This window comes from Chamaea fasciata, unplaced genomic scaffold, assembly GCF_029207755.1.
Source record: "Chamaea fasciata isolate MVZ Bird 193981 ecotype frontalis unplaced genomic scaffold, bChaFas1.0.hap1 SCAF_2, whole genome shotgun sequence".
Taxonomy (NCBI): Eukaryota; Metazoa; Chordata; class Aves; order Passeriformes; family Sylviidae; genus Chamaea; species Chamaea fasciata.
In genome coordinates, this window is record NW_027094087.1 from 81,193,875 (window position 1) to 81,262,192 (window position 68,318).

Below are 68,318 nucleotides of genomic sequence, written 5' to 3' on the forward strand. Positions count from 1 at the left end.
AAAAGGGGAAAACAGAAAAGGTCAATTATTACTGTAGATGCACTGCTTCTTCACTGATGATATCACCAGAATAAAAGTGATGCTCTTGCCAAGTCAGCAATTTGATACAAACCAACATCCTTCTAATTTCAAAGACATATTTACATAAACGTACAGCACCATAAAGAACATGATTATCCAGATATATTTCTCTTATCTTTTGATTTTCCTTTCCTTAAAATGTCATACCTATAAACACAGTCATTTGGCTTTCTGCATGACACAAAGGTAAAGGTAAATTTCAACTCTAGATTTATGTTTCAAATATTCTGCAACTCTTTCTGCACATAAGTAATAGTCAGATGGGACTTCTCACCAAATATATCTTGAAAGCTCTGAGTAGATCTAATGACTCTCTTAGTACTCATGCAGGCATAAGGAAACAAAATTATACACAGGTGCATATAGAAAAAGGATTGCTTTTTCTATTTTGACTATGAAGGAGGCATGACACGGTATGCAAGGACGTGGGCGTGCCTGAGAGGTCACCTACCTCCAGGGCTTAGACACAGAACTCCAGGCTACCCAGAGGCATTTCCATCTAGCAAAAATGTACAAGTGGAATGTCTTCTGAAGGAGGACACCAGTTTAATATATGTGTATCTATATACACACATGTACAAAGCTAATATGTATATACAAGGCATATATGTGTGTGTGTGTGTATAAATATATATATACAGTGACAAATTAATCCATTGGCTTTGTGTTGTTTTAGGATGCAGAAGAATACATGTGAAGTATTGTTTTCGCTGTTACTGGATGAAATATATAACCAGCTCTTGAAGCAGAGCTGCCAATGCAGTGCTCCTGCACAGCTTCCACAGGTAAGTTCAAGAATTCCCATAGTATATCAAGGCCTTCAGCCTGCTCACCTCGGTTTCCTCTGGAAAGTTGGCACAAGTGACCCTGCAGCCTCTCAGCCGCAGAATATCTAACACAGGTCACCCACATCCTGCATGTTAATGTCTGTTATAACAAACAGCATCACTTCAAAGAAACAGCAAATTTCACTGCATACCAGGCTGAACCACAGCAGCAAGTTTGCGGTGAAGTGATAACTGAATTGAGTCCTCATGGAGCAGTGGATGGAATATTTTCAGCCTTCATCACCAACAATGCTCAGTGCTGTGAAAAGTGACATGCTGCTCTTCATATTCAGAAGCAGGAGACAGAATGCTTTTTTTAAGATAAGGTACCAAGGAGCTCAGAATCAGAATCACAGAACAGTTCTGGTCGGAAGCTACCTAGCCCAACCTCCCTGCAATGAACAGGGATGCTTTCAAGTACATAAGGTTGCTCAGAGCCCAGCCCAACCCGACCTTGAATGTTACCAGGGATAACTTACAAAGCTTTAGTGGCTTTTGGTAGTAATTAGAAAGGTCTTGTAGATGTTAATTAGAACTCTAAACTCTGCCTAAGGTGTGTTTGTAACAGCTAAATCCTATTTTTGCAACTTTAACAAAATGAAGATAAAAAAGGGTTTTTATGACAAAGGACTTAGAAAACAAGAATGATACAAGGTGAAAATTCTCACATCATTGGAACTACTACAAACTAGGAGGTAAAGACTGGCCTAGCAAGCTGATTGGTATCTTTCAAACATGCATTTTCTCATTAAATGTTTCACTCCAGTGGTGTCATAATTCATACTCTGGTCTTGTTCACTTCTGCACTTGGGAATGCTGACTGATGATTCAAGAACTGTGGATTGAATACTTCATTTATGTAACTTTTACAGAGCCTAGGTAATTTCAAAAACATAGAGTAATATCTTTGCCTTATTTTTGTGCTCAGGAAGTTAAAGTTATCTTACTTCAGCAGATTTTTTCAGTTATATGTCAGCTGAATTTTCATGTACAAACATATTCCCTAAATTGAGTGATCATAAGACTTTAAATGTCAACTCAGTATTCATGAGGAATCTTTTGTCTGCATTAAAAGCCGGCTGTCAGTGATATTAGGTTACAGAGCACAAGAACAGCTAGCCAAGAAAAAAAGAAATCCAAAGTCATTGCTTGATTTGATTGTTACTCACTTTTAAGTACTTTCATTCAACTATGATTGCTGTAGAATTTGTCTGCTTTATGTGTGTCTTTAAAAGGAGACATTGATGTTTTATGCTGTCTTAAGTGCTAACAATCATCACTGCTAATGAACACAGACTCATTAATGTCTAAATCATTCACAGCACAAGGGTGTTTCTTTCCCTCTGGAGTTTGCTTTTCCTGGGACAATTAATATTGGCTACTACATCTGTTTCCAATACCATCCATGAATTTTAGTTTATCCTTTGGATTACAACACTAAGTTTTTCACTGTAAAGGTAGAATATTTTATTCAGGAGAAGAATTTTTAGAACTCCCCCCTCTATTCATAAAAATATACATTTTTATTTTAAATTTTTGTTTAATTCTCACATCTATAATTTATAGCTCTTTTAACTGTTCCCTAAATGAAAGCTGACATTGTTTTAGTGTAAATAACATTACACTCTGAACCACGAAGGGACCAGATATACCTCTTGAGCATACAACTATTAAAACTGACAACATTACACAATGACATTATCAAATCATGTGGGAGCAAGTTAAAGAAGAAATTGTATCATCATACCTGTTTTCATATTTAGATCTTATATTTTGGATCCTGAAGAACAAAGCTTTCTTTAAAAAAATGTGTTTTGGTGACCATTTCCAGAAAGGCTCAGCACTGCCAAAGACTTGGACTGAACCACAGCCCTAATATTTCTAAGGAAGAAACTGCAGTGTCCTGAGAAAAATTAATACTCTGAAATTGCATCACCAACAAAAAAAATAAAATTCATAGTTTTCCTGTATGGTTGGACAATGCAGAAACCCTTCATCCCACATCCTATCCAGTAACTCTGGTGAAGCACTGGGATATGACCTAAACCAAACCAGAATCGAATCACATGATTTTGTTGGGAATTTCCATTGGTTATCAAATCACTCTCCCTATGCTCTGAGCTTGGCAGAAATGTAGTGTATGGAACTAAAAGGAACAATCTGTGAAATAGTTTTTTGTCTATCATTCCTCATATTTAGCTCTTTCTGTTCAGGTAGATATGGCCGCCTTATATGAGTACTCCTTTTATTTCCATTCTATTTAGATTCACTGAATATTCATTAATAGGATGTGATAGCATTGTGTTTTTAGTATCTTTCTCACAAAATAAAAATGACAAGCAGCACCATATTACAGAAGACAGTAACAAAGCAGGAGTGCGCTAGGTTCTGAGAGTGTGCTAGGTTCTGAGAGAACACAAAACTCATGGCATTTGCAAGAGAGGTGTATATCAGCATATACAGCACACACTGCAGCAATGGTGAACGTACAGAGTTCTCTGAGCAACAGAACCAGATGAGAGTGGTTTCAAAGAGTTTTGCAGATTAGTGATTAGATACTTTGATGCCTAATGAAGTATGAGATTTTCAGGTGACTGGGCATTCACTGTTCCCTCTTCACGTCAGCACTAAGCAGCAGACTGGAGCAGAAGAGGCAGTGTCACAACCAAAGAAGATTGTGTTCCTGTTTCTGTGCCTTGGGTGGATTGACTTCATAAGAAAATGAGAAAACTGGGAGAAGTTCTTTTGGCACCTGAAATACTTTCTTTCCAGGATAGGTACACAGACCCTTTCCCTCACAGAGGCCATTACCACCTTCCCTTCTCAAGCATCTCCCATATGGAGCTTGGGCAGAGGAGTGGGCAGAGAGAGGGATACCAATGTTTCTTTGTGAAATTTGGAAAGAACTGGCCTATTGGTTCAGAACTTAATATGCATGAATGGACACAGACACAGGCATTCACACTTTGATTGCTCAGTGTTCATTCATTTCAGGCAGCTTGATTGAAAATGTGAAGGGAGGGAGAGAGAATAAGTAAATAATCTGCTTTCTATGTAAAAGGTCTGACTCCTAACATGCTGCAGTTCTCTTCATTTTGCCTCTGACTTTTCACTTTATGGTTAACATAAAATTCTCATAGGGAGAAAAGAAAAAGGCAAGTCTCTGGAAAGACAATTTAACTACACACAGCACTTAATGCATGCAGCTTCTCTCTGAATTCTTACAAGTTCCATTAAATATATATATATATATATATATATATATATATATATATATATATGTTTTATTAATGTATCTCCTTCATACAACTTTTCCTCCCTCACAGGATTTCAGCTGACTGTGTTTCAAGAATCTGAGGCTTACCTCTGGTAGAGAAACCTAGCTCAGACTTCTGACGAAATTGCTAAGTTGGAAGAAAGAACTGTAACAACATCTGCAGAGTGGAACCGCATGAGACAAGAAAGGTAAAGATGATAGTGGAGGTAGAATTATTGAAGCTGGGCCTGTAAGTGGTTCAAAGATTCTGAAGGAAAAAATGCCAATGTGGAAAAGAAAAAAAACTCTGAAGGAAGAAGAAGGTGGTGAAAGAGAACTCAGGAAGAGATGAAATCCAGAAAGCATTATGGACCAACCTTGGTGCCTTTACCGTACTTGGGATCTTCCTGATCTGACCACATTATCGATCTCTGGCTATCTCTCTCTTGTCTTCCTGTTTCTGTGCCTTGACTTCATGAGAAAATGAGAAAACTGGAGAAAACTCTCCCTGGAGTCTCAAGAGTGTCACATGGGAAAGGGTGAAGGCTAAGCACAGTAATATTTAGACTAGCTCTTTATTAGGTAGCTAAGACCTGTACATGCCAAGCAATGAATAATTGCTATATACTTTTTAGCTGCATGTGTTATGCTGTCATAGTCTCTTTGCAAATAGCTAAAGGTGTCCAAAGGGTTACAAACAGTTACATCAGCTGGGTACATCAAACAGGTAATGACTCAGCCATGCTGAGTTTCTGTGGATGCCACCAAAACCTAAACAGACTAAAAGCAATAGGTGGCAGAGCTTGGACAGGGAGGGAATTTTGAGATATAACTTCTAAGAGAAAACACATTAAATGATCTTCACCCTCCACTGCATGGTCTGGTCTCTGAAATCTGACTGTTGAAGGGGAAGACCTAATTGTAACTGCTCAATAGGGTAATTTGCGGCCAATTAATGATCTGGAATACAGGGCTGTAAGGCCTAACTGCAAGAAACGGTTAACCGCTCTGGAAGCAGGAATGCCAGAGACAGATGAACTTCTTGCAAGGGGAAAAAGGGTTCCGTGGGTGATGAGATGAGAAACAACCTCACCATTGGGTTATAAACTATCCTGGAATGGGAATATTCAGGGGTGCAAGCTTGGGCTTGGGGGACAGACCCACAGCTGGGCTGACGTGCTACATGCAACCACTATCAGGATTACTGCTGATGCAAAAGCTCATAAGGCATCTGCTTACGACACATCTGTGGAGACTCCATGTAGAACTGCATACACTGGTAGAGCTCTGGCCAATGCATTGTTCATTAACCATTTCTCTTTTCTAGTTAAACATACATATGTGTTTAATTGAACTCTAGTGGTACCTTAAAAATTCCTCAACACTGTATACATCCCATTTTCAGACTGCACCCCTGTACCTTCCAACATTTCCTAATCATTCAGTAGCAATATGGTAGCTGACAGGTAAGGTATTGCCCCAAAACCGAAACTGTGACCTGACTCTTTGGAAATTTATAGGTATTTTCAACCAGCAGAAGAACTGTGGTGTGTGAAGTCTCTCTCTTTTAACTGGAGACTTTAATGGAAATATAGTTTCCACATCAGCCCAAGACTTCTCATTACATCCTGTGGACTAATCTATTTATATGGATTGCTGTATCAGTTCCTATCATGATTTCTCAATGATGTCAAATAAATAAACAGCTTTGAGGGCAGGGACTGAAACTTCCCATGGCAAATACTTCATTTGTGAATCCAGGTCAAAAAGCCATTCAAAAATCTGGATATTTACCAGTCCTTTTTAAAGAATAGGTTATGTTCACCCAGCTTTAGGAAGAATTCAGGCTCTGTGTCAGCCTTGCCTTAGATATCTAAATTTGGAGGAAAAAAGAAAGAAGTAAATTTCTTTCAGTTAATGAGATTTTTTTTCCCTTAACAGTGTGTTCAGATCCAATTATTAAAATTATTAGAGAGATGCCACTGCCTGAAGTAAGGTGCAAATGAGACCATATGCTGAAGTCAATAATACAGATTTTCATTTAACAGTAATTGTGAGGTAGAGAGACAGATAGACATAGAGATAGAAAGAAATAGGAAAAAGAAAGAATAAGAGTAGAAAGGTCTATAGTCATGCCTTGTTGGATCCTGCCACAAGAATTGATTGTTGCAACTTCAAAGTCTTTTGGTCAAAGCGATGGTCTGTCTTGATCCATCAGGGGTGGGGGAAACCCACAAAAGAGCATCTACTGGATTTATATGTGCTCAGGTTCAGCTGGGAATGCACAGGCACTTTCCCTGGGACATGAAGGTAGGATTTCTGGAGTTTCACACTCAAGGATGTAAATCTGTGGATCATGGCACACTTCAGGAGTCTTTGGTGGTTTAAGACCTTACAGCTGCCTCTCTGGTCAGCACAGCTGAGTCAACAATAAACCATCAGAAGGGGCAAATACCTTCAGGCTGCATGTGAATGTCCATATACTTCCCTGGAGGGGAGTTTTCATACTTGAGCCATTACGTAAGGGAGGATACTGGCATGATAAAAAGCACTATCCTGCCGCATGGGACTTGCCTCTTACCAGCCTTCTCCCTTACCTTTTCTAACACCCAGCTGTAGCCTCCTGTAATGAGCGTGCACTGCCCTCTGCACCTGGGCACTTAAGAGGCCAATTGCTTAGGTTATTAAGCAGTCCAGTCTCTCACACACTCTTTCACCCAGTTTGTGGGGTTTCTAGAGGCCTCTTTTTGTATAACGGTCTACTAGTCAGAGAATCAGGCAGCTGGATGTTTCAGTACAATACAACACGCTACCATGGTAGCATGGTTCTCCCATTCCTAGGAAACACTCAAATCACAGACTATAAATAAAATAAGTGGAATATATAGAAGGGTGAAAGCTCTTTTAACTGTTCTCCCAAAACATGGGTCATGCATGACTAAGAATGTCAAGGAGAAAGAAGTGTGAAGAGCCAAAGGGAATCAGATTTCACTTTTACATATGTCTGTGGGACACATTAAGACAAGTTTTCTACCTCTGAATTTCTGAGGTATATGTTGACTATTTTACAAAGAAGAACTCCTGGGAAGAGGACCCACTTTATCTTAGAAAGTCTTCACAAAGCACTAAGCTTACTGCTGCAGTGAACAGGCTGGACGCCCAAATAAGTGATCTGCATGATACCATAGAAGTGAGGGAAGTTTTTGGAGACAACCAGACCTGATTCCTCTCTGCGGATCTCCAGAGGCTGTTTAGCAAATTTAAGAAGTTCTGCTTTGAAGCTAGATGTACACAATGTTGATGGGTCAATGTTTAAGTTAGAAGGAAATATTGGCAAAACTTATTTCTTCCTTGTGATCATCTTGAACCTGCTCACACTATATTCATGCATGTAAAACAGCCAGCCCAGCCTATTTGTCTTATACACAGAAATTATTTCACACCATTTTCAGCACAGCACAAACTGCTTAATGCGGGTGCATAAACTTCTTTATTTGAATTCAACTAATTTCCAGGTCATCCTGATAAACATATTAATTGAAACAGCTTGTCTGCCTCTTCCAACACCACTTAAAAGACCTAGCATGGGATTCTTCAGGGTGCAACTCCACCTAAAAGGAGGATAAAGTGAAGGATAGAAGAGAGGCTGGGGTTGGAGGTGGTTGTGATGTGGAGGGGGAAATTAGGCTGACTAATAATGCAAAGTCTGTTCCTGCTTGAATACTGATGAGCCAAGTTATCTATGCTGGCCACCTGCCTAACTATTTATTTCCTGCCAATGTTTGATTGCCTGTTCTGATCTTTGGGGAACTGTTACTGTGTGAATGCTGCTAAATGATTTCAATCTTTATTTTAATTCCTGTAAGCTTTTAATATAATTGTAAAAGATAATATGTGATTTGTGTGTTGCCTGATTGCTAAACCCTTCATGCAGTAATAAATCAGTATTGAAATTCCCTACGGAAATTCTGGAATATAGCCAAAGGGCAGATAACTGTGGGTGAAGGCTTAAGCGAACAGCAGCAAAGCACTGCCACTGCCCCTGCTGGAGATGCACAGAGAACACTTTGGTTACGTCAACATAGCACTCTTTATCTCTCCTCAGCCTGTGTAAGAGGCAGCTGTGTTCTGTTTTCTTGGTCTCTGTGCACTCATTTTGTTCTGATGTTACCTATAACTGCATGGCCAATCATGAACACTTGCCTTCTCACAAGCTCAAATTCCCACAGTAGAGCTGTGCCCGTGCTCAGGGACCACAAAACCCAGCCACCTCCCAAGTTTCTTGTCTGCTTCTGAACATAATCCGGGGCAGAACATGTATTTTCCATGGTCTCAAGGCTCTTCTTCATGTCAGATGCTCAACTTGGGCTTAATTCCTCATCCTGACTAGACAGATCAGTGGCACAGGCCTGCCACTACCATGTTATTGTCCATAATGCAGGTTGGCCTGGACCAAATATTATTCTCCAAAACAGTGATGAGGCACCAGTTAGGATGGCCTGACCAAGGCTAAGGGCACAGCTTTTACATGACCAGACTATTTTAAGAAATGAGAACTTTTGCTGTACTCATGAGGAACAGCTGGTGATGGTTGGCAATATAATTTAAAGAACTGGAACTGGGAATCACTTCTGTTCAGTGTAGGCAGCAGAATGCAAGAAATGGTCTGTGCCGAGTCCTGGGAACTTCTTTTTTCTACTGACCAAGTAAAACTTCCACAGTCCATTTTCTGGATGAGAAAGAAGAGGTCTGTGTGTAAGGCACAGTCATGTCGGTGACTGTGTGCAGGTGTGTTGGCTTGGGGCGGTCTGTAGGTACAAATTCTGCAACACTGTCACAAATTCTTGTTCTCTAGCCTTCCCATCCACTTTTGGGATCTCTAAAAACATTCCTCAGCATTGTTAAAGGTGAAGGAATAATAAGAGTGAGGGCAGAAGAGAGCCATCCTAAGCATTACATCTCTCTCTCTCTCTCTCTCTCTCTCTCTCTCTCTCTCTCTCTCTCAATATTTATACATATATTTATATATATGTGGGCACACGCATACTTATATATATACACTCTATATGTGTGTGTACATTTACACACGCTCTAGCAGGTTTTGGCTACTCTGATTTAGAAATCTCCCTCCCTTCCATGCAATTCCTGGAGCTCACTCCATGTCACATGTTCAACAGACAATCATGCAGTTGCAGAAGTCCAGAGCAGGGTCATGAGTGAGCCACAGTACATCCCTGCAGCCAAAACATGGGCCAAGGGTTCAGCACCCAGAATAAACCCCAGAATTGTGTAAGTCAGACCAGAATTCATAAACAAAGACAACCCAGTACAAAGTACATAATTCTGAAAGCATTTTGCACTGAGAGCAAATGTAGGCATGATTTTGAAAAAGGCTGAATTGGCTGTGTCTTCCAAAAACACAGGTGAGGAAGGCAGGCTATCCAAAACACATACAGCAGAATATTTCTCCCGCACCATTACATATTATGACCCAGGTCTCATCCTAGTGGTAAAATATTTCTTTTTATCTCCCAGTCACTAAAAAAGTTAAATGTTTCAGTCTTAAAAAATTTAAATGTTATCTGTACTGCACATTAGATTGCTTTACTGAGTGTCTGCCAGGAATCTGTATGAGATCTGTATGCAACAGTTGTTCTGTTCATAGAGCTCTTCATCACCAAGCATAAGAGTTTAGATAATTGATATAGAAAAAATTACTCTCAAGTTACCACATAATTCAGAGGGAAATGAAAAAAGTAAAACTGTGTTTTTTCCTTTACTGTCTTTTATTTATTAACTTTGTTAATGTTGTTAATGCGATGTTAATGTGACCTCACTGCTCTACCCTGATCGCTGCTATTGCAGTGTGTCAGGCAGTCAACTCCCAGCACCTGCTGTGTTTCAGTTACAGACAGATGTAATCAGCAAAACTGGCTATCCTGTTTATTTCCCTTATCTTCATACAAGAGACCTGAACAATGTAATACCTATCATCTTCATATTTACTTCTGCCTTGAAAAAAACCTTGAAACCTTGAAAAAAACCCCAAAGAAACCCCAAAACAACAAAACACAACAAAAAACCCACCAAAGAGAAAACAACGAAAAACCCAAATCCAAGATGTATGCAACTGTTTGGTATAATTATATGTGAACATGTTTACAGGGCAGACTGAAGGACAGCAAAGAGGTATGTGAACTACCTTTAAACTGTATGTATAAATTCATTCCATTTTGGCAGCACACAGGTCTGACGTATAAAATCCACAACACACTACAAAAGAGGCCAACTCAAGAGAGAAGCTGTGGGAGACCAAGAAGGAAAAAAGCAACTACAAGCCTTTAGCTGACACTAGCTGTATTACACATCTATTTGCTGTCTTTTACTTGAATACACGTATTTATGCACCGACAGGAACTCCTATCCAACTGCCTTCGACCAGACAGTTATTGCATTAACTGCAGGTGTAAGATGTGCAGGCTAAAATCTCAGATTTCAGAGAACACATTGCCTCTCCTTGCTGCTGTTGCTGCCGTAGCAAAGTTTGCTGAGGGTGTAGTATATTAGCTGCAGGAGGAAGCTTCCATGTGCAAGAAGGTGGAAAAATCCTACCTCCTCCTTGGATCTGTAGTGTTTATGTTTGTAATGTCTACCATCACAAGAAAGAAGCCATTACTTTAGCACTCCCAAATCAACCCTGGGCAATCAGATGAAAGTGGTTAAATTACTAGAGCCTGTTTTCACTTTCACATTGGTACAGTTATATTTCACCTCAAATGGGAAACCAGCTTTTCTGTTCCCTCAGATATGGCTAGATATTTATACACAGCACTTAGCTCTTTCCACTGCTCAGGAGACTGAACAACCTTGATGTTCATGTTCATTGTAATTCAGTTTGGTTTATGCTTTGGGTTTTCTTGGTTTGCTTTGTTATTTTCCTCCAGTTTAATGTGTAGCTTTAAAAGTCATGCTGATAAAGAGAGTTACTTATACTAATATCTATTGTCCTGAAAAAAAAAATCCATTAAATTTAAAATGTATATGTCACCACTTGACACTTTAACCATTCACAAGACACCTAAATTCAGAATGGGAAATTCAGTTCAGACCTGATTCACAGAACTGAGGCTGGATGGCACCTCCTTAGATCATCTAGTCAAACACTGTCCAGTTAAAGGGTCAGGTAGAGCAAGTTGTAGCTGATTGCATATTGAATGTCACCAAGGATGGAGATCCCACAACCCCTCTGAGCAACCTGCTCCCATGTTTCACCACCCTTACAGTAAGAATTTTCCTAGTTTTAAGCAAAAGCTTCTGTTCCATATTGTGCCTATTGCCTCTGGTCTTGTACCTCAGCTGCTGATGACAACTCTTCAAGCCTGGTATTTAAACCAGCTTTCAGTCCATTTCCCTGTCCATTCATCCACCCCATACTTCATTAGTCTACGAAAATATTACAGGAAAGTGTCAGAAGGCTTCCAAAAGCTGAGAAAAACAACATCTAGAGTTCTACTTTTCTCCATCAAGTTGGTCTTTTACTATAACAAAACACAAAATGCTAGACAAATTATAAAAATTTAAATTAGAACCACAAGGACCTCTATAAAAAAATGAAATAAAACAACCTTCTACCTGAATCTATTTCAAAAGGTTAATTTGAACTTCATAAAAAGCTGTAGAAATACCACAGTTAACTTATTTTAACCAGTACAACTGCATACAGAACCAGACTATGTAAATTCATTCTATTCTGGGAAAGACTGAGGATAAAAGAATGGAATATGCAACCCCTCACACCATACCCACTCATTTTGTGTGTAACAATCCTTTTTTTTTTTTTTTTTTTTTATTTCTGGCAACTTTAGTCCTGAAAAACGTATTTTACTTTATGTATGACAGGGAGAAAAATGAACTCTGGTTTCATATCTTTACATAGTTCCTCTACCAAACATATTAACAGAAGAATCAATTTAAATATATTTTGTCACTAATCTAGGGATAATTATACATATTGAAACATTCTTATTACATTAGTTTTCAAATACAATCACATATGCTGTGAACATTAATGTCTGTGGTTTGAACTTAAATTCAACTCCCTTATATGTTCTCTCAAAATAATCTTCCCCAAAATTACAAAGAAAGACAAGTTACATCTGTTAAAAAATCCAAAGATAATGCTAATTTTTTTCTAAAATAAAGTAATTCTGAGGTTGATGCCTTTCAATTTCCTTGCTTCTAGAAAGAAACATGAAGAAACATTATAATTATACCTACAAGCTCTTTCACTGTTAGATTTGTATAGTAAGTCAAACTTACAGAGAGTTCTCTCATTCTAACCCCTCACAGCAAAAAAAAGTACCGTAAAATTTTACAGACCCATCTACTGTTTTGTGGTACAACAGCTGTTACCAGCTGGAGATGCTTTTTGCTCAGTTGAACTCTGTTAAAAGGCATTTCCCTAGTCACCTTCAAATTAACATTTTTAAATCATTTTATGACATTTTACAACTTCAAGTCCTTCTTTTGAAAGAATTCAAGCTACAATTACATATATATTGGAAAGATTAAATGGCTTTTGACTGTATTTTAACAGAAAGAGTGACACAAAGTATTACAAAAACCCCGTAAGCAAACTACAGAGCTTTTTAAAATTTCTCACAAGATCACTGAGCTGCCATAAACAGAACAGTACATCTTGCCTGTTATTTATTACAGCTGACGGATTTTGACTGATTTCACCTGAACAAGTGGATCTTCTGCTTTTAAAGAATATTAATAGAGACTCTTAAAACATACAGATGTAGTCTTTCAGAAAAGAGTAACTGGAAACTGAGCAACAGGAACCACACAGTTTTTAAGTGTTTCATCAAACAGTTGTGCTACAGTAAAAAAGTGACAAACTCCACAGTTTTTAAATTTGGTTCTGGGAAGGAGTTCACATCCAAACTAAAGACCAGATGAATATCAGGGGGACAAAAGAAAGGTGAGGATTTCCGTAGGAGAAAGAAGCGAGGCTCTCCTTTGTTCATTCAAATCCCTGCTGGGTCAAGGGGTGTAAGTGGGCCGCTACACGAGGGAAACTGTGCTGAGGGAACAGCAAGGCAGTGTCCTCACCAACAAAAAGCACAGTCCCACCAAACCGGCCCCACTCAAAAAATAGAGCAAAACAGGCCTGGTGACAGGAAATTTGTGGACAGTGGCTATTACTACCAGTATTTTACTTATGGAGTATATTTCAAATAATAAGGGAGCTGCTAACCTACTAAGAGATATCAATACAATTCCAACTAACCAATACTGCAATAAACATTTCACATAACAATTCCTAATTCTTTTTACAGGAACTTTTGCATGAACATGACCACAGAAAGAACTGAAGAAAGAGGTTAGGTAAAAATTGACTCTGTGTGATCTGCCCAACATCATTTCTGTTTCATACCAATGTTGATATAACAAGAAACAAAGCCTCAACCTTTCTCCCCTCAAAGTTAATTCATGAATTATCTAACAGTAGAAATTAAGTTTTGTGCTTTTCAAAAGTGACTGTCTTTTAAAAATAAATATCAGGCAGACTTTAAAATTAGATTTTATTTAGTAGTTATAAAAATATACATTGGACTGGATATTTGGAAATTAATCCTACAATCATTTAAGAAGCATTTTTAAAAGATAAACTGATGGTTAATTTTAAAAGCCTAGTCCTGTCACAATTCACAGGTAAACTGTAATGAGCACAGAAGTTATTACAATTTTTAAATAACTGATTTGTATTTCATACATATATAGATCATTATTAATTCATTATCACCTCAATGAAAAGTTTAGGTTCATTTGTACAAAGGCTGTTTACACAAAGAAAAATAATCAAAGTGCTTCCGAGGCTGTGTGGTGCTTAATGCTAAAACCAAAGTAAGCAAATTAAAACAGTCCAGATGAAGTTTATAAATTACTATATTTGCTAGCATATAGAATACATACAAAACAAGTCAACAAAAACATGAATGTGATTTCAAATTGATGGTTAAAAAAGATAAACAGCAGAATCTCCATAAAATAGTAAAGTATTGTCTCCACTTTGAACAATGGAGGCAAGCATTATTAAAGTTAGAAAAAGCTAGCCAGTTTTAAACATAATTTATTTATATAAAATTCTAGATCTCTTCTGAGACCTGTTTGTGGATTAAAAGGCTTAAATTATTTATCTTGTGGTGGTTTTTTCTCTCCAACATAGCTTAGCATCCTCTTGCTTCCGTAACAATAAAATTAAAAGCCTTCCTCTGATTACAGCAACTCAGTGTTATTCTTCAGCCAGAGCCAGCTTTAAAAAGAAATGAAAAGCACAGAAAAATTTAGGACCTCACAAAATCTGAGTCAAATCATGCCTTTGCTCCAATCTTAAAAACTGCTTTAAACTAAGTACTGATTTTCATTCTTTGTGACTCCTTCCTCCACTGAGTGTGTTACCCACAGCTCAGATACAATTTTAAATTTTTTCCCAAATGTTCTTCTGAGTGCTTTCATCTCCTCTACCCGCGAATAATCTTCTCCTACAACAACATGGGAGACACCCTCTTCAAGGTGAGAAACTACATTTGCACCATAAAAACGGAGCTCCAAAGCTCTAATTGATAGTGTAGTTCCAGGGATTTTGCTTTCAGGGTCACTGACAACAGCGTAACAGTCCACATAAATAGTGCTTCCTCTGAATATACCGAGCTGACACCTGTTGCACCAGTAACGTTCTTCTAGCTCTGCAATCACATCCACAGGCATTGCCTTGTTGTCTTTCATTCTTGAGAACACTTCCTTGAGCTGTGCAACGTCTGTGTTTGCTGTGAAACTGTCTCCATAACAATCATACTCACGAGCAAAATGTTCTTTTGTGTCAGGACACATGTGAATCATAAAGGCTGGTTGCCAAGGCACCAGCATTTTGGTTTGAAAACACTGAAGAAGCCACTCTGCCCTCACCACATCATATTTGTTGGAAGCAATGATGTTTTTCACTCTGACATTCTCAGCTCCTACAATGACACAGTAAGTCTCCGGCCCCGGGTTCTGTACCACACTGCCACCACATTGGGCTATTTTGCTTTCCAGCTCAGACTTTGTGAATTTTCCCATTCCTGTCATAACACAAAACTCAACGTCTTCAAATACATTTGAAACCTTGCTAACACTAGAAAGATCAGGAGCTTTAAATTGCTCCGCTATTCCAATTACCTTCCTCACCTTTGAAAGAGTTTTCCTTTTCTTCTCATGTGGCTCATCATACTCATCTACATGAAGGTGCTTAGATGCCAGCTTTCCTTGTGCTTTGCTTCTGAGGTCTTCTAACATGTCTGAAGTCATGCACTCATACCATTCTTTGTCTTCCCTAATCTTCTCAATTCGGGGGAATCTCAAAGTACAGTCAGTTTTGTACATATCACTGTCAACAATCTCAGCTGCCTTGATCTGAACTATGACAGAGTTGCAAGGTTCAATATACATTTCAGGTTTTTCAGTTCCACACAAAATGTTACCAGGAGGGTCCTTCCTATGGTAGGGTTTCCAGTGTTTAGCCAGTTTCAAACCTAGATCATATAACTCCTTCATAGTATAGCCAGAGCCAACACGACAAATGGAGTGGAAAATGGTCGGTTTTTCATTTGGAGGGGGCGTCTCTGCAACAGCACATAGAAAATGAGACATCATTCCACCACGAGACCCCTTCCCCCAGTAACCACCAACAATTAAAAGGTCCAGTTCATCCATCAGTCCACTGACATATTCTGGCTTGATTTTTAACCAGCCTTCCCCACGTTTGTCAGGCTTGTAGGTGGATATGGGATCTTTCACCATAATTCCTTCCTCTCTGTTATCTATTGCTTCATTTAAAGCATCAATTACTTCTTTTCTTGTTCTGGCATTTCTCTTCTGGACAACATGTATCCTGCCCTTTACTGGGGTAAAAACACTACTTAAGATTTCATATCTTTTGCTTAGTACTTCATGCCCCAACTTCTGATCATTAACCATCAATACATCAAATACACAGAAGCAGGTCTGCAGATCAGATTCTTCCACCATTCTTTTTATGTCAAATTTGTTTCCTTTTTGCATAAAAGTTTGTGCCTCAGGATTGTAAGCCATCATTTCACCATCAAGAATGCAATTTTGTATATTGCTCTTAAATACATTATGAATAAATGGCGTTAATGAGCCTTCAAGGGGTGAAGCACCAAACTGCTGAGTATAGTCAAACCCATTTCGGGAAAAATACTTGTACACATCCCCATCTTTGTGCATCTGCATACGTTCACCATCCAACTTAGTTTCTATGTAGAATGTCTGATTATTCATTTGTTTCTCAATTTGCTGAACATCTGCAATAGCAGCAAGCATTGGTTTAAAGGCAGAAAACAACATGATAGAAACATCACTAAGTGAGACAGAGGGATCATGCAGTTGTCTGCAAACTTTTTCCAAATCAGTAGTAACATTGTGCAATTCAGCAGCATCAGGATGAAAAATGGAAAATATAGTTTGTTGACTAACACCAAGCCTTAGATCCTTTATAATCATTCGGATAAGCCATTTTTGTTCCAATGCTGTGCTCTGGGTAATTAACCGAAGAAGACTTTTCTTTAACTGACCCTTGTTTTTAGCAGCATTATTATTAGCTATCACATCTAAATGTTCATTGACTTGTTCTATTGTCAGTCTGCCTTGTTTTGGGCTCCTAGGTTTTAGCACAAAGTATGCGATCATTGCAAAATCTCCAGCATCTCCACGTGAGCCTGTAGGCGTTCTGTAATTTAAAAGCTTTGCAGCATCTTTTCCATCTTTTGGTAGATTAAGCAGTTCAATATAGAGCTTCGCAAGCATAGTTTCCTTAATTCCATATGCCATCCTTTCTCTTTCCAACTGTGGGAGAATAAGTCGCATAGCTGGGTAAAAGGAATCTGTGACATCTTTCTCTTTTTGATGAAGCGCATCATGGAATTTCCTCCAGGAATCCAGAAAATTCTTGAAATATTGGGCTTTCTCTGGACGAGATTTGGCCTTCTGTATTCGCTCCAGAGTAGAACACAGATCTGCAAAAGGCACGTGAGAGGCCACCGTTCTTTTAGGCGGAGGCTGCGAAACAGGTGCAGAAGCCATCGGTCTGTTTTTCACTGGGAACAAAACAAAAAAAAAATATATAAACAAAACGCTAGCACGTTATTCTGTCTAGAAAAACCACCATCTCTTATTAGGATTTATGTTTTTTCCCATTTTTCTACCAAAGATCTAACCACTATCTCAAAGGTCGCCAGCTGATTATTCAGTTAAGCGCCCAAGTCAGCAGCGAGACAGAAGCACTGCCGTCACCGAGGCAAAGAACCGCACGGCAGAAGGCACCGCGCTCCCCTCCCGCTGCTGCCCAGGCGGGAGCTTTCAGTACTCGGAGACTGACTTCCTCCTCCACCTTCCCCGAGAACGCAGCCTGCCCCAGACACCCCCCGCCTCGGCCCTTGTCCCCGGGCTGCTCCGTGCCGGCGGAGGGAGCGGTGTCCAACGGGGCCGGACAGGGGCCGCCCTGGCGCACCCCACGTTCCCCGGCACGGCGCTGCCACGGCCACAGCGCCCGCCGGGCACCGCCCGCTCCGCACGGGACGGAACAGCCGCGAGGATGGAGGAGCGGCCACCCCAGGGGACACTCACGGGAAGCCGCGGCTACCTGCGGGGCCGGGCTGACACCGGCCCCCCACCGCCCCGGAAAAGGAGGGCCAGCCCGGTGACGCCGCGCTCCTCCCCCGGGCCGGGGAAAGGCGGGGAGAGAAGGGAGAACGGCTGGGCTGTGCCCTGGAAGCGGAACCGCGGCTGCGGTGACTTCCTGCCTCGGGAGGAAAGAGCGGTGGTTGAAGTTGCGCGTCGGGGTCTGCGCTGGCCCGAGGCACCGGCGGCGCCCGAGAGGATGCGGCGGGTGGGTCTGGCGGCGCCTCGGGCCGCGGCACGGGAGCGCGGCGGGGGCGGGCCCGGCCCTGAGGCCGCGCCGAGCCGGGGCGGCGGGGGCCGGCGGCCGGCGGGTTTGGGGTTCGGTTTGGGCTCTCGCCGGAGATAAACGCGGCTCTTTCCTGGGGCGGCGGCAGGCGGGACATTGTCCCGGGCGCTGTGCGGCTCCTGTGCCCGTACAGCGGGACGTGGCTGCCGAGGAGCTGCTCCCTTGACGGCGCCGAGAAAAGTTCCCGCAGGTGCCTTCCTGCGAAGCCCCGGGCGATCTTAAGCTTCTTGGCAGCGAGGTCTCGCTCCAGTGTTTGGTTTGTATCCGCTGCCGGATGGAACAATTCCTGCAAATGGGTGCACGTAGAAGGTGGGGCTGATGGTAACTGTGGTGTTCTTAATGGGCCAAGTGATTGTTTCGAAAAGGCTGAACTGGGTGTATTTCTTAAGTCAAAAAGGCAGGGATTTAACAAGCTTAATTACTCCTGAAATTACTGATTTAGGAGCTTATGGTCCTTAGAAATTTAAGGTTCCAAGTTAAGGTATAGCCAGCCTTGGTTTGTTATTGTTTGGGTTTGTTGTTTTGTTTTGTTTTGTTATTTTACTCATTATCATCGTAATTCAAGACATTGAGTTCCGATGATACTTTGTACCGTTTGTCAGTTGGGAGGACAAGTGTCAGGCGAGTTAAGGGGAAGACGTTTTCAGTTCTCAGTATGTACAGCTGATGCAGAGCTGTGGATGTTGGCTGTTTGAAATAAGTAGGACAAGTGACTCGTTGATTTTAAAGTCAGAGCCATGAAATGTGTGACGCTTAAGCTATTCTTACTGTACTTTTCCCTTTGTTAGGAGTCTCTGCTGGGTTTTTTGTTTTGTTTTTTGGGGTGGGTTTTTTGGGTTTTTGTTTGTTTGTTTGTTTGTTTGTTTGTGTTGGTTTTTTGGTTGTTTTTTTTTTGTTTTGTTTTGTTTTGGGTTTTTTTGGTTTTTTTTTGGTTTCGTTTTTGAGTTTTTTGTGAGTATCTGTAGGATTTTGGTACTAAGAAAGTGTATTCTTCTGGTCCTTGCTAAGCTTGTAGGTTTTCTTCCAGATCAATTTCCCCCTCTGAAACTAACTTTTTTTAGTTGAGTACCTAATATTTCTATATTCAATATTTAATATGTCTTCTAAATAATTATGAGTCAATGTAATGCTTGTGCAAATCTTGTCTGTATCTGGAGGAGGTAGAGTCTAGGAAAAGGAAATGGAGACAAACAGATGTCGTTAGATATTTCGTAAGAACACAGAGAATTATTTGGTTTTGTCTGTTTGCTTTGAAATCCAAAGGATAGCAGTGTGTTAAGACTTAGATTTTTTTAAAATGCTCTTTAATGAGGAAGCAGCCATTAAAGACCTGATTGTGCTTCTTAGCACTACGTTACTTGTGCACTAAAAGTTAGTTATAAGGAGAGAATGTAGTATTTGTTTTTATGCATTATGCATATATGTGATGTTATTAGTAAAATTATAATTACATATATATTATTATAATATTACAATATTGTCATGTACTGTGTGTTGTGTATATAGTCCAGGACATTTCATTGTGATTCTTGAACTTCATTATAAGATGTTTTCAAGTTCATCAGATGTTTCAAACAAATGTGCGGATTGATAGGAGCATGAGATGCACAGTTTCATTAGTGAAGCAGTTATAACTTCTAGGGGGTTTGGCTCTTATCACTTCTTAATCTTTTTTCAAGTAACAAGATAAACAGTAAATTACATGTGTAATTCAAAACAATTTTACTCAAAATTCATAAATGGAATTGTCTTTCAGGCAGAGATGAAGCCTGGGAAATCATCACGTCTACAGGTAAACTTTTTATGATATGATTAGTGTATGAAAATAGTACTGTTTAATATTAAATGTGTAGACAAAGGCAAAACAACATAACCTGTGGCAGATACAAGAGTAATTTCAGCTGCCATTCAGAAGGAAGAAAATTTTTTTCCCTAGTACTTTAAATATACACTTGAATTTTTGTGAATTTTTTTTCAGTTGATAATGGTGTTAACCATTTGAAAATAGCATTAGGTTAAAGTAGAGTATTGTTAAAACGCCTTGATCATAAAGAGGTTTTTTTTCTCAAAATTTTTATTGTTGGGAGTGATTTGTATTTTCAGTAGCTAATTTAATTTTGGGACTTGTAGCTCATCTGATAGAGCACAGAGGTCTGCAATAGTTCCGAGGCTGTGGATTCATCAGTGGACATGTGTGAACATACAGGGGGGTGTGTGTTTGCATATCAACAGATGTGTAAATCCCAACGCAAAGCTGAAATGCACTGCTTCCAAGGTTCCTGTTTTGAGAGACATTACAGTTCCATGGCAGTTTAAGCCAAAGGTACAACAGCAGTTTGGCGAAGTCTTACTTTCATTAGGTCTTGACGTTGAGTTGGGCTGCATTGCTGTTCCTTTGAGGCAATGGTTTCCACAGTAAAGCTTTGTATTTCAGTACTGTCTTCTGCTTGTCTTTTAAGCTTACCAAATATAAATCACCAAATAAATACTTGTAGGAAGTATCAGGATTCCCAAAGGCTAGCCTTTCTAATGCGCGTTATCAGAGGGACAAGAGGAAAAATTCTTTTTAAAATGACCTTATGCTTATTTACCTAGCCTTTTACTTAGTTTAAATAATCAATGATTATGAAATACTGTGAATGCTGTAAAATGGGATGGGACTCCTTGTTACAGGAAAATGTTGTTTTCAAAGTTACAATAATTGCATGAAATACAGTGCTGTAATACAATATTTCTTCAAAAAAATTTTTTTAAGTGAAGCAAGAATGCCGTCCAAGAGCTTGAAGGGGTGAATGCTTCTTGATATAACTGGGACATGAGACAGTGACTGGTTGTTGCAGTCTAGGAACAGAAGCAGTCTTGTCTAGAGAGAGGATCATGTTTGTCCAGGTGATGGGTTGGTGAGTCTGCTCTGTTTCTCAAGTTGACTACATCAGACATCAAAATCTAAATACACTGTTCTCCCACTCCCACCAGTCTTTTCCAGATTATTCTGGCCCCCTGTTAGTCACAAAATTAGAGATGCAAGAGAAATGCACACATGCTCTTCATAATTCTGACAGAGTATATACATCATAAGATGTTACCTTGTAAACTGCTTGAAAGATTTATAACTTCCCATCCAGCACACCAGGGTGGGAAATAAAGACCAATAAGAGAATTTTGTGTGTGTATGTTGTCTTGCAGTATGTTGAACAGTCTCAAATCTCATACACTTCACAAAGTGCAGACCTTACTGCTCACTGAATATCACTATATTAGGTTGCCCTTTTTTATTTCTGTCCTTGAAGTGGAAATTTTGTTCTGTTTGTATCATCTTCTGCTGTACAAGATAGCGCTTGGAAGGTCTGCTGCTTTGAGCTCCGTAGAAAGTGTGGGTTGTAGCGTTATTGAGAGTAGGATTGTATTGATTTGGCTTCGGGTCTCTTCTAAGCCTGTATGCTTGTTTGAGAAACCATCCCTTTCTGCTCTTTTTTTTAATTGGTATTGAAAGGTGGGGAGGAACCTAGGAAAAAAATTATCTTAGTCTCCTAGCTAACAAATCTTGCAACAAGATGTGAGGGCTTGGAAATGAGTGGAACCAGTGAAATTCCACAAAGCTGGGAAGAAAAACTTTAGTAGTAATGTAATTGTTCAATGTTACAGTAGTCAGCTTTATCTAAATAAGTAGTGAGCATGAAACATTTGTGGCTGGGTAGTTTGCTCTTCCTGTTAACTACTTACTGTATGTTCAGCTGTACTTGTAGGATGTACTGGCTTTGCAGTTCCAGTAACAAAGTATTTGTATATATACATATGTATGTGTATATATATACATATATACACACTTACATGTCTCTATATATTTATCTATATACCTATATATATATCAGAAGTAATCACACAGCAGCACTATCTCAGCAGTGTAATATTTTGATAATACTAGCCTGCTGAAATAAAAATAGAAGAGGTACCCTTCTCATGAAACTTAGATGGCTTATAAAATTAGCTGTGGGTATCAGTCTCCAAATAATAATCCTTAGTGTATGTGGAATAGCCATTGCAAAACTTCATCCCTTGAAGTGAGATTTTTATTAATTCTTTGTCTCTTAGTAGTTTTGTTTAATAGTGGGGCTCTTACTCTTGTGAATATGTTGTTGAGAAAGCATTTTTTGGAGTTCTTTCATTCTGTAAAGAAAGTCAGCAAAATGTTGAATAATGTAGGTAAGGAGAATGGTTTTACTGTCTCATTATCAATGTTCTTATAGTCTTGAAATGTAATGTAGGAAATGTTTGTTAATTTCTTTAGGAAGTTCTCTTAGAAATTGAAGTAGCTACTTTATATGTCTTCTAATTATTTCAAGGGAAATGGATCACAAAAATTAAATTTTTCCATAGACAGTATTTGTGCCTACTTGGATATGGATAATAAACATGGACTTATAAATAGTATCAGAGAACAGAGTTGAGATAACTGCTTTTTTAGACTATTTTATATTTCACCAGGTTTTTGCATTTGGAATAGATACAATATATAAAAGCTTAATATCACATTAGGTTACTACATGAATCTTAAGGTGTGAATTTTTTTTTTTTATTTCTGATTTATTTCTAATTTTTGCATAAAATAGAGATGGCAGTTTTTCCTGGTCAGGTTGGGTGCTTATATCTGTGGAATACAAAGGCTGTAGCTGCAGGGTTCAGCTTTTATCAGTCAAGCCTACCAAGATGGCTGATAAAAAATGCTTGGATGCATCTCTGCATGTCAAACTCCTTCAGAGTTTGAATTCAGATTCTTGCTGTGCTATATCATTTTAGGATTATAACTTTGTGTGTTAAGTGTAACTATTACCTGCTATATAGCTTAGTGTTCTCAAACAAGTGAGTTTGTGTTTTCTATTCCAGGTAGCGTGATTGTTCAATTCAGTGGTGACTGAGTGGTTATCGTAGTTTTTGTGTATGTTTGGCAGTTTTTGTCTGTTTCCATATGAACCAGGAGTGAATACTGCAAGATCTTGTATGGATGCTGGGACACATAACCTTTGGTTGGAAAGAACGTTTAATCCATTGTCATTAACATCACTCTCCTCATTTTATGCTATGGGTATGTTTTTGTCATGAGTGAGTCTGTTTTCATGTTTGGTATTTTCAGCAGTGCTTTTCATTGACCAGAGAATAATGTAGTTGACTGACTGTTTTCAGTGGTATTGCATGATGATAAAATCTTCCATTCAGCTAAAGACTTAATGCGGATTACTGATCTGATAGTGAAAAATGGTTGTTATAAATCAAAAGCAATCAAAATACAGCAAAAAAAAAGCTGTCATAAATGTAACTACAATGTGGTATCTTAGTGTAGAGGAGTCTCACTTCTGAGCAGTTCAGGTGTTGTTCTGTAACCCCAGCTGATAGAGATGTTGAAAGGCTACCAGTAACCCATAGCAGTTCTGGGATGTGTGGTGAGCCTCCAGGGTCTGCAGAGTGATGTGCACAGGCTTACTGCATGCTACTTAGCAACTTAGAAAGAAAGGCTATTTTTGTTTGTGTTCTCTGAATTCTAGAGTTACTTACATGAGCAGCTTTGACAAACTGGTGATACAGTCTGTATGGTTGGTCTTTTGCTTAGTAGGAAAGTCTGAGGGAAAGCAGAAGTTACTGTGGTCTCAGTCAACCAAACTTCTGGTGCTGTTAATGGAGTGCCTGCAGAAATACTGTAAATGGGATTTTGAAGAGTTCTAAAGCCTTTCCTTATGATTGCATTTTTGCTTGTTTTACAGAGTCAAATGGTTTCCAAAAGCTCAAGGGGAGTTTGCCACCAGATTTTATGTTAATACTTCAATTTATTGACTTTCCATTAATCTTCTGCAAGTACAAATGCTTAAATTGCTACCTTTTTTCCCATATTTATACGTATACATTTGGGTTCTTTTGCAGGATTTACTTGGAGTAAAAGATCACTGACTTCTACAATGGAAAAATCATGGATGCTTTGGACCTTTGTTAAAAGATGGCTACTAGCTTTGGCTTCCTGGTCTTGGAGTCTCTGCCGTATTTGTCTTTTGCCCTTGATAGTGACTTTTCACTTGTACGGAGGCATTATACTCCTTATATTAATATTTGTGTCGATAGCGGGTATATTATATAAGTTCCAGGATGTTCTGCTTTACTTTCCTGAACAGCCCTCTTCATCACGCCTTTATGTTCCTATGCCTACTGGTATACCACATGAAAACATCTTCATCAAAACCAAAGATGGAGTTCTTCTCAATCTTATTCTGCTGAGATACACAGGGGACAATGCAGCATATTCTCCGACCATCATTTACTTTCATGGGAATGCAGGCAACATTGGCCACAGGTTGCCAAATGCTTTGCTAATGCTGGTAAACCTGAAAGTCAACTTAATTCTGGTCGATTATAGAGGGTATGGCAAAAGCGAAGGAGAAGCAAGCGAAGAAGGCTTGTACTTAGATTCTGAGGCTGTCTTAGACTATGTGATGACTCGATCTGATCTCGATAAAACAAAAATTTTTCTTTTTGGCCGTTCCTTGGGGGGAGCAGTAGCTATTCACTTAGCTTCTGAAAATTCTCATAGGATTTCTGCCATTGTAGTGGAGAACACCTTTCTTAGCATCCCGTACATGGCCAGCACTTTGTTCTCTTTCTTTCCAATGAGATATCTTCCGCTGTGGTGCTACAAAAACAAATTTCTATCCTACAGAAAAATCTCTCAGTGCAGAATGCCTTCTCTTTTCATCTCTGGGTTGTCTGACCAGTTAATTCCACCAGTTATGATGAAGCAACTTTATGAATTATCCCCAGCTCGGACTAAGAGATTGGCGATATTTCCTGATGGAACTCACAATGACACTTGGCAGTGCCAGGGTTATTTCACTGCACTTGAACAGTTCATCAAAGAAGTAATAAAGAGTCACTCCCCTGAAGAAATGGCGAAAACATCATCTAACGTAACAATAATATAATTGATATTCTTCTTTGGGGTGGGGCAAGTACCTGCACTGTACCTTGATTTGTGATAAGTGGTAAAACAATGTCTGTTTTTAAACGTATGTCATGTCTGTACTTGCCTAAAGAGTGAAATTAAACTTGGAAAGGTCTGATATTTTATTAAGGTGTTCCAGATAACTTTTACATTTGCAGCATTGTAAATGAACCATTTTATGTCTTTCTCATACTTTTTTGGTATCTCTGTCCATATATGCCATTTGTTTGATATGTACAACAGATGCTATTAAAGAAACTTGCTACAAAAGTAGTACAGAATGTATTTAGAACAACGGGAGGCTCTTTGGTATTTACTGCTGTATGTGTGAGCTTTTTGGACAGCCATGGTTAGCACAATGATTTGTTGCTTCTCTTAGAGTTTATTTAAAGTGTGCCATGCATGAGATTAATGTTTTATTTCTTGAAATTTTATATTATGCAAAGTGGGAAGTCTTTAATGTGCTAAATAATATAAAATAACATAAATGGTAGAGTATACTTGCTGGTATACTATCCTGGGTTATTACTGGTTTCTATGGTTATGCAAACCTACATATGTCAAACTGCAGCTGAAAATGAAAAGATATTTTCCTTATTTTCATTTACTATTAGTATTATAATAGTGCACAGAAGGTTGTATGTGCCTAACATCGTGACTTCAGGATTTTACCCAGGCAATTTCTCTATAGAAAATAGAAGTAACTTTTTCTGAAAGAGATCAGTGCAATCTAAGCTCCTTTCTGCCTCAAGCTCTCCTCACTAATACACAGGCAAACTATTTGTTAGTACTAGTCTGCTTGTGCATTTGAGGTGGTATTTCTTAAGGCCGAATGGGTGGTCATACAAAGTACAAGTAGGTTTTTGTGTTCAGACTTTTATGCTGGTATAGTTAAATGTGCCCTTTATACCCCCTAAAGAAACAAATTCAAATAATTACCAGTGAACGCATGATTGGAGATAGCTGTTACTGTAAGGATAATGAAAATGAGCAGGACATCCTAGATGGTCATATCATTCAGGGTAGGAAGGCTCTGCAGACACTGACTGACTGGAGCAGCAAGCCAAGGCCAACTGCCAAGGTTCAGCAAGACGGAAGGCCGGGTGCTGCACTTGGGTCACAACAGCCCCATGCAGGCTTGAGAAAGAGTGGCTTGAGGGCTGGTCAGCAGAAAAGAGACTTGGGGCTGCTGGTCAACAGCTGGCTGGATGTAAGCCTGCTGTGTGGTCAAGAAGGCCAATAGCATCTTGGGCTGTATTAAAAATAGTGTGGCCAGAAGGACCAGGGCAGTGATTGTCCCCCATACTTGGCACTGGTGAGGCCATGCCTCAAGTCCTGTGCTCAGTTCTGGACCCTTCACAACAAGAAAGACATTGAGGTGCTGCAGTGAATCCAGAGATAGGAATCAAAGCTGGGAAGGGTCTGGAGCACAGGTCCTGTGAGGAGCAGCTGAGGGATATGGTGGTGGATAGTCTGAAAAAATGTGGCTCAGGCGAGACCTTATTGCTTTACAACCACTTAAAAGGAGGCCGTAGCAAAGTGTGCCATGGTTCACGTGCAATGATGAGAAGAAATGGCCTTGCATCAAAGAAGCTTCAAATTAGGTATTATAAAAAAAAATTCACTGAAAGAGTGGTTAGCCATTGGACTAAGTTGCCCAGGGAGATAGTGGAATCACCACTTCTGGAATCGTTCAGGAGTCATCCGGATGTGGCACTTGAGGATACGGTTTAGGGGTGAATATGGTTGTGTTAGCTTGATGATTGTACTAGATGACCTTGAGGGCCCCTTCCAACCTGGATGATTCGGTGATAAGACATATGCTGTTAGCTCAGTCTCTAATGGAGTGTGGGAGCTGTTTGGATCTCTTCTGCAGGTTTAATTACTCATCTGCTGCAGCTGAGTTTGGCTCTTCAAAATATTTAATGAAAAGAACAAATTGGAAAATCTTCCACACAATCTGTAAAGTTGCCCTTTGGATTCAAATTTTTAAGTAAACTTTTCTGCCATGTTGTCCTGATTCAGAAAAGCATGTCAGCACACACATAAAATCTGTTTCCTTAGGGACAGTCATATTTTAAGCTTGTGCTTAAGTTGTTTGAATAAAACTGCTTTCCTGAACTGGTGCCTTAATGGTTATGCCTCCTAATGGAATTATAGTTCTTAGGTACACATGGATAATAGTTGTCGGCAGTTTGTATATAGGATGATATATCTTTTCATAAATGTGATATTTTTTGTTTGTTTGCTTGTTTTTGTTTGCATTTTTTGGTGTTTTTAAAATAAATACATACCAGAAGTTGCTGCTTTCTCTGGTAAGTATCTTTCGTAATAGTATTATTAAGGTTTTCTTAAAATTGATCGAAAAAACCCTACATCTTTGTGGATCTATAGACATGAAAACAGAGCATACTTTTCAATCTGAGTGAAAACAAAACTATCTTTTCAGCCTTACAGTGATGATGTATTTTTTTTTTTTTTTATTTTGGAGAGAGATACATGGGCAAAGTATATTGGAGAAGTTTGACTGGGGGCTGGGAGATGAGGCTGTGTTTGTATAGCAGAAAGGATTTGATAAATGTAGTATTGCCGTCCCCCAGTGTATTCTACAGTGAAAGATTAACTGCTTGCATAGGGTGTTTCATCTACTTCACATTGCTTTAGAATCAAGGTGGAGGCAGAGAATGAAAATTAGCAGTCAAATACTGCTTTTCTAAAATTTAGTTGATAGAGCCAAAAGAATAGATTTAATGGTTGGGGGCAGAATGAAAAGAAAGTAATTGTTTCAGAAGTTGTCATATCTTGGCATTGAATACCATTGGGCAGGAAGGAGGGGGTCTGTTCACAAAGCATCAATTTCTAAAGTAACATGGCATTTAACCCCACTTCCCACCAATCAAAACAAAACTCTCAACCCCAGAATACCCCTAGTATTATGTGGTACTTGTAAACAAATGAAGTATTCCTATTTGAGCACACAGTTGCTAAGACAAAGTCAAATATGTGGGTTTAGATTATGGCAATCTGAAACTCTTCAAAGTGGGCTGTATCTAAACATTACTTTTTATTATCAAGCCATATATTTTCACTATATTGTCTGCAGGAAACTAATTTTGCAGGTATTGGGTGTGAGTTGACACAGTTGTATCCATCCTTTACACTTGTGTGGTTTCTTCCACTTTCCACATACGCAGTTTTGTTTCTCACTTAATGCGTTGGTCACATACACTTGTGAATGGATGTTATTATGCTGTTTTTCATTGCATTGGTTTTGACGTCCACTGAAGGAAAATAGGAGGGAAGTGATGTTTTTATGCAAATATTCCACTGCTCTGCATACAATTCTTGGAGGGAGGGAGGGAAGAAGAAGGGGGAGGAAACTTGTTCTGACAAGTGAAGACTTGTTTTCATTTCATGGACTGTGTGATGGAAACCACAGATATCTGCTGCTAAAAAAATGAACTGCAAGGAGCATAATAATTTTAAATTGCCAAATGGTGTGTTATGATACTGTTGCATTTATTTTATTTAATACCATTATGTTTTCCCATAACAGTTAGATATTTGTGTATAGATGTTTCCCAAATATTTGTCCTGTAGATACAAATTTCTGGTTTGGGAAACAGTTGAGTTCTTTTCGCATGTTTGTAAGAAAGCCTTGTTTTAAATATGTTCATTAAAGGAATTATCTGTTTTATAAGAAGAAATTTAAGTTTTAAAAAAAAAAAAGTTAAAACAAAGTTCCTGGGGAGGGGTCAGGAGTTGAACAGCTGTAGTAGTAGAGTTCCTTGTAAGGAAGTATAAAACCTTGTGTGTGTACACATATGTGTGGTTTTAATTAGTGGAAATACTTGAGGCTTCCTACTAACCCAAGTTTACATTCCCAGAATTTGTTTCTGAACTGTGAAATGCAGAGAGATAAGCTGTGCTTTCTTCTGGAGAAACGTTAACTGTTTTAGCTGCCCTCATGTCCATTTCTCAGGTAAAACTAGAAATAGAGCACAAATGCATTTGGTAGGCTACGGACAATCTGTCAGCTTAAGGGCAGAAGGATTAACTATTTACACAAAATATGCATATCAGCATCTCTTAGCTAATAATTGGGTCATGTTGGATGTTCACAGTGAAGAATGCAAGGCAGAATTGAGAGTCCAAGGTATGGTCTTTTCTGTTAGCAAAAAGATGCAGACGTACCTCCATTTGTATTTCACCAATTCTTGAAAAAGACATTTTTATTTTTGTTAATGACAGGTGATTTTGCTAGGGGCACTTCTGCCAAATATAAAATCAGTGCCTCTTGCATGTAGTGGGATCAGCCCTGATGTATCCCATTAGGTATAATTTGCAATGCCATCCTGCTTGTAAAATTTAGAGTAGAACCCCACAGAAGCGTAAATAGAGATAGCATATTGAAGTTCTAAATAACACGTTTTGAATTCGGAAACGGTCACTAATTATGAGATGCAAGATTTTTATTTGATTTTTCTTTAATATATAGTTAAGGTAAAAACTGTCATGAGGTATTCTTAAGGTTTGTAGACAAAACATAAATGTTATTGTAAATGTGCTAATTGTGGCAAAGTTTTACATTATCATTCTAGTTGGTTTTTACAATAAAGTTAATTTTACAAAAAACAGTTTTCTATTTTTATGTACGGACATATGCAATAAATTGATACATTAAAAGTGCTGTTAATGTCTTGTTCTAGTTTGTGGCCTGTCTTCAGTGTGTGTGAAGAGGTAGTTTTGTTTGCATGGTAACAGATAAACCCCAAGGTATAATTTTCAGTCACTTACTAAAACCAGAGCACATAGACTAGATCTGCATTGTTAGATGTGGCCTTTGTGGAAAGCTATTACAGCAGGGGAAAAAGCATGTTACAAACATGTTTCTATGTATCCTCACTTTCAGGAAGTGTTAGTAGGTAAAACTGGTATGGGGTAGGTCTCCATCACTTTCTACCCATTTTGCATTTCAAAATTTCTCTGTTGTCTGGGGGTCTGAGAGATGGTCTAAATATTATGTCCATTAGAAAGTATTTTGAAATGTTTCTGAGTAGTTTTACCACCTATGCTGGCAATATTTTAAATGTCAATTTTAAATCCTATAATGCCACTCAGATTAATAGTTAATTCATACAGTTTGAGTGGTTTACTCTGAACCAATTTCTGCTTTTTTACAGAGAAATGCATTACTAAGCTTACATTACTTCTGCTCCTATTTGGCATGGTTAATATGAAATGCCCAGAACATAAAGGCTTACTGCTCTCTTTTCTAAAGCTGCAAAATATGTGTCCTCTCCTGAATTACTGCAAGGCTTATAGTTCATTTTTAACCCAGTGCCTAGGAAACGGGGCTGTGGGTGTGTGGGTGTAGGTGTGGTACATTTGGACACTCTGTTCAAGATACCTATTAATTTGGAATTAAAAAAAAAAAAAATCAAGTGTTTGTAAAGGAAGAAATGACAGTACAGGAACAACTTCAGATTTCATGTGAATATTACCCTGAATGAGAAGCAGGTTACTGTCTTGTGAACTATGTCACTAAAACTTACTTGCACACTGCTGTTCTGGAGAACACAAGTCTTGCATTTGCTTCTTCTCTACTTGAAAATTTATAAGCAGCTGGGATACATAGTGCAACACAAACTGTGTTTTGGATTGTCTCATGATGTTATATTCATTTGCTTAGTAGGTGAGTATGGGCCTTCATATCAGGTAAAACACAGTATTTGTTTTTTTTTCAGAATTTGCAAGTACTGATTAAATCATGGTAAACATTCCTGAGGTCATATGAACATCTAAACTAAAACTGGAGCAGCTGTGCCAAGACGGACTTGGGGGTGCAGGTGGATGAGAGGCTGGACATGACCCAGCAATGAACTCTCACGACCCAGAAAGCCAAACTTGTCCTGGGCTGCATCAAAAGCAGCGCAGCCAGCAGAGCCAGAGAGGAGATTCTGCCGCTCTGCTCTGCTCTGGTGAGACCCTACCTGCAGTGCTGCATCCAGCTCTTGATTCTTCAGCACAGGAAGGACATTGAGCTGTTGGAGGGAGTCTAGAGCAGGGCCACCAAACTGATTAGAGGGATGGAGCACCTCTTCTGTGAGAAAAAGCTAAGAGAATTGGGCTTGTCCAGCCTGGAAAAGAAGAGGTTTTGGGGTGACCTAATTGCAGCTTTACAGTACCTGAGGGAGGCTACATGATGGAGAGTCTTTTTACAAGGTCATGTAGTGACAAGAGGGAAAGGCTCAAAACTGAAGGAGAGTAGGTATAGATTAAATATATGGAGGGAGTTCTTTGCTGTGAAGCTGGGGAGGCACTGTAACATGTTGCCCAGAGAATTGTGGATGCCCCATCCCTGGAAGTGTTCAAGGCTGGATGAAGGCTTCAGCAACCTGATCCAGTGAAGGATGTCCCTGGCCACAACAGAGGAGTCGTAACAAGATGATCTTTAAGGTCCCTTGCAGCTCAGGCCATCCTATGACTCTATGAAATGAAACCTAGACCAAAGGCTTGCTGCCTGTTAAAAAGATTAAGTATAGACAGATAGGTTTTGAGAAAGTGCTGAACCATTCGTTTAGCAAAAGTTATTTGCTCCAAAGATACTGAAAATGGCTGAGTGTTAGATCTCTTGTTGGACTGTGTTCAGGGTCTTCATTTTAGATTTTCTACCAAGTTCTGTCTCTGTAAGTAGATAAGGAAGATACACTGATTATTTTCTGGATTTGTTTTGAAAACATTAATGTGATTAATTTGTTATGCTTCAGCTTGGATGGGGGCAGAATAACTCGTGTATTTCTTGGAAAAACAACAGTTTTTTATTCACTGAAAGGCAATGCAACTTAAGAGAAAACTTGGTTTTACTGTATTAAAAAACATGGTTTCACTCCCAACTGGAGATACATATTTAATAATCTGAAGCAATGAGCTGAATAATGCAAAGCTGCAAGATGACTGACAGAAATGAATGTTCACATACCAAGTTCAGAGAGATGTTTGCTGCTAGTTTGACTAGTAACTAAGGAATGGGTTCTGCTGCTTGAAGACAAAAAGAGAGGAAGTTCTACAGCTGGTTTGAATTACACTTAATGTCTAGTGTGGGCTAATTATTTACAAAAATTCAAAGCGAAAGGTCAGGCAGAGACCTTTCTCCTGTCTGTCCTCTAGGACTCAAGGACAGTATAGCAAATACGGCTATGAGGAAATAACATTATGATTTGATAATACTTGAATCCTTGTCCTGTGCCCTCTATTGAAGGCTTCCAGACTGAAGCAGCAGCAAAACGGCCACTCCCACGTGAAAGGCCATGGCTCCGTGTTTATCTTGTTACCATACAAAAGCATTTTTAGTCCATCTGTGCAAAATCTGTTAAGTTGCACAGGGTCAAAGAGGTGGAGGAATGCAGTTCTCCGTGTTGCTGGATAGCAGAGCCGGTGAGACTGTAAGAGAAGTGGGCTTCAGCTGTATGACAGAGCTCCTTTTTCCCTGGGCAGTAAGAAGCAATTGCTGTAACATCATGGGGATGGGGAGGGGGAAAGGGAGGAGGCTGGCATTAAGCTGCTGTAGTATATAAATCCTGGGTTGTCTATTTATATTTTATATGTTTTTTGAATTATTTTCTAGCTGGTTCTTCTGCATATTTTGAAAGACACCTATAATAATTGCTTTTCCTTTCTGTGTCAGTTCCTTTTCTCTTTGAAAGTACTGTAATAACCATGTAAAAAGTGACAGTGGCTGCAAGTCAGATGTAGGTTTACTTTGTGTAGTATGCATTTGGACCCAAATTGTCTAGATATCTAGAGAAATAAAATATTGCAAGGAATAAAACAAGGATGGTATACCTAAAATGTGCAGAGACATTTGTGTTATCCACAGCAATTTTGAAATGTTGAGGAAAAGATAAAAGATTACCCTTTTCGCCTCAGAAAAATCTCAGAGGTTTTTTTTTATTTTATTTTCCTTGTAACAAGCTACTTTATCAAATAAGGCTTTAACTGTTTTTATAACACATCCTTTACTTGCAAGGTATTCAACAGCTTCCTAGAAATTAAAATGATAAGGTGTAAGATACACAGCCACAGGAGTGGAGTGTCCAGAAGTAGAGTACTTTTTGGATCCATTTGAGAGGCAGAACTTGCCTGGATTTGCTACTGTGCAAGTTGTAGTTAACGGCTGAAAGAACTAATTAAGTGTTCTTGAAGGGAATGTGTACTGTTTCAGAGGGATATCTGTGAATACTTTTAATACACATCTCTTTATTAGCAGAAAAGTATAATACAGGATTTATTCTGATCTCTTCCAAAACAGTCCTCCTATTTTGTCCATCATCAGAAAGGACTTGAAATTAAATGGAAAATTTCAGAATGGAACCTTTGCTTTTTCTGTGCTCCTCTATCTGTTCTGTACTTGTGTGGTAAGGCGAGACATCAAGGTCTCTTTCTTGTAATAACCGCAGGGACCATTTTGCGGCTGCTTCAGAAGTATGTGAGGCTGGACCCTTGCCACTGGAGGCGTACTTTTAGTGTGGCCTTCGACACACTTGCCTGGATCTCTGGGTTGCAGCATCTGCAAAACCTCCTTTTTAAAAACAGAACATTTGTTTTTAAGTAAACTTTCTTGTTTCTTCAGTAAACTGGGTTTTTCCCCAAGCCTTCACAGTCGTATCAACTGCTTCTCTTTTGTACATGGAACTTCATTATGGGTTTTTCCTCCACCACAAAGAAGATGCTTTTGTGGTTAAAGCACATAACTGGATTTCAGGAAATCAATAATTCCGTTTCTGGTTAAACCACAAATTTCCTGTATGATTGGTTACTACCTCTGCCTTGGTTCCCCACAGATGTAATGTCTATCTTTTATAAATTTTCAGATTAGCAGGACCCATCTTGATCATTTAATCTGATACTCTGCATAATGGAAATGAAAAAACATTAATTTCCTGCATAAAATTACAGGGCTTGTTTCTGCTGTAACATCTTGACAGTTTTAACCAGCCTTAATTTTGTTCAGGAATCCACTTCCCTGTATTGTAGTGAAACATTCTCACCCTTAAGAGTCTTCAGTGGTAATGTGTTCAGGTTTGGTTTTCACTTATTTATTATTTTGAATTTTACCTAAATGTTTGCTCTTTTTCCTGGAAGTTAAGGATTTGGTTAAGTAGAATTCTTAGACTAGCCAAACCATTTCCTAATATATTTCTTGGCTAAATTAAAGAGGTTTTTTAGTCAGTTAATCTGAGTGTTCAAAATGGCTCATCTTTTGGGGTGTATGCATGGATCATGTACTCTGCATCCAAATTAAGACCATATTTTCAGGACACCTTTATTATAAGGGTTTATTCTTATTTCTTTGCAGAGTTAGATGGCCAGGACTACGTTTCTACAGTTTAATGCAATGATATTTTCTTTTGTAGAAATAGTTTGGAAAATGCTGCTTTGAACTGGTCTTGAGGCAGCCCCTAAGGTTTTCTGACTGCATGTGTGTCTTGAGTCCAAAACTGTTGATGTGGTACAAAAGTTTGCAAAAAGATTTTCAGGAAAGCTGTCCAGTAGAAGCAGGCTGCTGACCAAAACCTGAATACCATTTCTGAGATTAGTTCCTGATATTCATTCTGGATTTTTGACCTTTTTCACAGTTCAGTTTTGTCTGTCTTAGCTATAAGCAAATAGGTTTGTCAATATAAAAGCACAATGCTATTTCCCCCTAGCATATATATCCAAATAGCATACCTCTATTTCAACAAGAATATTCCACTGAGGGCTTGCGTTCAGCTGGAATCATAATCTTCCCATGTCTGCTGATGGGAGGCTGATCTGATCCTTAGTCCTCTTTAGTCACACCTTAGTTTAAAACACAGCTGAAACGGCATGTGCTAATCATACTGACTTTGCTTTAAGCAGTCTAAGGACCTCTTTGCAGCTCTGCCAATGAGAGGAATCATAAGGACATGATATGATAAAGCATAGTGGCAAGCACTGAGGCACTGACTCCAGGTTCTAGGCTCTGCCACTAGCATGGGGTTTTTGTTTGGTTTGGGGGCTTTTTTGGGTTTGGTGATTTTGGGGGGAGTTTTTTGAAGTAATTTTTGTGATTTGCTTTGATGCAATTAGCAATCTGCAATTAACTAAAACTCCATTTGATTATATTAGAAGTTGTTCAACGAAGTATATTTCTAGGTAATTAATTCATACTGATTTTCACGGTTGATCTCTTATTGTCTTTAGTTATTGTTCCACCATTTTTGTCATCACAGAAGTTGTCTGAAGTTACATTTTCTTTCAAACCACATAACTGCTTGTAAATCTACAGAACAACACAAGATTGCCAACAGAGAGATCCCTTTGATGTTTAGCTACAAATGCGTATTGAATTTAACAATTTCCCATATATGGGCTGTTGTGATTTTCCTCATCTTCCCTTTGAAATTCTCATTGATCAGAATTATAAGCAAGATGGAGCCAGGTGTCTTACAGAAGTCCTCCATGTCACCACAATTACTTTGTCAACCCAAATAATGACCCCATTTAAAGAGGCTGTGGAACCTGGGAACAGCCTATTTTCTCTAGAAGTGGCTAGAGCGCTGCTATTTATATACCAGTCTGTTATTTTCTGATACATTAATGACTGCAGAGACCTCACTGGCCAATAGTTTCTTGGTATTCCTGGATAGCTAGTTATAACTTTCATATAATGGTTTCATTTTCTAAAATAGCACTTCTTTTCCAACTGTCACATTAATTTTTATTTTTGGAACAGTCAGTACTAGGCTGGTAATGTTCGGATGTCTAGAGATACTTGAAGGCATGTCTGCTTAGTTCTAGTAATTGCTTATTCTGTTAAAAAACCCTTACATTAGTTCATATTAAATTTATTTCAAAATGCAGCCCCATATACAGCTTAACTTAGCCCTTAAAATAGGAACAGAAATGGTATGGTATTCTATTTTTTCCACCCCATACTGATTTCTATATAATTTCTCAGAGTATGTATGTGGCTTCTAGGCTCAAGATACAGGGTATATTTTTTTTCTTTGCATTTAGGAACAGATCTACTTGTCTGTGCAGGATGTGTGTGGTTGCTAGAAGTGGCAAAATAAAGAAAAGCATGCCTTGCATCACAGCGGAAGATGATAAAGCTTATAATCACACTAAATTTCTCATAGCCTTAAGAAACAGAAGAGGGAGAGGCTACGGAAGTTGTTACTCTATTGTTGTTCCTTCTTCCTTCTCCTTCCCAACAGAATTAACTTGATCTGAACTACTCTGGTAGGTGTTGTCATCAGGATTTATTCCATAGTGTTTGGACTGACCTGTAAAAGTTTTCTCTTTTGCAAAGATAAAGTTTACTTACATGGTAAGAGGGGCTGACCCGTTGATTTTAACCATAATTGTGATACTGTTTGTCTTTTTTCTTCTGTCCCAGACCACTGGAACTTTTAATAAAGGGGTAAAAGTTGAATTTTGTGTGGAAAGAGAGTAAAAAAATCATACATGAACATATGTGGGATATCTAGGTAGTCTTGCTGTTGCAGAGAAGAAAGGAATTTCTAATAAAGAGTTTTAAGATGAAAAGACTAATAAAATCTTAAAAGATTAACTTAAACCAGACACTCAGGATTCACCTGAGTTTTGTCAGCATGGATGTTTAAAGTTTTGGGTTTGTGTTTAATTTTAAAGTCTCTAAATAAATATTTTTCCTTTCACCCTGTTCTTATTTCCCCCTCTCTTATTCTTTCCCATCCCCTAGTTTTCACCTTTTCTAGTTCCACCCTGCCAAATTTCCTCTCCCTGCTTATTTGTGTTCCCTTCTGCGTTAATGCAGAATGTTCTTGAATTCTTTAGAGAGACTGTATTTATTAGAAAAGTTTAATAAAATGTCATTCCTTTTTGAGATATTTTGATGAACTGAACTGCAGAGTTTTCATCTTCTTACGACTGAGGAACCTGTAATTTGTGACTCATACCTGGGAATGTTTTTCACTATTGTTTTTAGGAAAGGATACAAAATTTATTTTGAATAATTTTCCTCCTCTGTAGGCATATTGGCACTTTAGATATGGATAAAAACATGTTAATATAGATGATATAATGTATATACAGAGTCCATCTATATGCCTTCACACACACACAGGCACATGCCTGTCGTACACGTATGTCTTTTAAGTAGCACTGGATGAAATGCTGCCAGGAAACTTTACATGGTTTCTGCACTTCTAGATAAGGCTCAAAATTACCAGTGGTACTGGCTGTGCCTAAATTTAAAGATTATGGGAAATGGCTATAGCAAGCTGCCACATAACTAACTAGTGGAAAGTGAAAGGAGGAAGGTAGCTTGTGAGAAAGTATTCATTTCCAAAATGCAGCACAGAGAGGTGAAAACAAAGGGAAGACAGAGCCTTAGATATTTGCTCTGTACATTAAGTTTAGTGGTACTATCAACAGCTTCATATGACAGGAAATGATCTGGGCGTTTTGTTCACTTATTCTGGATGCCCTTAGTTTCAGAGAGCAACTGGTAACATGGATTGCACCTCGGAAGGAGACAGCTGAACTCTCCCTCTGGCTTTAGTAAGGAAAGAGCAGCGATGAAATCCGTGGACTGTGTGCACGTCATCCAACAGAAGGATACCGCCTCCTCTCCCTCTGCCCCCCCTGGTGCTGTTTCAGGCGCCACGGGACTTTTTTCTGTCACATTCCTGTGGCTTGCAATGCTCCTGTCCTCTTGTCTTGCAGCAGTGTCTCTTTACCATGTTATCATCCTGAAAACAGAACTAGAAGTTCTGCGCAACGAGCTGATCTACAGCATCCAGGCAAGGTCTGCGCTAGATCAGCCACTCATGTCCCACGATGAAAATAAAGCAGGTACCCCTGTTTCTTCCTTCCTGCAAGTGTCTGCAGCTGGCTCCAGGCAGGTAAGCTGGAGGGGTGGATTATGGCTTACAGGGCATGGACAAATGTGGGGCTGCTCTCACTGGCTGTTGCTTCTCCTTGTTAGGAGAGCAGGCTTGCTGGTACTGGCCCAGCTGAGAGCTTCCAAAAGGAAATCTGGAACGGGAGTAGAAACAGGGGCAGGCGGGCTGTTGCCGACACAGAAGAAAAAGGTAAATACCAGCTGATGAAGTGGGTTGGGATGCCACAGTTGGATACTCTCTAGAGAAAAGCAGGAGTATTTGATCTCCATGTTTTCTTTCTCGCATCGGTTGATCTGCGTTCCCAGAGCCCATTCTGGTTTTCAAAACTATTGATGGATGAATGGTGTTACCCATAGGCATATTCTCTTAAAGGAAAGAATACTGAAATCACAGAATGTTTAGGATTTGAAGGGACCTTTAAAGGCTATGTAATCCAACCATCCTGCCATGAGTAGGGACATACTGTAAGGTACCAGATGTTTATGCTATCTGCAGGTTAAACTTTGAATGTTAGATCTCAAATCTGTATGATATGTTGAAGTTGAGAAAGGCAACATCAAATCATTCAGTTTTAAAACTGTTCGATTCTCTCTGATCAAAGTAGGGAGGGAAATCTATTAATAAAAATGCCAATTCACTTTTCTGGAGAAGCATGCTCACCCTAAAAGAGAGAAGTAATGAGAACTTTATGGCAATAGGAGCTTTCAAAAAGAAAGGCTGGCTTGTACCCGACAAAAGAGGCAGACTACAAGGAATTTAGAGGTTTAGCATCATTTCTACATTAAACAGCCTATCAATAGATTGTAAAATTAATAAAGGAATGCCTATCAAGTAAGATTTTTTTGGTCATGGTTCTCCTTTTCAAAAGGTTCTGCAAAAAATACTGAAGACTGTGCTCTATAAAAGACCTTGGATGTGTATTATAGAGTTGACATATTAATGGGATATACTTGTTTCCTTTGGGGACAAAATACCTACATTTCTTTCTTTTTTCCAAACACAATGAGGCCTTGTAAATGAAATGCAGAATTTTATTATACCAGTTAGCACACATACTCTAACTGCATTGAGTAACTAAAAATATTTCTGAGTTGCTAAATCTGTCTACTCTTCTTATGTTGACTTTTATGTCATTTTAACTGATATCTTGAAATATTTGAAGAAGTTGAAATGGAGTAAATTATAGGTAAAGACTAAATTAAGCTTTGCATAAAATGTGTAGTTCAGTGAACAACTAATATGAAATGTATTTCACTTCAGCTTCAAGTAAGCTAAATGAAATTAAAGTCCTAGGGTATGATCACTCTACTTACTTCTAATATTAAAAAAAAGCAAACATTAATTTAAGACATCGTTTAAAATCCACAGGTTTGTATGAGATTTATTGTATTTCATTAGTAGTCTTTGATTCAAGATCTTGGCTAAGAAAGATTTCGCAAACAGGACTGAGGTCATGATTGCTTAAATTCTATTTCTTGTAGCCTGTTTCCTATCACAGAAACCACAGACCTCCCCTGCCCTCCCCACCCTAGGAACTCCCAAATAAAATCAAGTGATCTGAAGTACAAATATCATAAAAAATAAGGAGATGTCTTTTTTAAAATGAATGTTAAAGCATCAAAACCCTGCAAGTGATCCAGTTTTCTTCACTATAGCTTTCATCTATAGTAATATTGCTATTGAGCCAAGCAGGGTTTGGAGCTCCTCAGCTGTGCATCTGAGTAGACTTTAGATTCTTCTCATCATGTAGCCACCTCTCATTATACCTGATTACTTCTAACATGTAAAATTTCAGTTAAGCTACTTATTTCTGTCAACTTTTTTTTACAGTACAGCTGGCTTTAAAGTTGTCTAGGATGGATGACAGAAAACACAGAATATGAACATTCATTTTAAAGGGAAAAGCTACATAAGTCGACCTATTAGAAAAATTTTTTCTAACATGAACCTCATATTTTTGTATATTAAAAAAAGAAAAAAAGTAAATTGCGAATCTGGCATTTATATCAAAGGCTATCTGTTAGAATTAGCTTTCTGCCTGCTCTATTTACAAAAAGATTAGTTTTTTCAGAGTTCAGTAACATATTTTCTCAGATCAGATTTCACTGATGACCATGAACCTATTAGTCAATGTTAAATTTTGTTTTAGCAGAGTGAGTTAAATAGAAGAACATGGTGTTGTTCATGGTGCTGAATCCAGTCTACTACTTGGTCATGTACACAGAATTATAGGCTCTGCATTTTGATCTTTTGATATTCATATCTGGGTACCAGAATCCTATCAGTCTCCAAATTGTCTTGTAGATGTGTGGCACTCATTCTGTTATAATGGCTAATAAATCAGGGTATTGAGTGAAGTGCCTATTCCTGTCCTACTTCTGTTTGCTTCAGCAAGGTCTCAATGTAGAGTCTGATTTCATAATTATTTGTTGACCCATCATTTTACTTTTATATGGATTAATTCCTTAGAAAGCTAATATTTGGAAACATCACTGGTATTGAATTGCTTCTCTTGTGCTTCAACAGCAAGCAGAAGTAAAATACAGAACTAATACCTTGTTTATAAATAAAGTTATTGTTCAGTTCTGGGTTTTTTTAGACTTTAATCATTAAAATCCAGGAATGGATGCCCCATCATTCTTTTTGTAGACCCAGTACAGCCTTTCTTAAACATACTGAATTTTCACTTTGATGCATACAAGTGGCCACAAATTAGCATTTTAATTAAAAGGACAACTGAAAGGAAGTGGATTTAACACAATGTTGTTTCTTTTTCTATGGTTATAGGTTTGTCTGTGCTAATGCATAAAACTATTAGTCATCAGTAGTTGCACGTTTTGTGTTTTGAAAAAATTTCCAGCTTGGGTAGGATGAAGAGAAGTGTTTCAAGTATCAATTCCAAGTAAAACTGCACAGTTAGCAGTCAGAACCAGAGCTCTTGCTGCAATGAGTAGGTGGTTAATGGGGGATTTTGAAATGTACGCTTCTGGCAAATGTCATATCAGGACACGTTACAACAGATGTACTTCTTTTTCTTTTTATCTTTCACTTTACAAATTTCATCTGTGGAGGAAAATTGGTGCACAACAAAAGACCTTTCCTGAGAGGTTTATATTTTAGATTTTATATTCTATTATTTTATATTCTATATTATTTTGTATTTAGATTTTATTTAGATTTATATTTTATAGTAGAATTTTATATTCTATTCACAATTATTGGTTGTGTTGCCTGTGTGTTTCTTCCTAAGCTACATGTACACTTGAGTCTTGGAACAAGATTTAGGTCCCATTGCCTAAGCCAAAGTACAAACATCAGGTTTTATTTTCACACTGCCTCAGTGCCTCATTCTGATCATTATTGTGGGATTCTGATTCCCATGACCTAGGGAGGTGAGAATAAGGTCTGCTGTAAACGCAAATGCAGGTGACCTGCTGGGATCAGACTGGAGCCCCCATGGATTACATTTACCTTGGTGAATTGAGGTTGCCCAGCTCCTAGTATGTATGAAGGAGCTGAGGAGCTATTCTACGTAATTCCACAAATCAATGAGTCAGGGTGACTTGGCATGTGATTTGGCAATCGGTTTTTACTAGCAATTCTCAGGTTCTACTCCAATATCAGTTGTGTCCATGGGAAGAAACTATTGCCTCCCAAGCATTGTGTGAGAATTTTGACACTGCTCTTGATAAAATTGCTGTACTGGAAAATTGGTACATTTGTTCATTGGAAGTATTTTGACTCTGTACGTTGTTGCCTTAGATGTTGTGACAGAGGGATAGCAAGAGGTTTTACTAGCGGTACTTGACTTTAGCAATCTCTGAATTGAGACACAAGCATTTTTTAATATTATAAACAAATGCCACATATAAAATTCTCTTACCAAATATTCACAATACATCGTATTTTACTGTTTGAAGAGGTCAAATATAAAATAAAAATTAAAATCAAATTAAAAAGGAGAAAGAAAGGCCTACTTCTTGAAAATATATATCATCCTTATTTGTTTCTGCTGACAGCAGTCTAACTCAGTAGGGAATAGACCCTTCTATGCAAAAGGATAGAAAATTACTTGATGCAATTCCTGCAATTTTACATGAAGAATTTCACTGAATGAATGAGTGAATAAATCAGTGCTGTGTATTATGCAGAACAATACAGTAGAGTCAAAAATACACCAATTAAGCTCGAAGTTTTAAAACCAACATTCTGCTTTACACTGTATAATTGAAGTCTTAATTCCTAGTAAGCAATTCCCTTGTTTTTCTGAATGTAACATGTTTTTTGGCAATTCTGTGAAGATCCAAATATTGCTACTAATTCTTTGAAGATGTTTGTTAGGTCTTAGTCATATGTGCAACTATGATCAAGGCATTTTAATGCAAGGACTGATTGAATCCATAACTAATGCCATAGAATGATGTCTCAATAAAAAAGCGCCAAATTAAACAGTTGTCCTGGTTTCTGCTGTGATAGAGTTCATGAAAACCAGTTTATAAAAATACATAAGCAAAAATTAGGATAAGATCTCTTGTGATGAGAATTCAAGAAGTTAAGGTAAGAAGAACTGCAAGAAAATGTTTGTCATTTATAAATTAAATTGTCTGGTGTTTAAAAGTGCTTTGGGAAGCCTACAGAGAACAGATATAGACAAAAAAGGAACCTAAATAAGCAGATCTGGGGGGATTTTTTCAAGGTTAGGGTTTTTCCTAGGTTTTATTTCAGCAAAAATTGGCACAGATGTCTCAGGCCTCAGTTATCAAAGCTTTAAATTTTATACATGAGCTCACGAATATTGAACTTGAAATTTTGTTTGGATGGATCATTAAGCAGATTGCAAAACAATAAAATTATTATGCAATTTAAATAATAACTAAATTTGCATGTGAGGGAAAATTTTATTTTACCAATGTAAGATCTTAAATCATAGAGATATGCAGAAATCTGGACTGCTGTCCTTCAGCAAAAGATAGTAGGGGTTTTTTTAATTGTGACTACATTGCTCAACCAGTAGAGAACGCATCACTTCATGTGCTGGCTGTGGTTTGTAAAGGCATCTGTACTGACTAACATCTTCAGAACTGGGTCTTCTGTTCATGGAATAAGACAGACTCTGAAATGAACTCCTGCCAACCCACAGCCTGTAGAGCAATTAAAATCAGTGGAAAAAAAGAATGCTCATCAAAGCAAAGCTGTCATGTAAAGTCACAAAAGGATGGGGCATGCTTTATCATTCTAGATACACTTTTATACAGATGGATCTCATGGTGACCCTCAGTCTAGATATTTTTACACATTTTCAAGATTTATTTACTTAATCCTGTATTTTGTTTTCATTATTAATCAAAAATCCTTTAGACTACAAAGCTGTTGCTCAGGTTTGATTTACACTGGGCTGAAAGAAATTCAATAGCAACTATTCAATGTGTATTTTGTAATACATGTATTCTTCATATTGTACTTGACGTAAGGTTAGGATGCTTCTTGGAATAGAATTGCTAGCTTTTCTTAACAACATTTACTGTTTACTGAAAATTCCTCTTAATTTACCCAGAAACTGTATTTTGTATATCCATATCTTCTCCTTAATAGTAGTAGTGTTTACATGGAATTTGTTTCAATGAATTGCTTAATTTTAGGCGTGTAAGTAGTTCCACTGAAGTCAAAGTACTTTTATATACCGGAAATAGTCAAGTGTCAGCTTCGGCTTCTGAACATATTTTTGAAGCACGTTGTTGTTCAATCCTTCAAGCACTTTATTCTAGATACTGTCTTTTGTAGCTTTAGGCAAAATGGCCACTGTGCTAGTTTCTGTTGTCATGAAGGACACTATTGCATGCATTTTCTCCAAAAACAAGCTCACTATATTCTGTGGAGGCTTTTTCCTATCTGCATATATTAAAAAAAAAGAGACTTTTTTTTTTTTGAAGATTAAGTGTAGATCTGATGTCTGTAGAATAAAGTAGAGTTGGTATGTTTTTTTAAAAAGATGGAGATGATCTCAAACTGTACTGATCTTGCAGATTTAAATTACTCTGAGCAGTTCTCAGCAATGTTGTCTAGGATTTCAGTGCTGTAACACGCTGAAAAAGAAATCGAGACTTGCAAACTGAGAATTAGGATAGTTTGAAGTTTGCAGAGTGAGTTTAGCAAGAGTTGCTAAAGTAACCATAGCTTTCACTGCTTGTAGACACTACTTACTGGTTCCCAGCTGGGTAGCAGCTGGTTAGTGGGAATCATCACAAATTGTCTTGTTTGATTAATGGAAAATCTGGTAGCCACATCAGTGAGTTCTTTTAAAAGCAGGAATTAAAACTTTGTTTTAACTTACTGAAATACTAGGGAATCAGGAAATTCCATTCGCTAGGAAGGCATTTTGTTCCAAAGAAGAATTAATACCATGTGAAATTAATTGCCTGATCAACTGAGTTGTGTGTCTCCATAAAATTGCGTTTTAATTTTATTTAGACGTTTATTTTCCAGAAAACTTATTTGCTCACAAGTGTCATAGAAAAATGTATGAATTATAATACCTTTTTTAATTTTGTGTTGGCTTCATTTTTTTTTTTTTTTTATTTCTTCCTAGAAGGTAGATAATTCAGATGCCTTTAAATTCTTGGTTTGAAAAATCTATAGATTGTAGCACATTATTGATGTGTATTGACAGGACTCAAGGACACATTTCAGTGTAGGAGACAGGAGTTTGGATGATAGCATTCCTATTAACATAAATAGGGCTTGCAGGTTGTTGTGCTTGGCATTGAAGCATTCCCAGATGTGCACATGAATCCTTATGTGTTGCCAGTGTGCACTGCTGAGTGCTGGTGAGCTCCAGCCCTCTTCTGCTGTTTTCAAGGAGGACCCTTTAAAAAGAGACTTAGAAAGAGAAAGAGACTGCTTTCCACCCAAATCTTCTTGCTACCTGCTGTGCAGCAAGAGGTATCGGCTACTGGACACTTGATTGCTCATGTGGGTACCACTGACAGATGCAGAAACAGGATCCCACATATCCATGGCATTCCTCATTATAGCCAAATCTGTATGGCCAAATCTGATCAGCCTTCTTGTCTGAAAAGTGGTAAACAAAATGGAGTAAACCATGGCAGAATTTTCTTCTCTTGACTCTTAATAAATTCATTTGGTCTCTGTCATGTGCAGTAAATAATACTACTCAGTTTTCCATCCTTCAAAGTGGCATAAGAACCAGATATTTTGATTAAAATCTGCTCCAAGCAAATGCAGCTGTTCTTTTTTTTTTTTTTTTTTTATGCTGTTGCCTGACACTTATGCTTAGCAGGATTTTTTTCTTACAAGATTTTTGTTTCACTTGCAAATCTATATTTCAACATTTTGAAGTATTTTTCTCTGCAACAAATACCTAATTTCTCACTAGTGTCACCAATCTCTATAGTTCTGAGCAACACATTTTGACAGATACCAAGCTATTTGTTATGTGTGCATTAATTTGCTCAGTCATCTCTCTTTTTCCTCTTAGCCTCAGTAGAGGTTGATCGAGTGTAGGTATCTGAAAACATATTGAAAGAACATATATATGGACTTTGAGAATTTATTAGGAAGGTATATATGACTAATATTTTACATCAACTCTAAATGGAAAGTAAGTTCTCTAAATAATACAGCAAACATAGTTAGAAAATGTGCTATCTATCATAGCTGGTGGGGTTGGGGCTTTTTTCAAGCTTTTGCTTAGAAATTTAACAGGGCTAATTGACCTGATGATTTCTATCTCATTTGACTTACTGTTACATAATTATATTAAGAACATATATTAAACCAAGCAAGTGTTACTTGTACTGCTACCTGAGGCCTCCCATTTAGCTGCATGATCTCTGAAAGTCATCTACTATATGTTGTAACAGGAATTTTCATTTTGCACACTTGAGTAAGATGTGCGTTAAAATCAATGTGTTCTGTTTTAAAATAAGTGGTGAGACTGAGAGATTTCTTTCATGTCCTTTTTTTTTTTCCTTAAAGTAGTTTCATAAGTTTATTCTATTACTGATTTGTGTCTCTTTGATTACAAAATGCTTTCACTTTGAAGTGCTGCAGGCCTGCTTACAACTGATCGCTGACAGCAAAAGTGATATCCAACAGAAAGGTAAGGATATTTGCCATAAATTTATAGTTTATAACTATTTCATGGGATAAGTGGTTCAACAAATTTTACCTAACTTCAAAGCAGTAACTGAGTTATAACAGCAAATTTAAAAAATAAAAAGAAAAAAAAAAAAAAAGGAAAAAAGAAAAAAAATCAAAAAACAAGGAGAAGGTCCCTGCACGTAGAAGGTCCCTGTATCTGGATGGCTTTTGCAAATATTATCCTTTCAGTGGGGAAATCCACCTAGTGAGACTGGAAGTTCTATCTAGAAGTCAGCTTTTTTCATTTTCAGCAGGTGAAAATAAAAGAAATAACCTTTCCGATCACCCTAAATTATTTTGTCTTTTAGATGATTCAAGCATTGTCCCTTGGCTACTGAGCTTTAAACGTGGAACAGCTCTGGAAGAACAAGGAAATAAAATAGTGATCAAGGAAACAGGTTATTTTTTCATATATGGCCAGGTGAGAAAGCTCAATTCACTTCAGCATCTGACTTATGTAAGGATTTTTTAATCCCTCCATACAATAAGCTTAAAGTTTTCACCTCTTCTTTCTGTAGGTTTTATATACAGACACAACATTTGCTATGGGACACCTGATACAGAGGAAGAAGGCTCATGTGTTTGGTGATGATCTCAGCTTGGTGACATTGTTTCGCTGCATCCAAAATATGCCACAGTCTTATCCAAATAATTCTTGCTATACTGCTGGTAAATATCAGCATTTTTCTTTTCTTTCTTTGCAAATAAGTTGTGTCAAATAGAATCTGTAGTGTTGGGCAATTGTTTTGTAGTAGTCATAAAGAACAGGGTCTGCATTCGTGGATCTGGCTAACTGAAAAATTACAGAGTGTTTTCAGAAAATACAGTTTTATATAAAGTATCAGCAATTGGAGATTATGCATCCAGCTGGTGATCTGAACAGCTTTGCTCTCTCCATTGACTGTAATGTGGTTAGACATTTTGGCGCTTTCAGTTAGATGCCTGAGGCAGGCAAGAGGAGTACCTACCACCCTTATTGAAGAACTCAGTTTAACTTGAGTTGAAGTCCATCATTTAGTTATCCCAAGAAAACATTAATGAAGAGCTATATTCTTCTTTGAAATGTCATGTATGGATTTTAGCCATCCAATACTTGCATACCTTACTTTGATATTTCTACTTCTTAAAAAGTCTACTGCATTTTTATTCTTTGTTTTGATGAAAAACAGTCAATTCCTCTAAGATGCTCTTTATGACTGCACAAATTAGAAACAGCACAAAAAATACCAACTAAAATATTTAATGCAACTCCAGCAGGCTCAGTGATCAATATATATGTATATTCCTGCAGTAGCATTTAAGAAATTAGTGTCCAGGCCTATAAAACCCCATATATCATCTCTTATGTGTCTGTCTTTCCACTTTAATGATGGATTTGAGGGTTTTCTCTTTAGTGATTTTCCAGAAAGACTTTTTTTTCAATGCCTTCCGAAAAAGTGGGTGACACTGAGGGATGGAGTTGACTGTCGGCAAGTAATTTCATTAAACAAATGGGATGTGGCAGGAAGCTAATTTTTTTACAAATAAAAATAAATTCCAACTAACTAACTAATTAACTAGATACTTCGTCATGGCAATTGAGGCTGTCCAAACATTCCCTTTAATTTTTTGCCCCTTCAGTCACACATTCTGGCAACATAACCACCTTCAATTTCATCTATAGTCTGATTTTACCCTTGTATTATCACTCCTCTTTTCTAACTGGGATCTCTATCTTGCCACTTCATGATTCTTGCTTCCCAAATTCCCACTGTTCTGTTTCCACCTGGAAAAAGGAGTTCTGACTGCTCTCTCTCATGCTGTTGAGCATGTGTCCCAGCAGATGTTAGATGTGCTCTCAACTCAGCGGCTGCAGCTTGAAGGCAACCTGCTCTTGGTTATCATATCAGCTGATGTCTGGCTGGCAGGAAGCAAAATTTGTGCTCTGCAGTTGCAGTGGATCAGCTGATGTGTGGTAAATTTATTAGGTTGGTAAAACTCATAAGACCTCCTCCAGAAGTGTGGAACAGAGTGGTCTAGGGCCGTTAATACTGAATGCTGACCTTGACTGTCTCATCACCATAACATGAGGAACCTTGGTACACCACTGTTAAACTTTTTTGCAGTGTTTGCTTAAGTGAACTGTGTTATGCCGAGTGCAGTGTGGAAATTGGGTCCATCTTCACAGAGGATGTTAAGTGTCAGTTTTGGATAACCTCTAAGATTATGCCTAAAGATAAAAGCACTCACCACAAGTAACAAGCCATGCTTACATTTGCAAGATCACACATAATGACTTTTGAATACCATTTATAAATTAGTGTATTTGAAATATTGACTTTAAAATATTCCAAATCTTTTGCCAGGTATTGCAAAATTAGAAGAAGGGGATGAACTTCAGCTTACAATACCACGGAGGAGGGCTAAAATATCCTTGGATGGAGATGGTACTTTTTTTGGTGCAGTAAGACTCTATTGAAGCCCTTCCTTTCTCTGATTATGCTTAATGCCATTCTCTTCTCAACCTATGCCTTTGTCAGAAAAAAATATTGAATTGTAATAAAGCTGCCAATTCAGCCTCTCCCAATTCACCACAGGCTTCTAAGAATTTTCTTCACTTTAATATGCGAACCCAAAACAGGAAACATACGAGACCTGCCTGTGATATGACCACCATGTGATTTTCAGAAAGCCAGTTTATTTTAGACAATGGGAGCCTCTAGACAACAACTTTAAAGCAATGAGGTTCTGGCTTTGAAGGAATTTGTTGTCCATATGGTAGATCAAAGAAGGAGTTGACCAAAAATAACAGCATGACCAGGACCACAGGCTATCAAATTTTTATCAATTGAAAAGGAAATCTAAATTAAAAGTGTATCTTAAATTTGCATTATTTGATCAATAAAGTATTTAATATATAAAGTGTGGGGGAAAAACATTTAACAATAGATTCCTCACCACAAAATGAAATTGTTAGGTAGGTTCTGAGTTTTGGATTTCTTTTCTTTCCCCAAAGATACTGGGTAAGGAAAAATACTAAATGTCTGGAATAATAAAAAACAAATATACAGAATAGTAGCCACTGTCTTGCTTCTTCCCTGTGAACAAAAAGTGAATAAATCACTAAAATCTATTAGCATTTACTAATTAGAATTAATTTTACTGGAAAGAAGATGTAAAATTTGGCTACAACAGCTCAATTTTCCAATAATTGTTACTCATCAAGGAATATGTGTACACTTCTGTGTAAACAAGGCTGGCACAGGAAGAAACACAGTGAAATTAGACACAATACCATGGTTGGAATTGGATTTCTGGCTCCATCATTTCTGCAGTCATATGTAGATGTGTGTATATATATATACAGTATATAGACATATCTGTATATATTTGAAAGTATGTATACACACATAGGTCTTGGGTGTTTGGAGACATAATTTTATCTTCTTTTGAGCAGTTTATCCAATGGAAATGCTACTTCATACATATTTTTTTGTATTTCCCTTGCTTCTTGCTATGATCCCTTCTAAGCAATATAGTAAAAAGAAAAATCCAATAGATCTGGAACCAGCCATGCAACTAAGAAAATACTTGTATCTCAGAGGCTTTTTCTGCCGTTTTGAATAGAGTGCTAACTCTGTTTTACAAAAATATTCAGATCTGTAGGAAGAATAAACAGAAGTCCTTTTTCCTTTTCTTTTGTCTGGCTGCTTTGTTCAGTAGATAGTATTTATGCCTTTTTCTATCCCAAATATTGTATGGCCAAAGGAGCTATTGGACTTTTCCCCCCAATCTTAAAGAAGCATTTAAGTGCTATTGGAAGAGATAAAAAGTAAAACCCCGAGTAATGCATTGTACTTCCTTTGAAAATATTTTTTAGGACCTGAGAATTGTGTTATATAAGCTCACTTAGTAAAGAAAAGATGATCTGTATGTTGCAGTTTCCTTGTCTGTTTCTATGAATTGTGGTTTAATTGATTTCTCATGGTGATAGATAATTAAAGAGATTTGGATCTCAGAATTATAAAGCATGGTAAACTAATGAAAAAATTATTTCATCTTCTCTGGGTTTCAGAAGACATTTCAACAATAAGCATATGTGTATTAGATTTTTATACTGGGATTTTTTACAAGGCTTAACTACAGTTTCAAAATATCTGCAAGTCCTCCTTTTTTTAAAAAAAATATTTAGTGTTGGGGAGTGGAAGCTGCAGCTGCTTTTTATTATTTTTTTCATTATTATTACTATTATTATTATTATTATTATTATTATTATTATTAATCTTTGATGTGCTGAGTTTGCCAGAAAGGCATTTAAAATCCTACGCAGGAGCCCTCCATTTAACCAAAGCTGTAAAATGCTGCATGTAAGTAAAACAACTGTTAGCATGCAGCAAGTTGTCTGTTACTACTGAAGTACATTAATGATGCCCAGAATCTCTCATCAGAAGTTTGTTGATTTTAACATTGCTAGATTATAGTAAAAAATATGTTGTTACTGTTACTTTCCCAGAGACTTGGTAGCTAAACTTGCAAATTTAACTTTTATTGTGTAATCTTCCCCAGTGGTTTTGGTGGGCCTGTGTGTGCTTAGCTTAAGCCATTTCCCTGGCTGTATTTCTTCTGCTGCTGACAAATTTGCAAAGTGCAGAAGTTTGGAAAGGGTCTGGCGCATGATTTGTCTTGGAGGAAAACTTCTGTCTTCTGGAATAAAAATTTTCAAAGGCTTTCCCTTCCTTAGATGGATGAAACTGAACTTCAGGTTTGTTCACAAAAAACACGAACCATGTTTCTGTGAACCACAAGAACTCCCACATGTGTGCAAAGTGCAGGTTGACAGGCTATTCAGATATTTCTACTGACAAATCTGGCAATTTTGTTGCTGTCAGATTAGCTTTTACTGGCTTCACGAGAAAACTTGTCTTCTCAAAATTAACCTGCCTCTGCACAAAGTTGAGTTTTAACAGATCAGCATTTTCTGATCAAAGCATAAAGAAAATGAGAATAGTTCATCCCTGATCATTCTGCTAACAAGCTGGTGATACAGAAGGTAGCCAAGTGCATCCAGACCACCATCACACATATACTTCAGTGAGTGGGAGTTAGTGAAGCATTCTGCATTTGGGAGATATTTAAATAAGTGTGATAGGCAAAAATTAATATCTAGTTGGTTCATACAATATTCTACATTTCTATCAAGGATATCAAGCATTTAAGACAGGTTTCTGCAAATGGAACAAACTGTGTAGTTACTCTGTTTTTTTTTTCATGTGGTGTTAAGCAGCAGGGTGGTAAACATAAGGGACTTTTTCTTTCCAATACATTTTAACAGAAAGTGTGAAATTATATCATTCTTTCCTTTTTAATAATGTGCAGTTGACAGATATATAGCTGCTTTGAATGTAATGTATTTAATGTAATGTGCATCTCATCTCTTTTAAATGATGTGCAGTCACACACCCTTCCAATATACTGAGTATATTCATTATGTGACTCTCTGACCTAAACAGTCCTATGAGACTGTTTCTCAAATTGCTCAGCATTTGCCAATTTAAGACTTTCATTTACGAGGTCCCATAGTTTTGACAAGCTTATACTGCTGGAGCTGACAGTTTCTGTATCTCTGGTTTGTGTCAGGTTGAATTGTCTTGGGTTATCTTTAGTCCTCAAAATTCTGCTCTCTAAAGATGAAGTTAGGAAAAGAGCATTCTTTGGAATTTATTTTAAAAATTTGGCTACTTTTTCTTTGGAAAGGTCTTGAGATTTTGCTTTGAAAGGAGAAATGTGTGTAATGTAGATTTTGCTTTGCTTTAAAAAGAGCTTTCTTCCTTCCTCTCTTTTTTCTGGACTCTCACAGGGTATATGCTTTTGAAGAATATTTTATGCTTTCTCATGGTAAGTATATTCTATCTCTATGGAACTTTCAAAAAGAAGAGGAAAATTTTCTCAGCAGTTTTGTGTTTGGATTACATCAGTAAGGTCTAAGCTTGTTTTTCAAGGTCACTACAAACAGCAGTGAGAAGGAAGTTGATGCAAATACAGGGAAGAGGGAAGCTAAATATTTGATGTAGAAACACACTCATGGAGTTTACAGGTTACATAGATCCCAGAAGTGATGGGGAAAACAAATTAGACTTAGAGCTGGATGGCAGGAACAGGAGAGACCCTAGCTAGGATTTGGGTCCTTGATTTCTAATTCACAAGCTCTCTTATTCATAGCTCACAACTCATAACTCATTCACCTATGAGCAAAACATAGCTGCTGGGGAGAGTCTTGTTCTTCCTTCTCTGCCATGGCACAGATGTCACACTGTGAAGGATGAAAGCCTCAGCAATCCAACTGCTGCTGCAGCCACTTTAAAAACTGCTTGGGTAAGCTGATACCTTCCAGCTTGGACATTTGGTCTACACCATTTCCAGGAGTCAGCAGGTTTGAAGAGATTGCCAGACAAACAACAGGCAAAGATGATGGCTACAGGAGAGCAGGCTGCAGGTGACAATGGCTGCATAAGGACCTCCAGCCCTTTCTGGCCACTGTGTGGAGCATACATGTTGTGTTTGCTTTGGCCAAACAGCACTGACCCCAGCATACATCAGGGATAACATACAGCATGAGCCATGTGTTAGCCAAAATCTGAGCTGGAAGTGAGTGAAGAGGCACACCATGGGGAGTGCAGTCAGCCACTGCAGCAGGATGTTCACAGATTTCCAACACATTTTGGATAAATCCCTGAGCAGCATCATCTGAATTCAGTGTTGATCCTTCTTTGAGCAGGATGAAGTACAGGCCTCCTAAATGACCCTTTTCCCCTGGCTGATTCTCTGATAAGAAAGCAGGAGATGTGAGAGGCAGAGAAAGGACTGAAAGTGGTGGGTCAGAAAAGGTCCTGCTGGGGAAGGAAGGGTGTTCATTTCCTGAGTGCAAATGAAACACAGGTTCCTCGGTGTGTGCTTCAACAGGATCAGCAAACATTTATGTACTGAGCAGGGAAGGTTCCTGCTCAGCACAGCAAGCTGCTAGTAGTCATCAGGTACTGCATGACCTCAAACCTAAGAGTGTAAATTGAATCAAACCATGTGGCCAAGTAATAACCTTCATTCACTCTCTTGCAAGTTTTCTTTAACTTTTTATTTTCTTGCCTCCCTCCCCAGTTCACTCAGTGGATAGAAGGAAGATACTTCTTCCTGTGGAAAATGGGATATCGATGGAAAGTGTTTTAAGCTGAAGGCCAGAAATATATTTCAGAAATGTTGAAAGGAAGTAGTAAATGAAACAGAACATGAAAGAAAAGAAATTGCAGTGTTCTGTTTAAATCAGAATTGCATTCCCTTTCTATCAGTGAGAGCTGGCTGAAAAGTCATGTTTACTTTTCACAGATGTTGATTTTTTTCTTTTAAGGCTAGAGTTGTTTCAGTTCTGACTTAAAACCAATTCTACAAAAACTTTTGTTGGCCAGTCTACAGATCCTATCTCTAGACCTGATGAATGTCAGTTATTCCAGTGGCTGTGGGAAGTCCTGTATCACGTGTATGTGAGTTCTCCTTCCCAGCTGTGCTCAGGGTACTTGCTTTCCAAAGCTTCTCCACCTAGGGAGGAGTCTTGCTGAGCTCCTTTGAATCTGGAGACTTCCACTTTCAATTTCCCTGGCTCAGCAGCCAACAGCCCTTTTGGAGGTCTGAGTTTCCCCCAGACATAATTTTCAGTTTCATAACAGTTTGTTCAGTCTGAAATAGTTTAAGGAGAACATGCTGGGCTCCACAAATTGTGGTTTTGACAAAGCTCTGTTTTGTCTGAAAATTTCCAGACTGCCCTAGCCTTTGCTGTAGAGTTCCTTAAACAAGATTTTTCACAGGTGGTCGCTGAGTGAATGTTCCTCATTCTCTGTCTGACTGATTGATGCCCTTGTGGTCTCATTTGCAGAAGTGTTGAAACACACAGCTGCAACTGAAATTAGCAGGAGCATGCTTTGAATACATGGAGGGCTGTATATTTCTGCTAGAATCTGCTGTGGAAATACTACAGCAACGAGTATTCTGAAAAAGCCCCAGGGGAAAGAAATTCTGATCTGGAGGCAAACACAGTTAGAAGTGTGCAGCCAGCCAAGAGGCATGCTTTGGAAAAAGTGTAAGGAAAAGTTCTTAAATCATTGCTTGGGTACTGGACATTGTGCATTGAATGTGATAGGGATCTTAATAAGAAGGGCAACATGAGAGTATATAAAGTAACTGCTGCTGCAGATAGTAGGACTGAGACTACAAAGAAAACTTTGGCCCACCTTCACTGTGAGCATTTAACTTTGTGTTGGAACATTTGGTGGAAGTTAGAGACAGGATATCCAGGGGCCTGTTTCTATTTCCTCCATTAAAAAGGGAAGCTTCGCTCCCCACAAACCCTGTAGCTGTGGAAGGGTTGGTGACAGTTCTACCTGTGCTTAGAAAGTGTTTGTCTTGACATTAAGGGAACTTGAAAACAGCCACTTCATAATTCCTGGCACCACTGGACAGCAGACCTTGCATTTTTAAAGGGGGAAGAGTAACGGGGAAAGTTTTGCCAGAGGAGAGCAGATAAGCACTGTCTGTTGGCAAACTGCTGTCTCAGGATTTCTTACCTGGCTTTGTTTGTCTTTGGAACAGAAAAGTCACAAGGATGACAGGGATTTGAAAAGCTAGGTGAGTTCTGTTTTGCAATAAACACTGTTGATTTTTTTTTTCTTTCCTTCAAAGAGTAGATTTTCCATCTCCCCACCAGCCCAGGAAGGGGATAATAAGAGCAAAGTGAGTGTATGGGGTGAAAAGCACATCTGATGTGATGGCAAGTGGGAGAGGTAACTGAGATGTAGCTGTGTGGAAGGGATGAGTAAAGATGAGACAACAGTGAAAAGACTGTCATGTTACTGCTGCCTGTCTTCCCCCCCCCCCCCCCACCCCGCTCCATGCAGCCTTTCAGTCCTGTGTTAGTCTGGCATTTAATCGCAGCTGGTAATTTTTTTGAGAGGAAGTTCATGATGGGTCTCTATTCAATTATCAGTCGCAAATACCAGCCAAAATTACCAGTGCTCAACCTGTAGAATAACACTGATGATGCTGTGTTGAGCTGCTACACTGGAAGTGAGTCAGGGCTGATGCAAACAAGCAGAGCAGGTTGATGAGAAATGAGGTTGAGTCTGACATTCTTTGTAAAAGGATGATGGTACAATTTCCTACCTCTCAGGCTGCCAGAAATACATCTTCCACAGTCAGTGTATGCAATGAGTGGTGGAAACAGGAGAAGCGTGTAAGAAAAGTCTGCTACTTTTCTCATCACTTATTTTCTTTCTGTCTTGTTCTATCCAGAATTCCTTTGTCCAGCTTTATTTATCTCTGTAGTCTCTTGCATTCATCACAACTATACTCAGAACATGCCCAAAAAAAAAAAAAAAAAAAAAAAGGGGGGGGGTGGGGACGACGGGGGGGGGGGGGGGGGACGGGAGCAGATAATGTTAGTTTTTGTTGTCTAACCTCACGCAGTCTTCATCATCACCATCATCATCATCACCACTCCCAGCGAGCTGGAGTCTGGCACAGACCGGAGCGCGGGCGGTCTGTCCCCACCGGAGGGCAGCAGTCGGTGCACGCACACCGAGCCGCAGCTCCCGCCGCTTCCCATCGCAGCGCAGAACAGGCTGCTAATGAAAATTCCTCTCCCTTTTAAACCCAGTGGATCACTGCTGACACTGTAAATGGAAAATGAGAAAAACAAAACAAAACACAAACAAACAAACAAAAAACCAGAAAGGAAAAGAGAAAAAGAAACAAAAAGCTTCTGGAGCACCAGTGCCAGTGAAGTTAGCTTTTCTGCCAGATTCTATGATTAATTATGAGTTAGTTCTATGAATAATCATAGAATATCCTTAATTTGAAGGGACTTACAAGGATCATCAAAATCCAACTCCTGGTCCTGTTCAGGACAGCCCCAAGATCACACCAACACACACAAATATTTTAAGAATTTTGGTCACTATTCTAATTGGATTAGGCCCACCTTGTTATTAATTCTCTTTTCCCTCTATTCACATACCTGAGTCTTCACACTCTCAATATACACATAAGCTAAGCCTGGTATGAGAAATTATCATTTATTCAGCCATAATTTCCCACCATGAATGGATCATTCTCTAACCTCTGAAAAGCCAAATGCTTTGTTTTGTTTGTTCTTGCTAACCAGGTTGAAAAACAAGGGTGGAAAGAAGAATATTTTTTTGTGTAATTTAGATGCCAATGCTTTGAGAAATTTTCTATAAATCCATTTCCTCACCTTGATTTAATATCAGACACAAGAAGAAAAAGAAGTCCTTGCATTGCCATAAGTATCTTACCTCTTTGAAGGCATTACTTGAGTGCCTGTAGCTATCTTCCCGTTTTCATTACTTTCTAATACACTTTTCATTTTAGCTGAAAACCTCTCCTCTGTTAAACTGGAAATAATTCAAACCCCATTCCTTTCATCCTATTCTCTAATTCACAGCTTTAGAACTGACATGTTGTTTTAGTCTGCTCAAATATTTGCTTCTTTGGAGACGGTGATTGTTTATATGTTTTCATTAGTTCTCCTCACAAAGGAATTGTACTGAAACTGATCCCTTGGTATGCATAAACTTCTTCTCCCTGCAGAAGAGCCAGGCAGAATGGCAACATTACACACTGTTGTGGCTAAACGTTGCCTTACTGCTCAGTTTTCTTACCCTAATGATTAGGAATATAGGAGATCACATTGACTTTCTTTAAACACTCAGGACAAGGTTCTTCTGACTAAATGAAGACATCAACATCTGCCATGAGGAGGCCTCCATGTTTTGAGATAAATATCTGGTAGCCCATAGGGAGAAACAGGCACTTCTGTGTCAGTTTGACTTTTACTTACGTAAATGATTCATGGCTGAGGTGAATCATACTGAAAATTACCTTTTTTTTTTCTCTGTGACTAAAAGACACTCAAGTTAACACCTCACAATGTAGCTATCCAAATTTAGAATAAGCAGATAATGGCATATAAAAACAAATAGAAGAAGATAGTCTTCATGGTATGATTTGTAACTTGGCATTTAAGGGGATAAACAGATCAAGAGCAGACTGGCTGAAAAGAACTTGGGAGTGGTGGTGGGTGAGAGGCTGGACTTGACCCATCAATGTGCACTTGCAGCCCAGAAAGCCAAACATGTCCCGGGCTGTATCAAAAGCAGCAGGGTGAAGAAGGGGATTCTGCCCCTCTGCTCTGGTGACACCCCAGTTGCAGTGCTGCATCCAGTTCTGGGGTCCCCAGCACAGGAAGGATAAGGACCTGTTGGAGTGAGCCTGGAGGAAGGACACCAAGATGTTTAGAAGAATGGAGCACCTCTCTTGTAGAGACAGGCTGTACCAGCTGACATTACCCAGGATGTTTTGTAAAGAGGGGAAGCATGCAAGTACTCTCAACTATTTGTACAATAGTTTATATATGAAAATTAATTTATCTGAATCTCTCAGTTACTTTTAAATATTGCCCAACTCCACAGGTGCAATAGTTTCTCTCTTTTTTCTTTCTCTTTCCATTTTTTCTAAATTTAATTTTCTTAATTTATTTTTTCTCCTTCTGGAAAAAATCAAAACCCCTAGTCATGTTAGTTATAATACTGAGTTACCTTGACTTTGCAGATGAATAGGGCCTTTTCTTCTGCTTAGCAAGAAAGATTCAGGTCTCAAGTACAGCTTGGGGCTATCCTCAGCAGTTGCAATGCTAAGTTCTGCCTCTGTGTCTGTCTATTTGCACCTACTTTAGAAAGGCAGAACTTTCTTCTTAATCCTGTTACAAAATCCTTTTTTCTGCCAAAATAAGACCAGCAGCATTTAACTCAGCCGAGCTGTCATGCATTTATTCAACTCACAGACAAAGATCTAACTTCCACTACTCACTCACCCAGCAGCAAAAGCTGCCCTAGGAGCAGACTCACTGCCTCTGCACAGGGTGTTAGGAATTTCATCTGTACACCCTCTGAACTGGCCGTGCTAGTCCAAAACTAGTAAACTTCTGGGTAGAGAGATACACAAGCACTATGAAGACTGAACGTCCTACCAAAGTACTGGAAGCCACAAAAGCATGATTCAGATGAAATGCAAGTCATTTCAGTCCCAGTACACGATTCATCGTAACTTCACAGAGCTATTTAGGCAGCCTAAACTGTAGCAGATTCTGTAGGCTTTGAATCACCATGGGTAAATCTTCTTATGTGTCAAATGTTCTGCCAACACATATACCCCAGGTCAGCTAAATGGCATGTCTCAGAATCACTAGGCTGGAAGAGAGCTTCAAGACCTTTGAGTCCAACCCATGCCCTAACACCTCAACTTAAAGGTACCACCTAGTGGCACATCCAATCTTTTTTTAACATATCCAGGGGTGGTGACTTGCACCACCTTCCTGGGCAGACCATTTCAGTACTTTATCATTCTTTCTGTAAAAAACTTTTTCCTAATATCCAGCCTAAATTTCCCTTGCAGTTTTAGACTGTGTCCTCTCATTCTGTCAGTTGCTGCCTGGAGAAAGAGACCAACCCTCACCTGATTACAGCCACCCTTCCTACATGACCTAGCAACCCCTTAAATACTTCCTGAGAGACCTGACCCTCCTTCCAAAGATGATGCATTTCTTTTTATTCTTAAGTTCCTTCAAAATCTCGTTACCTATCCAGGCTGGACGTTTGCCTCATCGATTCATCTTTCAGCACACAGGGACAGTCTGTTCCTGTGCCCTCAAGATTTTAGTTTTGAAGCATGCCCACCTTTCCCAGACTCCTTTGTTTTAAAGGACTACTTCCCAAGGAACTCTCTGAACAAGTCTCCTAAATAGGCCAAAGTCTGCCCTCCAGAAGTCTAATGTAAGAGTCTTATTGATATTCTTCCTGATTTCACCAAATATTGAGAACTCTATAATTTCATGATCACAGTCCCCCAAGAGACCTTCAACTACCACATCTCCTACCAGCCTGTCTCTATTTGCTAACAGCAGATTTAACATAGTCCCTCCCCTGGTGGGCTCATTCATTGGCTGTGACAAAATGTTGTTCTTCACACACTCTAAAAACTTCCTGGACTGCCTCTTTTCTGCTCTATTAAGTTCCCAGCAGATGTCTGGTAGGTTACAGTCACCTACAAGAACTGATGATCTGAAACATTCTCCAGCTGCTTATAGAATAAGTTGTCCACCTCTTCCTCCTGGTTGGGTGCATGATAACAGACTCCCAGTAGGATGTCAGACTTGTTGGGCTTCCTCTTAATTCTTACCCATAGGCATTCAATTTTATTGCCATTAGTTTCAATTTCCATGGCATCAAGAGCCTCCCTAATATAAAGGGACACCCCTCCACCTCTTCTCCCTTTCCTGTGTCTTCTGAAGAGCTTGTAGCCATCCAGTGTAGTGCTCCAGCTATGTGAGTCATCCCACTACATTTCCATGATGGCAACTACATCATAGCTTTGCTGTTCCACTATGGCCTCCAGCTCTTCTTGTTTGTTATCCATGCTGCATGCATTAGTGTACATGCACCTCAGCTGGGCTGCTGATTTCATCCCTAACTCAGGCTTACCAACCTTGGGCCTGCTTCCAGAGAGCCCAGCTGCATCCCCTTCCCCCTTCAAACCCACTTTAAAGCCCTCTTAATGAGTTCTGCTAGTTCATGAGCTAAAATCCGTCTGCCCTTAACAGAGGAGATTGTGCTCATCCAGTTCCAGGTGCCAGCAGGCCAGGTGCCAAAAAAGTTGTCCCATGATCAAAGAACCCAAAATTCTGCTGATGACACCAACGTTTGAGCCACCTGCTGATAATGTGGACTCCTATTCCTTTCATTATTTTTCTCTGTCACCAAAGGGACTATGCAGAACACTACCTATGCTCCTGTCCTATCAACCACTTGACCTGGTGCCCTTTTAATTTCCCTCATCACAACCAGCCTGGAGTATCAGCAGTGGGTAGTAATCAGAGGGCTGAATCAGCCCAGGAAATCTCTCACTAATATCCTGCATCCAAGCCCCAGGGAGGCAGCAGACCTCCCTGTGGGATGGGTCTGGTTGGCATATGGGACCCTCTGTTCCCCTCAGAAGAGAGTCAGTACTTATCTCAACCTGAAACCTGTGTGATATTCATGGCCTAGTCACCCCTAACGATGAAAGCCCAGAGCATGACCCAGTTTCATTCCAAAACCTGGCCCACAAGAGAAGGAAGTGGTGTCCTGACGTTATAACTGCAAATAGCCTGGTGGTTAGTGCACTTGTTGAAGAAGTAGGGCACCTGGAGTTGAGCACTGAGGCTGAGCCTGGGAGAGGAATCAAATGTGTGCTTCAGGTCTCCTCTCTCATCACTCCTGCTCTGCAGGGCAGGCAGAAGACAGTCCCTCACAGCTGGAGGAAAGGTTTATCTGTGCATGTGAGGACAGAGGTTGCAATGGTGAAACTCAGCCTTACTTGAATCCCAGATGCAATGATACAGATAGGAGCCAAAATCCTGTTTGATATGTCCCAAATTTATGATAATGGCAAATGAGAAAGCTTATGTTTACTGCTGACTGCTGTGAACCTCACTGTGCTGTGCCTACATGTGTCTGTCCTAGCACTTTGCTGCAGTGATTCTGAAACCTCTCTCATTTGCTGATGGTGAGAGGTTAAGATACTTTTGGTATGAATTGCTTTATCTTTCAACATTGTAATAAAAACCTTTCCTACAATTTATTCATTCAACCAAAGTAAAATTCAGAAAAATGTTTATTTCAAGGAAATTTACAGATGTCTCAGTCTCCAAATGCTTGTAGTGGTACAGCTACCAGTGGCTAAAAGAGAAGATATTAAGAGAGAATGTTTACACTATGTGGATGAGAAACAACTCACATCTGGTAGTAGACACATATTTTTTTTTTTTATCATTGGGAATCATAATTTCTTAAATAGCATTTGTGAGGGGCTTTGTTCCTCCCCAAACTGATTCTCCTTGTCTTTGGATAGTAAAACATCAGAGGAAGAATGTTTCCCAGCAAACTCTGTTTCATGTAAATTCCAGAAACCCTTTTCACTGTAACTATTTTCATTATATTGTTTATAGTGGAGCCCACACACTCTCACTGAGACATAGAATCACATGATTGTTTAGGCTGGAAATGATCTCTAAAATCAGCTGAGTCTAACCCAGCCTGCCAAGTCCACCACTAAATCATGCCCCCAAGTATCACACCTACATGTCTTTTAAATACCTTCCGGGGTGGTGACGCAACCATTTCCCTGGGCAGCCTGCTCCAATGCTTGACAACTCTTGCAAAGAAGAATTTTCCCTAATATTTAATTTAAACCTCCCCTGGCACAACTTGAAACATTTTCAACATTTTCTATGATTATTTAGCTTGACACCTGGGAGAAGACCAAGTACTCTTGCCTTGCTACAGCCTCCTGTCAGATAGATGTAAAGAGCAGTAAAATCTTCCGAGCCTTCTTTTCTTCAGCTTAAACACCCCAAGCTCCTTAGCTGCTCCTCATCAGGCTTTGCTCCAGATCCACCACCAGCATTGCTGCCCTCCTCTGGCCATAGTCCAACACCTCAATGTCTTTCTTCTTGTGAGGGGCCCAAAAGTGAACGCAGGATTCAAAGTGAGACTTCATGAGTACTGCAGAAAAAAACAGTGAGGTTTCTCAAAGTATTCACATGGGGCTTTCTGGGACCCCCTTGATCTCATGTATGATAACATGTATGTGTCACTGCCTTTTTATGCCTTGAAGTTGGATGTCTTGAGAAATACACAGCAAGAATGCAATAAAGGGTATATCTTCCTCCAAATGTTATCTTTCTACTCTTCTGGTATTTTAGGTTATGCTTTTTTCCATTACAGTTGAAAATATAACTAAATACTTCACTTTTAACAGCTTCACTCCCAAGAGAATAAGAAATATACAGGTTTTAGAAATTAAATTAAAGGCATCGCCATTGCTCAAATAGGATTGTTTCATTCATATCAGATGGTTCTCCTTAAACTTTAAAAATAAAAACTCACCTTTCACAACATTATTGTAAATGTTGCAATAAAAGTAGCTTTCATTTTTTTTTTTTTTTTTTTTTTTTTGTATGGTAGTATTAATTTGTTTGATCTCTTGCTAGAATGACTAACAGTATGGTTTGGTATCACTTTAACCAATTCCAAGCTAGCTTGAATATAAAGCCCTATAAAATGTCTCCGTATAGGCATTACAGATAGACTGGAACCTTCCAAGGATGTTTCATCTCATCCTAGAACAGCATTATAGGACAGCTGGACTACCCTCTATGTGACTGTCTTTCACCACTGATCACAGAGTCTGGAGGGCAGGCTTAGCTGTGAACAGTTAATTTTCTGTAGTGAAACCCAGGTGATCTGAACTCACTCTGTGGTGCAGGAGGAAACAGCACTGGATTATGTCTCCTATTGGAAACCATGCGGACAATTAATTGCATTATAGCTCTCTAAGTATATTAGTTACATTACTTACCAGCTGTAAGTCGAGCCTTAGACAGGAATTGGGGCATCTGAATTGCTGTTTTACCCCAGATCAGGAGAGCACTTTTGAACCATCTGTCCCATTCACCCCCACCTCCTGCAGTTTGCTCACGTTGCAGAGCAGTCCTGGAATACATGAACCAGGCTTTTCCCGGTGTTGCAAACCTGTATTGTGTGCTCCAGGATGCCAGGTAAGGCTCTTCAATTGCTCCTGGGCATCCAGGCCTTGAAAACCTTGTGTAAATCAGAGTTCCAAGAAATAGCGTCACAGCGTCACTGTGCAATGACTTTGAGAAAGGTGGGTGTGGATCCACTGTGCTCTGAAACGAATAGAAGGCAGTAGTCGCTAGAGGGAGCCCCTTAATCATCATATCCTACATCAAACTCCACTACCTTGGGCCTTCAGCTCTTAGACGTCAGAGTTAATTACTAGCATCACACAGTGTTACTGCCTCAGTACTCAGTAAAGAAAACGAGAGGAAAAGACAGGAGTATGCAAGGCTTCTCCAAAATCCAACATTCATTCCACATTCTGAAAAAATACAGACTTTTAAAAGATCTCCCCACAGAACACCAGGTAGTGCAAATTCAGTGCATTGGTTGGGAACAGAATTAGCTTCGCCTAGACCTTTTAAAATGTCATCTTTAAGTAGCATCAGTGAGAGGGCATTCACCTTTCCCTCCTTCAAAGATCAAATACCAAAATGGGCACAAGTTGTCACTCTGAAAATCTTTAGACCACAAGCACAACCCTCCTTCCTTTAACTTCATAACAGTGTAGGTGTGCCCCATGGCAATTCCCAGCCGCCAGACTTCAACAAGTGCCACTTAGAGCAGCAAACTTTTCTGGCTCTCTGTGTGTTTAAAGAGAGCTGTTGTAAAAGACAGGAAAGGCATGTTCCCGTTGTGTAATTGCAGACATGCATTCAATTTTCTGCTGTATTCTAAATTTAGTAAATAACATAGCAGTTATAGTTTGTGGTTCTCTGTTACAAACTCTATTGAATTTGCAAGAAGTCCTGGAAAAACACAAGGATATAAGAGCTGTGGAGATGGCCCCAGCTGCAAAAAAAAAAAAAAAAAAAAAAAAAAAAAAAAAAAAAAAAAAAAGAGGCTCTCTCAGTCAGCAGGGCCCTGCAGGGATTGATTGCAACCTGGACAGAAAATCTCAGAGGCAACTCAGGAGGTGTTTCTTTTTAGAAAACATGCAGCAGTAGGGGGCATCAGAAAACAAGAAATCCTGTAGACCTTAATGAATCCATGGAGTGCTAAAGGCTCAGTGAGGGGAATGGGAACTACGGAGGTTCAGAATGGGATTCTGTAATGCAGGTGGAAATCAGAAAGCAGACGCTGAAACACTGAGAGAACTCAAACCAGACTCATCACTTCTTCTGTGCATGTCAGCTGTAAACACTCCAGCACGCTAATGCTGTGGTGGGAGGGAGCGGGGAAGGGATAACGTATGGTGCTGTAACTTGGCTCAGAGGTACTCCACTAGCAATCCAACCTGAACGTTGCAATCGGTACCACCAACTTACCACAATATCTCCCTTCTCTCGTAAGATATGAAAATGCAGGAAACTCTCTGTTATTAAAGCAAGATTGCTGTTGGGTCATGCCTCATGCTTTCCCAAAACGCTCACTACAAGAGGACTCACATAAAAAAACTGAAGAAAGTAAGCAATAGCCAGCACGTAACATTAATTTGTCTCTTTGAGCAATGGTTAGGAAACAGGCAGCACTCAGAACTGAAGCTGAACGACTCATTTTCAGCAAAAGAAAATTCAAGCCTCTTACCGGCATTTCCTCCCCACCCTAGAACTATTTCTCCCAGCAGAGACAACCACCTCACTGCAGCATGCACTCAGGGCTGCCATAAAGTGAAGAAATTTGCTCAGCTTCTATTCCTACAACAAAGAACTGCTGCTCTGTAAGTTCAGGGATTGCAACTGATTTTCCTCAGTGGAAGTGAGGAGAGGTTTATTGGGAACTGTTATTTATAGTACCTTTCACGGGTGTGTCTCAGGCTTGAAGGAGATCACTCCCGTCCCTTGAGAGACCGGTGGTTAGGCAGAAAGCATTTTAGCTGTGTCTGTGACGTTCCCCAGCCCGACCCTCACTGAGGGAATGTCAGGGTTGTGCCAACAGCAGGGGGAAGTACAGCTTGAGACTCCACGACAAGCCAGAACATCCAGCTGCTTGGAAGCTCCGGCATAACGTGCTTTTCCTGTGGTGAGCTCTGGAGCACATTTCAGGGCTGCCTTCAGAAACGCCGTGCAGTAGCAGCAGTCCTCGTGCTGAAAAAAATTTGCAATCGTTTTAAGTCACCAGTCTATCAACTGCCTGCTTTGAACATAACTTGAACAGGTACTGTATTCCTCCCTTACTATGTTGGGAAATGCGCAGGAAAATGTTAATGGCTATTTGGAATTTTTTGTTTTTCCTTCTGTAGATAAAAATATCTCAAGGAAATTTTTAAAATACTTTTCCCTGTAAGCAACGTTAATCTCATACAAGACTATGTACAAAGTGAGAGCTGGAGTCTGTGCTTACAAGTCTGGATTTTCTTCTATCTGTATCAAGTCAAAACCCAGTATTTTTAAAAGAAATTTTCACAAACGGAACAGTACTGAATTGAGTGGTGTTAACTGTGTGGTTTTTCACTGGGTGTTGCCAAACTGATGCCACAAATGTGTACTGTTTTCAAAAAGAGTGAACGTCTAAAAACTTGAATATTTTCTCTTATGAGATTTTAGTATCCTGTTAGTATTTTGTTGGAAAGGTAAAGACCAATTATAAACTTTGAACCAATTCAGGAAAACCATTGATAAAATATGAAAGATATGCAAGGTATTTCTCCCAGGATTATTAAAATAGATGAAGAAAGGGAAGAAAACTAAATTACTTTTTGGAAGGGATTAACTATGGGAGAGAGAGGAAAGAGTTTTGCTTTAAGCTGATTTCAGTTCAGATAGCAGAGGGGACTGTTTGCCTGCAGTTTCTCTGCCTGGACTCCCATCACCTTTCACTGAGGAAATGGCTTGACATGGATAATACCAGTCAGTACAATGAACCAGTAGCTGTTTTCTGTATATTGCCTGCTATTTTACAGGCAGCTTCTGGGGAAGTTCAGCCCCGAGCTCTAGGCTATGCTTTAAATCTGTGTCTCTACTGTGAAACACAGACAGTTAGTGACAACCAACTGCACAATTAAATTATTCCATTGATTATTCCATTAATTATTCTAGTTGGATTATTCCAACTCCCTTTTACTTAACTGTTTTGGAGGCTCATAGAATGTAAATGTTAGAGATGGCTGAGGTGTTCCCTTGTACTTTTCCTACAACTACTTAGGATGGAGCAAAGGCACAAACTCACATGCAGGAAACTGAGTATCTCTAGACAGCAATGCTGCATCAGCTCTGGTGCTTGTAAGCAAGTGTTTGGATGCCAGTTTTCTAAGGACAGAAATTTAATTTTTTCCATTGAAGCTTGTAGTGTTGATGGAAAAAATGCAAAAACTATGAATATTAACTAAACTGCTTATACATTATTTCTGCAAAACAAAAATAAATATGAAACAAATATAATTCATAAAATTGAGATGCTTGGGACAGTTCAGCCAGGCATGGGATAAGTTTCAAAGAAGTCTGTTTTGAAGCTTTAGAACAAAGCTCACTTGGCCTCTACTTCAAACTCTTCAAATAGTTTACCTCACTGTAGTGACATGAAAGGAATAGCCCCAGAGAAACCCCTTCATTTTCAGAGTTAAATAAAAAGAGGTCACAAATTCTTCCAAGAAATTATAATTGTATGAAAAAGATGACTAGAATTTTTACAACTAAAAATACCTTTTACAAGCCTGAAAGGAAACGTAGCACACTACATAAAAAATGCAATGTTGCTACTGTCTATGATTATAGAAAAAAAAATTATATTGAGGACTGTATTTTTAAAACACTTTTTTTTCCTTTTTGAACAGTATTTTTATATAGATGATTCATGTAAGAAAATAGAATTATTTTGCTATTTTGAGATAAACTTCTTTACACAAAAAAAAGTCCTTCTAATAAGTGAAAGGCTAGCAATATAAACAACATTTTTACTCTTCTTCATTTAGGGTCTGATTTGAGGTGCACTGGAGTAAGTAAAACAGAATGTTAACAGGCTTTTAGTAAGTTTCTAATCTATTTTTTATTACATTTACTACTAGGAAGATGTAACTATGACAAAGTACTCGTGGTTTTGCAGGATTTGGACGCTCCAAATGCAGAAATGATTTGGCAACTAACATCTCACTGGTAAGAAAAAAAATCATGAGTTACTGTTGTATCATACTTGGATCTAAAGTGAGTGAAGCTTAATGTTGATGTAATACTGTCTTATAAAAGAGTGTCATTGTTTATCTCACAATGTATTTTTTGTTTTGTTTTTCTTGTTATTAACTTTTTCACAACACAAAGATCCCAGTACGGGCAAAAATGATGTCAGAGGAAGTTGATTCCATTCTCAGCTTCCCAAAACAACTCTTTATAAACATCCAAAGCCATGAAGCAAAATCACATGCATGCCATCTGCTTCATGCAAATTCCCATGTGAGACTGCTCACAGGAAACTTGGAAACAATCAGGAAAAGAGATTTTAAAGTTATGGTCCTGTCATTTTCCTCTTCATTGTATCAGTTTGGGTAAATGATAAACACGCAGTGCACCCTGTGTGTCTGGACAGAGTGGTCTGGTCTGCAGCCAAGCTCATGTCGGAGGGTCTCTGCCATGTGCAGGGGGAGTGATGAATTGGCAGGTCGCTGGCTTCTTTCCCTCTTCTGTGTTTCAGGTCACTCCTGGTTACACCCCTGGTTTTTGGTCTGCTTCTGCAAGCACAATTCACACAGCCTTCCACCATCACACAGCCAAACTTTGTCCTGTTGCTGGCTGATGATCTCGGCATAGGGGATGTCGGTTGCTATGGGAATGATACTATCAGGTAAGGAAACTGACCTTAAGGGTGTACAGAGCTGGTGTGATATTTAATGTAAACCTGAAATCCTCTGCCCAGGATTATCTCTCAGCCTGGAGGGCATTCCCAGGGCCTGCTTTGCTGTATGGCACTGCTTTACTATGGGAATATGACAACCATTCTTGTGTATTCCTTAAATGCCTAAGACTTGAAAAACAGCTATACCCAAAAATAGAAATATTGTCCCCTGTTTTAACACACGGGCCTCATTACCTCATTTTAATTCTATATTACCATTCTTTCCCAGTCTCAAATCAAAACATAGTTAAATGACTGCAATGAGCAATGTTACCTGGAAATATTTCTCTTTTCAGCACCAAGAACATAGAACACGCCTTCTATTTGAAAATTGTGCCGTAGTATTGCCTACTGGCTTGCAATGTGTTTCAACTAAACCAAATTTGCTAGGATCCCTCCCCTCATCCAGCAATGTTCTTGGAATCTTACCCTGAAAGGCTTCAGTCAGCAAGTTCCTGACAGGTTGCTGGTGATCACAGGTAGCTGATAAGGTTCTGCAAAGCCAGGCCTCCACAGCATCATCCCCAAGG

General features: G+C 38.8%; 4 protein-coding genes across 14 annotated transcripts in view; 3 read left to right on the plus strand and 1 right to left on the minus strand.

The window, feature by feature from the left end:
- Positions 1 to 13,767: 13,767 nt before the first annotated feature.
- Positions 13,768 to 17,926, minus strand: LIG4 (DNA ligase 4). Its single transcript, XM_066176439.1, has 2 exons — positions 17,857 to 17,926; positions 13,768 to 17,327 (listed from the first exon to the last, which is right to left on the minus strand). Exon 2 carries the CDS (start codon positions 17,311 to 17,313, stop codon positions 14,575 to 14,577), a length of 2,739 nt encoding a protein of 912 aa, XP_066032536.1. The 5' UTR covers positions 17,314 to 17,327; positions 17,857 to 17,926; the 3' UTR covers positions 13,768 to 14,574.
- A 16-nt stretch (positions 17,927 to 17,942) lies between these two features.
- Positions 17,943 to 27,477, plus strand: ABHD13 (abhydrolase domain containing 13). Of its 4 annotated transcripts, none has more exons than XM_066176441.1 (3): positions 17,943 to 18,118; positions 19,953 to 19,988; positions 24,110 to 27,477. In XM_066176441.1, exon 3 carries the CDS (start codon positions 24,145 to 24,147, stop codon positions 25,156 to 25,158), a length of 1,014 nt encoding a protein of 337 aa, XP_066032538.1. In that variant the 5' UTR covers positions 17,943 to 18,118; positions 19,953 to 19,988; positions 24,110 to 24,144; the 3' UTR covers positions 25,159 to 27,477. The 4 variants fall into 4 exon arrangements, with proteins under 4 accessions (XP_066032538.1, XP_066032540.1, XP_066032541.1 ...); XM_066176444.1 differs by lacking the exon at positions 17,943 to 18,118 and adding an exon at positions 18,291 to 18,452; XM_066176443.1 differs by lacking the exon at positions 19,953 to 19,988.
- A 4,930-nt stretch (positions 27,478 to 32,407) lies between these two features.
- TNFSF13B (TNF superfamily member 13b) lies at positions 32,408 to 50,164 on the plus strand. 4 transcript variants are annotated; one of them, XM_066176448.1, is made up of 7 exons: positions 32,408 to 32,615; positions 37,914 to 38,092; positions 38,176 to 38,281; positions 46,155 to 46,211; positions 46,561 to 46,673; positions 46,771 to 46,921; positions 48,598 to 50,164. In XM_066176448.1, the coding sequence occupies exons 1-7, from the start codon at positions 32,582 to 32,584 to the stop codon at positions 48,708 to 48,710; spliced, it is 753 nt and encodes a 250-aa protein (XP_066032545.1). In that variant the 5' UTR covers positions 32,408 to 32,581; the 3' UTR covers positions 48,711 to 50,164. The 4 variants fall into 4 exon arrangements, with proteins under 4 accessions (XP_066032545.1, XP_066032543.1, XP_066032542.1 ...); XM_066176446.1 differs by lacking the exon at positions 32,408 to 32,615 and adding an exon at positions 32,627 to 32,674 and having other exon boundaries at positions 37,680 to 38,092; XM_066176445.1 differs by lacking the exon at positions 32,408 to 32,615 and adding an exon at positions 36,386 to 36,446 and having other exon boundaries at positions 37,680 to 38,092.
- Positions 50,165 to 64,687: 14,523 nt separating this feature from the next.
- The window catches only part of LOC136285369 (arylsulfatase D-like), a 15,954-nt gene continuing 12,323 nt past the window's right edge, over positions 64,688 to 68,318 (plus strand). For 3 of the 5 annotated variants that reach the window (XM_066176454.1, XM_066176449.1, XM_066176453.1), the window contains exons 1-3: positions 64,688 to 65,121; positions 66,968 to 67,055; positions 67,588 to 67,737. In XM_066176454.1, coding sequence (XP_066032551.1) covers positions 67,030 to 67,055; positions 67,588 to 67,737 — 176 coding nt within the window. In that variant the 5' untranslated portion in view covers positions 64,688 to 65,121; positions 66,968 to 67,029. Of the gene's footprint in view, positions 65,122 to 66,874; positions 66,929 to 66,967; positions 67,056 to 67,587; positions 67,738 to 68,318 lie in introns of all 5 variants that reach the window. The other 2 variants (XM_066176450.1, XM_066176451.1) reach the window with 2 other exon arrangements.

Excerpts from the sequence above, each read along its gene's own strand:
- LIG4 (XM_066176439.1), bottom strand. The coding sequence starts at position 17,313 with ATGGCTTCTGCACCTGTTTCGCAGCCTCCGCCTAAAAGAACGGTGGCC.
- TNFSF13B (XM_066176446.1), top strand. The coding sequence starts at position 37,766 with ATGAAATCCGTGGACTGTGTGCACGTCATCCAACAGAAGGATACCGCC. Across the intron at positions 46,674-46,770 it reads ATTTTTTCATATATGGCCAG|GTTTTATATACAGACACAAC; the intron begins GTGAGAAAGCTC and ends TTCTTTCTGTAG. Across the intron at positions 46,922-48,597 it reads TAATTCTTGCTATACTGCTG|GTATTGCAAAATTAGAAGAA; the intron begins GTAAATATCAGC and ends ATCTTTTGCCAG.